At 39.8% G+C, this 70,383-nt stretch overlaps 4 protein-coding genes across 12 annotated transcripts in view; 2 read left to right on the forward strand and 2 right to left on the reverse strand.

The window, feature by feature from the left end:
* Window positions 1–4,643: 4,643 nt before the first annotated feature.
* LOC118172187 (olfactory receptor 11L1) lies at window positions 4,644–5,582 on the reverse strand. The gene has a single exon (XM_035335945.1). It carries the CDS (start codon window positions 5,580–5,582, stop codon window positions 4,644–4,646), a length of 939 nt encoding a protein of 312 aa, XP_035191836.1.
* A 3,960-nt stretch (window positions 5,583–9,542) lies between these two features.
* On the reverse strand, window positions 9,543–24,317 carry LOC118172261 (immunoglobulin epsilon heavy chain-like). The gene is made up of 8 exons (XM_035336061.1): window positions 24,083–24,317; window positions 22,508–22,840; window positions 13,702–13,758; window positions 11,660–11,944; window positions 10,935–10,997; window positions 10,700–10,815; window positions 10,364–10,507; window positions 9,543–10,248 (listed from the first exon to the last, which is right to left on the reverse strand). The coding sequence occupies exons 1-8, from the start codon at window positions 24,126–24,128 to the stop codon at window positions 10,234–10,236; spliced, it is 1,059 nt and encodes a 352-aa protein (XP_035191952.1). The 5' UTR covers window positions 24,129–24,317; the 3' UTR covers window positions 9,543–10,233.
* An 8,125-nt stretch (window positions 24,318–32,442) lies between these two features.
* On the forward strand, window positions 32,443–38,504 carry LOC118171986 (CDC42 small effector protein 2-B-like). 7 transcript variants are annotated; one of them, XM_035335570.1, is made up of 4 exons: window positions 32,443–32,908; window positions 34,750–34,887; window positions 35,329–35,430; window positions 35,956–38,504. In XM_035335570.1, exons 2-4 carry the CDS (start codon window positions 34,834–34,836, stop codon window positions 36,028–36,030), a joined length of 231 nt encoding a protein of 76 aa, XP_035191461.1. In that variant the 5' UTR covers window positions 32,443–32,908; window positions 34,750–34,833; the 3' UTR covers window positions 36,031–38,504. The 7 variants fall into 7 exon arrangements, with proteins under 7 accessions (XP_035191461.1, XP_035191458.1, XP_035191459.1 ...); XM_035335567.1 differs by having other exon boundaries at window positions 32,444–32,908; window positions 34,675–34,887; XM_035335568.1 differs by lacking the exon at window positions 32,443–32,908 and adding an exon at window positions 32,915–33,140 and having other exon boundaries at window positions 34,675–34,887.
* Window positions 38,505–46,303: 7,799 nt separating this feature from the next.
* The window catches only part of SPPL2A (signal peptide peptidase like 2A), a 29,138-nt gene continuing 5,058 nt past the window's right edge, over window positions 46,304–70,383 (forward strand). The window contains exons 1-16 of one of the 3 annotated variants that reach the window (XM_035335563.1): window positions 46,304–46,546; window positions 50,124–50,243; window positions 51,426–51,608; window positions 52,398–52,487; window positions 55,615–55,748; window positions 57,987–58,138; window positions 61,098–61,194; window positions 61,458–61,559; window positions 62,259–62,340; window positions 62,648–62,722; window positions 63,450–63,506; window positions 63,664–63,717; window positions 64,114–64,213; window positions 65,078–65,155; window positions 65,477–65,637; window positions 68,204–68,237. In XM_035335563.1, the coding sequence (XP_035191454.1) occupies window positions 46,493–46,546; window positions 50,124–50,243; window positions 51,426–51,608; window positions 52,398–52,487; window positions 55,615–55,748; window positions 57,987–58,138; window positions 61,098–61,194; window positions 61,458–61,559; window positions 62,259–62,340; window positions 62,648–62,722; window positions 63,450–63,506; window positions 63,664–63,717; window positions 64,114–64,213; window positions 65,078–65,155; window positions 65,477–65,637; window positions 68,204–68,237 (1,573 nt within the window). In that variant the 5' untranslated portion in view covers window positions 46,304–46,492. The remainder of the gene's footprint in view (window positions 46,547–50,123; window positions 50,244–51,425; window positions 51,609–52,397; window positions 52,488–55,614; window positions 55,749–57,986; window positions 58,139–61,097; window positions 61,195–61,457; window positions 61,560–62,258; window positions 62,341–62,647; window positions 62,723–63,449; window positions 63,507–63,663; window positions 63,718–64,113; window positions 64,214–65,077; window positions 65,156–65,476; window positions 65,638–68,203; window positions 68,238–70,383) is intronic. The other 2 variants (XM_035335565.1, XM_035335564.1) reach the window with 2 other exon arrangements.

Consider the following 70,383-nt stretch of genomic DNA (forward strand, 5'->3'; position numbering starts at 1 on the left):
AAGATAGACTGTGGTGATCAGTTTCTGCACTCTCTCAGTTTGGGTATCCTTGGTTCACAATCTTATCAATTGCAAGGTTCATCCTTCCTGGAAATGGCACCTGTAGCTTCTTAGCTCAACAATTAGTGCCCGAGGATTCTTTGTCTTATGATTGTCTTCCACCTTAGAAGTTCTCTATCAGATAACCACTCTGGAATAAATATTCCTACATTGTCACATGCTCTCATAAATCAGGGTGACTGACCAGACTTGATTTCCATCATTACCTCCCTTTTCTCTTTTCCCCTGTTGCCTTGGAAAAAGGGCCCTTGACCAAATACCCTTAAAGAAGCAGACACTCTTGTTCTACATACTCTTACATAAACAACTCCAGTCCCCTCAGCTGTTCCACAGAATTCTTGTTTTCTTCATCAGCTTCATTGCTCTTCTCTGAATGCATTCCAGCAATCAATGTCTTCCTTGTAGTGGATCAGCACCCATCTTTGCCCATCCTGCTCAGATCCTGAGGGACTGTTCCATGTATGGGAGCACTGATTATGTTTTCATGGCTGAAGAACAAGCATTGATTTCTGGAAAGCTAGGGGAATGGTCTGTGGCAAGTGGAAGTTTAGGGGTTGCAGGGGCAGTCTACAAAGCACTGCTGAAATAGTGGGATCTGCTGGGGTGGGAAACTGGTCTGGGGCAGGCAAAGCTCTATGTGGCGAAGCTGGCTACCATCTCTGTGAGGCTGGACTGCTGGGGGCCTGCAGGTTAGGCTAGAGGTGTATCAGGAAAAATGAGTCTGAGGGCTCTGTTTCAGGACTGAGCAGCAGTGCTTGAGACTCAGAAGCATAGGGGAGGAGGGGAGTGCCACAGCTGGGATAGCAGTGATGTGTAGGCCAGACAGATGCCAGCTGTGTGGGTGTAGGAGATATGGGACAGGAGTCACAGTGATTGTAGTTGAAGAGGAGCATCATTGGGCCATACGGTGGCAGGGAGGTCTGTCCCTTTCACAGACCCTTGGCTACTTTTTCCTGCAGCAGCAGGGCAAGCAAGAATAGGTCTTTGCTCAGACACCTTTACTGTGCTGCTTCTGCACCCTCTCAGGATCCTGGGAGTGCGGAGGCAATCTCCTCTTCATGCTCCATGCTGATCAGAAAGAAACCTCAGGCAGGCAAGGGCTGCAAAAGTTGAGCATCCTTGCTCCTTTCTTTGACAGGACACCTCACAGGGGCTGCTTCATGAAAGCATTTTTTCCTTCCTTTCTTTGCCTGTAACAATGCTCTGTTTTTCTGCTCTAATCAGCTCCTCCCCAGAGGGCCATTTGGATCTCCTGCAACAACTCTATCTCTAATAGCCTCAGAAGGCCCCATTAAAACTTCAGGAAAGTTTACTCCTGTGTTTGCCCTTCTCACAGTAATTTTCTCACAAGGTCTTGGTAAAGACACTATAAGCTTACTCTTACTTCTGACTCTGCAAGTAGTCAGAAGGTGTCTGATAGGATAAATCATCTTTGAGGAAGAGTTTTGCTAGACGTTGCAATTTTCAATGAACAAATAATGTAACAAGACTTCTCTTGTTTCTCATATTTAAGACTAACAAAGTTAAATTAATTCATTTCAAAAACTCATCATCTTTCAGTCTTTGTGGTCAAACATCTTGTGGACAGTCTCTGGTCACTTTTTTTCATTAGTGGCTCTTGTAACATCTTCCTTCTCACCAACCCTTCCCGCAGCAGAAGTAAAACTGCATTGCAACTCCTGTGTGAGCTTCAATGTCCTCTGTAGCTTTTCTTGTGAAATTGACTGGACTTGCAATCAGGATGATTGATCTTTGTAGCTACTAGAACTTACATAATTTAGAAAATGTATAGGATTTTATAGTGTTTTGAAGATGACTTTTCAATTATTTTCACATGACTGGAAAATGTACTAACACAACAAACACTGGTCACATAACTACAGATTGACAAATGATGACAAAGTGCACAGACAGATAGATGTGGGTACATTTAGATGAGCAGAAAGATTATTAGAGATGGGAGTTAATGACAACAGTCTTTGTCAATGTTTGCTCAAGAATTAAACAAATATTTACATATATTGTGGTTGGAAAAAATATTGGTAAGTATACAAGCAAACAAATGCATATATTATTTTGTAAAAGGAAAATTTAACAGAAGTATATTTATTATTTGATTAAAACATTATGAATATCTCAATGTGATACTGAGACAAAGAAGTCATCAAGTACGTCAGCCTCATCTCTTGCCACTGTGTTTTCCCCAACATCCAATAAAGGATAGACATTATCCTTAGTCCTTGTTTCCTTTTTTATGTCTTTATAAACACATTTTTTATTGTTTTTAACAGCAATAACCACATTGTACTCCAGTTTGGCTTTGTCCCTTCTAATTTTGTCCCTGCACAGCCTCACGACATTTTTGTATTCCGCATAGTGGCCCACCCCTTCTTCCAAAGATCCTAAACCCTCTTTTTCTTCTTGAACTCTAGCCAAATCTGTCTGAAAATAATGAAATGACTGCTCTAATATCTACTTCATTTGCAGTTTTTGTAGTAGTACTATGATTCTGAGTCTCTGTGCAAAAGAAAATTGTATGGAAAATCACAGAAAGATGTAGTTGGGAAGGGATCTCTTGAACAGGCACTGGAACAGACTGTGCACTCTCTGACGTTGAGCATGTCAACACTTGATAAGAAAGAGCCCAGAACAACCTGGTCTGACTTCATAGCTGACTACTTTGGACAAAAGGTTGGGCTAGAGACTGCCCAAAGTCTCTGCCTATCTGAATTATCCTATGAACCTACGATTTGTTAATTTCTGTGTCAGACCAGAGTAGTTAATCATTCAGGTGTTGCAGATAGGTGGCTGACAAACAGAAAGGAATGCAAAGAAAATCAATTCCATAGTTTTGAATTAGAGAATTAAGGCATCTACTTGCATGCATACCTTTGAGAGCTTTTGCGAAAACCTCCATTAAAGCAACCTTCAAATAAATGCAGGCTCCTTTTTTATCCTGTTCTCTGTCTACCAGCCCCAGATGGATATCTTGATCATCTTAAGGTATCTTAGACAGGAACTAAATTGAAATCCTAGTCAGTATCGTCAGGCTTTATAGAGTGCCATTCATCTTATCTGAAGTGTATACCTGGGAAGAAAATTAGCTGCCTAAAAACAGGCATTTATTGCCATTGTGAATGCCCTACAGTGCTCTGAATGGCCTCCACCTGTAACTCCAAAAAGAGGTAGACCCTGACTGATCCAGTGTTGAGTCTGCTAACCAAAAGATTTATTGTGAAGCATCTAATATGTCACAAAGATATTACTAATGGTTTCTCTTTATGCACCTGAGTTGCTATCCTCAATTAAGTGTGATTTATCCTGACTTGATTAGGGTAATGCTCATAACTTCAGGTAGTTGAAGTCAAGCAAGGTTACTCTCACTGTTGGTTGCATTGAATATCTTGTGGCTATGGTGACAGTCTTGCTATCAAGACCCTGTGCAATTCTGTCCTTGGCACCTAAGCACATAGGGCTCCAGCCAGGGCAAGTGGAGAAGGCCAGGGTACAGACAGTTTGATTGCTTCAGATGCAGACAATAGCAAGAACTCAATGGAGTGCTTGCTGTAGTGTCTTTCTTTAGCAGAACCATGGTAGTTTCATCTTTTATGTTGTTCTGACCCTTTGCAGTCCCTATCTCTAAGTACTAAGGACTTCTATGATTCTATGACTTCTAAACTTGTGAGTCCTCACACAGGTGTCCACATGCAGGGCAGATACCTAAGCTTTCATTTCTTTAAGTAGAGCTTTGGGGGACAAATCAGATGCATAAACATATGGGTCCAAGCATTTTAGGGTCCATAGGTCATTCAATGGAATAAAGCAGCTACTGTAGAAAGATGACTTCTCCTCTGGCTTCCGTGACATGACTCATAATCTCCTGCAGATGTCTTAAGTAGTCCACACCTACTAATATAAGAGTATAATTTGATGTCTCAACACCTGAAATGTTCCTTTAAGGAGAAAGGAAAGGAACGGTATACTTCTGTTAAATCATATTAACTACTCAAAGCATTAAATTATTGTAAAGCAACAAAAGAAAATGTACATTTCAGATACCTTTTCCTCATAAGAGGCAATTACACCGTTTCTATTTATGTAAAGATATTTGTTTCACATACCACACACAAAACACAGAAAAACTGCAGTGGCATTTATTCTGAATCAATAGACACACTAAAAATGGCCAAGAGAAAAATGAGCTAGCATTTACAGGCAATGAAACACATAAATAATACAGAAATCTTAACCTTTATTAGCACATAGGAAACTTATGTATTTGTGCCTGTGCAGTAACAAGAATATGAAATGCAATTCAGATAGTAATTATAAAATTAATAAAAAGTAAATGAAATGCTGGGTAAATAGAGAGGGAGAAAGCAAAAAGAAAAAGAGGAAAGTGAAACATGAGAAATATGCCAGGAATTATTTTGGTTAACACTAATAACTGGCTTGAATAATTCTTTATAAAAAAAGCAGAAACAACTGTTACTGTAATGTGTTATTAAGATAATAACCTGCACTGTAATCAGAATATAACAAAGAACCTGGATAACAAGAGTCAAAGTTGAAGTCTCCCCAGCTTACAAAGCATGAAGACGATGGTGTCTGATGACTATTTTTTCCAAGGCCTCCTTGAATCCTTTGTTTCTCAAGCCATAGATGACTGGATTCAGAAGGGGTGTCACCACAGTGTAGAGCACGGATACAGCCTTGCTGAGCTCTGAGGATAGGCGGTAGGTGGGACGGACATACATGGAAATCATTGTACCATAGTATATAGTCACAACCATGAGATGTGAGCTACAGGTGGAGAAAGTCATTCTTTTTCCAGAAGTAGAGGGGATCTTTAGGATACTGAGGATTATAAGTAGGTATGAGACAAGAATCAACAGAAAGCAGCTGGAAAGGACCAGGAGAGAGAGGATGAAGATGACAGCTTCTGTTACAGTGGTGTCTGAGCATGAGAGCTTCAACAGTGGAGAGATATCACAGAAGAAATGATCAATGAGGTTGCAACTGCAGAACTGCAATCTGGAGACCATCAGACAGGGGAGAAAACCAGTGAAGACACCAGTGAGCCAGGAGCCTGCAGCCAGACGAGTATAAGACTCAGCAGTCATAGCCACAATATAGTGCAGGGGTTCACAGACTGCAAGGTATCGGTCATATGCCATTGCTGCCAAGAGGTAGCATTCAGTGGCTCCCAGGGTAATGAAGTAGAACAGCTGTGCCATGCACCCTGAGAAAGAGATGCTCTTCCTCTCTGCCAGTAGATTGGCCAGCATCTTGGGTACAATTGTGCTGGTGTAACAGACCTCTAGGAAAGAGAGGTTCTTGAGAAATTTGTACATGGGTAAATGAAGTCGTGGCTCCAGTGTCACCACTGAAATAATAATGAAGTTTCCTAAAATGGTGAGAATATAAATAACCAAGAACACTATGAATAGCAGGATCTGGTACTGTGGGTTGCCGCTGAAACCCAGTAGCCTGAATTCCAGTACTGCTGTGTCATTTACCATCTTTTGGAAAAAGACAGGATTTGTCTGTTAAGGAAGTAATCAGTATCAGAATGTGATAATTTTAAGTTGTGAAGGTGTTCTTTGTAAAGACTATATTTCTCAAATAAACATTTTGGAGCAGCATCAAAGTCCTTACTGATCTGACCTTCCATTCTACCTCCTTTCCTTACATGCTGTTCTCTATCCGTCCCAAGACAGATTTTTTAACATGTATTTCATGAACTTCATGTAGACAGATACAGAACGAATTGCAAATGGTCATGTAGGCAGCCACTCTTCACACTTTCACATAAGGACATGTATTTAAAAAATTGCATTTATAGATATAATAGGTATCATTCATACTAATGCATGCTAAAAAACAAAACATAAACTTACATATATGAACTCAGACAGCAAAGATCGCAAAGATCTACTATTCACTGGAAGATTTCATATACACAATCAACAGTAATTATTGCAGTCATGATTTTTTTTTAAATAATGATTTCAAAATACTCACTTACATGGTCCTGTTCAAACACATCAAGGTAACATATAAGAACACTTTCAAAATGCTTTGCTATGGCAGGATACAAACTTTCACACAGATTCAACAGCAGTCATATAATTTCTTGTTAAATACTGTGCATTAAGATAAAATTCCTGCCTCAGGAATGGAAACCGTAGTGCATAAACTATTATTACAAGTTGATTAGGCACAATGCAATTCATAAGAATAATCTCAAATTTCCATACCCATTATAAAGCAGATTCATACAGTATTTACCTACTCACATATGAACCACTACATGTAATATTGGGTATGTGCCCAGTTTCTACTCAGACCTTTTCCAAACTGCGAACACATTAGGTACTGATGAGGTTTCAGTCTGTGTTCAGGTCCTTTTCTCAGATTGGATACGTCAGTAACTTACATGTTTCAGGTTGAGACACACTTAATGACAGTACTGGAAAATCGATTACCTGATGAATTTAGTCGTCCTTTACTCTGTAGTTAGAGTTTTATTACCAGCCTCCTACACTGACTACAACATCACGTTAGATAGAAACCCTCCTATATTCAACTACCTTTTGGTCAGTCTTGACTTTTATGAAGACAGGCAGACAGAGACAAAGGTAGAACTGTACCAAGCACTGATTTCAGTCTTTACTAAGCATCTCTGGGGAGTAATGCCATGGGTGGAGACACTCAATAGAGTACCCTAGCAACTACTGCAAGGCTGATGACATATCTACAGCCTGTCAGTAAGAAGAAAAATCCCTTTGAAAAAACTGCATCCAGAATTCACCAGAAACATTACAGATGTTTCAGCTAACCAAACCATGCTTTTGAAAAAAGCTCATATGTAGCATCTCAAATAACTGTAAAATGAAATTCTATTGCGAAAAAGAAAATCATTTTGAAGCTCGTAAAAATAATTGAAGATTTTGCTCTGGGACATTTTCACAGCACATTTCATCCAGGTTGTGTCTTTCTATTGCATCTTCTGAGAGACACTTTGGGAAAGCTCTCTAGGCAAAATGTGTTTTGCTTGTTGTTCACCACTTATGGGCTTTCAAGGCTCATCTTCATAATTTCTGATTGCCTTCAAAATGTTAAAGGGGAAAATTAAAAGGTAAACAAACAAACAAAGAAATAAATAAAAGAAACAAAAAAGATTTTTTACTACTTATTTCCTACTTTTTTTTTTTCTTCATTCAGAAGGTATCTAGAAAGAGTAAAACATCAAAATATACTTCCTTATTTCTTCAAACGTTTTTTTATTTTTTTGAAAATGGCAAGCTCACTGATGAGGAAAACTTTAGAGACTTTTGAGTTCTTCAATTCCAAGTAGAGTTAAAAGTACAAAAGAGATTCATTGGAAGGCTGCAATGAAGTCTTCCCCAAACCTTGTCTTGTACAGACTGATAAAACTCAGTTCCCTCAGCTTCTCCTCACAGGGCAAGTACCCTAGCCACTTGGACATCCTGTGGCCTTCCATGGATTTTTTTCCACTTTGTGGGTATTTAACTTGCCTTTACTGTGAGGCTCAAAACTGGAGGCCATATCTAGATGAGATCTAACAAGTGCTGAAAAAATAGAGGGGGATAATCTCTTCCCTCAATCTACTGGCTATGCTACTTTTAATGCAGTCCAGGTACTTTTGGTCTTTACTCTCTGAGTAAACACTGAGCTCTAATGTTTGGTATCTGTGGTATGCACCAATTTCTGAAGCTCTTGCAAAGAAGCCAGTGCAAAGGTTGAGCTGAATCCCCTGTGTAGGCACTTTTACAGGCTGGGACAAAGGGACAAAGTCTTACACTTCATAGGTTCAACAGAAATTCCCTGCTCACTGATAGTATTTCCTCATCTCACATAACATTTTACCTTCAATCTGTTTTCCTGATGGGCAGGAGGAGGAGGGGTGTATCTGTTGTGCTGCATCCTCATGTCCATCCTTATGTTGCCAGAGAATAATTTCATTTTTTGGAAAATCCATGCCAACATAGGGAAGCTTGTAATGAATTGTCCATTTGGCAGTCCTGCCTGCCACTCCTAAAGACAACATCTCTGGGCAGATGTTTCATCTTTCAGTCCCAAACCCTGTCAGTGTGCAGCTGTCCCACGGAAGTAAGAAGGATCACTGCTCACCCTTGTAAGAGTCATGAGGTGAAGCTGTCTATGGGATGAGGTACATAACATCTGCACCATGCAAAGATCCTACTGCAACCAGAGCAGAGCTTCTGGAGGCTCTGCTGCTAGCTTAGGGATGCTGAAGTGTAGCTCTTTGTTTTAGCAGGGTCTGTGCCACATGGCCCAGTCTGGTCCTGGAGCTACTTCACTAGCAGGAGGATGTTAAAGAGCTGCTGAGGACAGCACCATGCTTGGGAGGGAAGGGGGTGCAAATGCTTGGCACTACCTACAGGGAAATTAGTTCTTGCTCAGGAGCCAGAGAGGAAAGGAGGCAATACAGTAGAAACTGGGTACTGTGAAAACAATCTAGCCTGATCTGTTTGGGTGGCTGTGTCACTGAATATTGCACATGTGTAGTATGTCTTACTTGACTAGGAAAGAAGGGAGACTACTTCAAGGGACATTTATAGTCTGTGTGGCTTCACTTGTGCTTCGGTTACTTGGGATGCCTGGGAAACAAAAACATGACTCCTATTGTTCTCCACACTTGTGTGTATGCTTCTGGGACCCAACCACAGATATGCAGGACCTAGAGACATCATAGAAAGGTCACATCTTCTGGACAGGACTGCATGTGTGAACGACTGAACCTAACAAGACTGATTAAACAGATTTTGCCTTGCTGCTTTGGAGCCAGTACCTCAATTGTGTACCCTTTCCCTCAGGAAGTGGTTAATGTGCTTTTCAAAACAAGGGGGAACTTTTCTTGCATAGTGTGATTTAGTCATTCGTTTTAACCACAGGATTCTGCTTCAAGCAGGCAGCAGCTTGAAGCTTCTGGGACAAAAGTTAACTGGGACGTGTGTGTAGTTTTTTTGTTGTTGGTTTTTTTTTTTTTGACTGCTAACCTAACTTCTAGGTTATCTGCCAAACCAGCCCACAGGATTTCCTGCTGGCCCCTTTCCAGTACTGGTAAGTGGAAAGTCAGTATCCTGTTTTCTCACCTTCTGAGATCTGTACCTTCATTCCTTATTCTCATATTGACTATTTTTCTTTTTGTTACAACCAAAAATTTTGAGCCTGACTAATTTAAAAGGGCATGAATAATTAAAATTCATTTAAAAGCAAAGCCAAATTGCTTAGCCCTCCCGAAGTCTTTTAAATGTGCCAGGCAGTCTTTCTCTTATCCTGTGGAAAACCCAAGAAAAGCAACTTTAATCTAAGGGAAATATATCATGTGGTAGGTGATTTCCTAGTTCTCAGTGGTCACTGGATATGACAGTTGAATTTTATCAATTTTCACGAAATTTTCAGAAGTAAGGATACTGTGCAAACCATACAACACTTCAGCATAATAAAATTTTATTTTGATCTTTATTAAGAAACCTAAAATATTATCTTTATATACCTGACAAAGAGAAAAATGTTTCTGGAGGAGCAGAGGAAAATCCTACTATATATCTGTATAACATGAGTTCCTTCAGGTCCAGTGGAGATATGTTCACCTACACTAGAAAATTAGCACTAATAAAAGCATCTAAAAATTAAAACCATGTAATGCTTCCTCTCAGCCTGGAGTATGGCATTACTTTTGTAGACAGTAATGTAATACGAATAGAGATGTTATTTTTCAAGCATAGCAAGTATGAAGCTCAGTTTTAAGCTTTCAAAACTATCTAAGCACTTGGGTACTTCAATGCAGTGGATAGAAGAGTAGGACATCTAAGTATTCCTGCTTAGCAGCAGGTTGAAGACAATTTCTGATACAAATCAAATATAACAAAAAATTGTTGTAACGATTAATGAAACTTAGCAAGACAAGAGTTCAACAACATTAAGTGTTTAAGAAAGCTTTCAGATGGTGTTAACTGAAGAGCACCTCGATGAAGTGATGGGACTCAAAGTTCTACAGGAACTGGGAAGGGGTATTGCTTCTTTGGTTCCTTAGATGTTTATTGGTAGCAAAGTTGAGCCACAGTGTTTAAATTACACTGTTACATGTTTTCTCCCACTCTTCTTCAGCCCTTTGCTGGCTCACTTACCCAGTACCTGAAAGAGCAATGTTTGTTTACTGAAGTTATGCCTAGTTTCTGTGAATTCAGAGTAAACTGGATAATCTTTTTGGTCATTTTGTGTACTTGATCTTCAGAATTCTCCCACCTACCTTTTCCTTTCCCTTTTTCAAATGTTTTGGATTTGGGGATTCTCCCTTTGTAGTCCTCACTTGTCCGGACTTTTCTCCAGACTTTCTCCACTTAAAGCTGCCAGCAGAAGATTTTTGTTGTAACCTGAGGTGCTCTGGTCTAGCCTGGTGTAAAAGCAAATTGCGGATGAACAACCAATGAGTTAGTCACTGGAAACATTGACTCATTCAGTGGAAACCTGAAGAGCTGAGATAATATCACTCCTTGTGGGGTTACAGGAGGTTGCAAACCCAAATCATCTGCACTCCCTACCCTTCCCTCCTATGTTCCCAGGGACTGAATGGTTTATTTCCTACCTCAAAGATGAATAGCTTGATAGTCATGAGCGTACCAAAGGCAATGCTTTTCGCCAGCAAGACTCTCAAACACAAAACAGCCATGAAGAGCATGTTTATTTTTTCCATTTTGACATCTGTTTTCAAAAGAAGAAAAAGATGGAAGAGATTTTGGCCTTGATACTGTAAAAAAAAAAAAAAAAAAAGTAAAAAATAAAAATAAAAAATCCACACATCATAGATGGAAGCAACTAACCTTTTGTAGAAGCATCTGTAATGTTGCAAACATTCACTGTTGCCAGTTCTTCAGTTTTCTCCTCTGTTGAATGATTGAGACACACTATAAACTGTATTTAAACTACATAAAATGAGAATTACAGAAAGGACATCTATGCCCCTTTTCCCAGCAGTAGATAAGCATTATTGGAGTATCAGGTGGCGGGCAGACATTAATTCTGATATTAATTTGAAGAGAAAGAATATCTTTCTACATGTGATTGCAGAAAAGTCCACCAAGATTGTTGAGGATTTTTCTACCCTTTTTGAAATGCACTTTACCATAAGGAAAAAAAAATAGCCAGAAGTTTTGGGTAAAAAACATATTTTCTTTTTCTTTTTGTTTTCATGAGTTATTTCAAGCTTTCTGCTATCAAACATGTACACTCATGTTCCTTGAACGATTTTGTGTTAGATAAAGGTAGACTCACAAACATAGAGTTTTTGTTTTGGTTTGTTGTTTGGTTGTCTCCCCCCCCCCCGCCTTTTTTTTTTTTTTAAAGAAGAAAACTCCAGGTGCTTAAGTAATTGAATTAAGATCATCTATACCATGTACTTTTGAATATCTCACTTCAACATATCTAAGCACCTAAATATCTTTCTGACTGTACTTTCTTGCTCCTGCTAGATGCTCAAAGAATAAGAAAGTATCTTGGAAGAGGCATCTCCCAGAATCAGTCTGTGCTTGTACCATAAACACTGTACCTGGCAGGATTGTGCTGGCTGCAGTCTCATTCCTTTTGTGCACAGCCTTGCAGGTCCCCTCTGCATCTGGTTTTACTCCAATTACTTTCCAGGTACTGTACATCCCCTCTGATGTGATAAGAGGTGCCTTCATATCATATACAATGTGACCCTCAGGACCATCAAGACTGATGTTCTTAGGGTAGAATGTCCTTGCCAAACAAGCTATGTTCAATTTGCTGCCATATTGTCTAGGTTCCTTTGATTTAAGTTCAATGACTTCTGGTGTAGAATATTCTTGTCTGTCTGAAAAAGAAGCATAACTTTAGAATAACTTTATTTCTGCATACTTTCCTGACAGTTAAATCACCTGCAATTCAAATATAGGCCACTCATGTTTTCCCCTGACACCTGAGTGTCTTCTTCCTTCTGTTTCCTAAAGAGCAGATAAAATACAGAAAGGGAGCATACTGGGATTTTAATGGAAGGTTTTAATCTCTTAGGGTCCTAAACTTGTTTTTACCAAAACTCATACCTATATGTGAATTAATTTAAGTTAGGCACTTTGAAAAGAGGGAGCTCTTAAGAATACAACACAAATGATCATATTCATTAATAATTCATAGTAATTTACATCCTAAAAAGAACATTTATTTCAAGGGCAGTCTTATATGTTTCTAACATGATACATGATAAAAGATCCTTGTTTAATTGTGCAAAAAATCTTTACTTGATGAGGTTAAAAGGCTTAACCATAGAATATAAGTGAGAGGACTCTGATACTCCACTGTACAGTACTGTTCCAATAAGTGGGATTGGGTGGGATTACCTGCAGATACAAAATAATGTTGCTGAAACAGAAGATGAAGTTAAATTTTCATTAACAAATGTTCAGGTCCAATGAAATTTTCTTTCCAGATTCTGTTATTTCAACATTTCCATAAAATTTCTTTGAGGAACCTGACCCAGGCATAGAAATGTCTCTAGACCTAACAAATGAATAGTGTTACGTGAGCTCTGCAGTGATTTCCAAGTTATGAAACCATTTCACTACATAATGCTGAGCCATGCTAAGGAATAAAACTAGAGCAACTAATAGAGGCTTTCAGTGCCTTTCCACATATCCCATTTACTGTCTTCTCTCTGCATATTCCTTCTGAAAGAAACAAGTGTCCTGTAGATCCTTAAAGCATCTTTGTACTAAGCATTTATGCTTTCACCGAAACCTACCCCTGTCATTACTGTGAAAAGCTAGGAGAAAAATAAGAGATCTCTGGAATGCTCATCCCCAGTTAAATGTTTATCCAGGATCTCCTGATATGTTCATGTGCATTGCCTGTCCTGGAAGTTCGGCTGCTGGGACTTGGAGCTGACTCTCTCTCATCTCCCCGCATGGGAGCTGGTTTAAACTGAGGTTATAAGCATTTTGTCTGCACCTAAGTTATAGCTCCTTCAGCATCACAGCCTGTGCCTGGCCGTGGCGATCTCTCATGAGATCCCCCCAAGAGTACTGTGTTCAGCTCTGGATTCCCCAACATAATAAGGACATTAACCTGTTGGAGTGAGTCCAGAGGTGGCTGCAAGGATGATCAGAGGGTTGGAACACCTCTCCTATGAAGGCAGGCTGAGAGAGTTTGGGTTGAGGCTCAGGGGAGACTTTATTGCTTCACATTCCCACACAAAAGCTGGGGAAGATAGACCATCCAGGATTTTTCTCCTGAAACCCTTTATGTCTCTGTTTTCCTTTCCATGCACCTTAGTGTTACACATATGAAAAACAAACAAGCAAAACAAACAAAACAAAACAAAACAAAACAAAAATAATAATAAAAAAAAACTTTACCTCATACTAAAGCTGAGCCAAAATACCAGAAAAGTTTTGTTAACTAAATTGAGGACTTGAACACCTTGTTTGTATATACATGTTCAAGAGATCCCTAGCAACAGAAAATTCTCATTCAACTGCAACATCATACAATCAACCCCACCTCATATTTACTCCACTTTGTCCACCCCACCTCGAACTTACAAAATATATTAGTAGTAATACAAATGGAACTTACTTGGTTCAACCGAGAAAGTGATCCCACTTCCAAATACAAGCTTGTCTGTTTCCACAGTGTTTCTGCATAGTCACAAAACAGAAACAATTTCCTCACTATGTATTAAAGGTGTATAAAATCAAGGAACAAAATGACAGCGGTTAGTCCAAAGGATCTGTGAATGAAATGTTATGAAAGCTCTCCAAAGAAACTTTTCTTTCCAAAACTGGGGGGGAACAATATTTTTGTAGTAGAGAGATTTCAAACAACTTGATGTAGGCCAAAGCTTTCAAAACTCTTTCCTCTTCTCTTTTGTTAATTCAATAAGCAATAAACTTGCAGAATAAACAGTCACAGAAATTCTGCAGTTTGCTCCTTCAACACATTCCCTTCTTTCTTTCTTTCTTCCTTGAAATGTATTTTTCTTTTTGCAGTCCCAGGTTTTTGTATGAGGCCTTAGAGTGTTTGTGTCACTGTGCTGCTCCAAGTTCTCAACACAATGATATACTTAGTTACAAAAAGTGCCTCTTCCTTCCTTTTTACTTCACAGTATTTCAGATGACACAGGTATATCGATATACCACACAAAGAAATCGCATAGACTTGCAAATAAGAATCTGACCATGGGTCAAAAGTGGGTATTTAAACCTACCTGGGACATACAGAATTACAATGTGGCTCTGGGAACACTTAGTTAATGCCTAATGAAAAAACAAGAGTTGTGTGAGTATGATGCTACAGAAATAAGCAAAACTCTTCAGAGTTGCAGAAGTGTTCTGCTTTTGTTTGTTTCTTTACTTTTTCACTTTGGATTTTTTTTTTAATTTTAGTGGGTTTTGTCTATTATTATTATTTTTATTTCCCAGGAAGAAGAGGGAATTGCTCACTCTGGGCTTTTAGAGCTGTTATCTTTCTGGGTGGCCCAGGGTTAAGGGTGATTTAATACCTCAGGAAATCATGCTTTTGATAACTGTTCTTTATTGGGTAGAGATATATTGTGCCATAGAGGCATTATTAAATACGGATTTTGCTGTGGATGGTGCAAGTTGGATTGATCAAATGCTGCATAATGGTCAAATTCTGCACTCTTAGCATGAACAGCATCTAAAGATTTGTGTGAAGCATAATGTCCAGGGAAAAATAAAATTCACATGAATACATTTGTTATGCATATGCGTGGCGAGATGCTCCCTTCCTCTGTTATGGCATGGGAGAATAAAAGAATAGAACACTTATATAACATACTTACATAACCAATTCACATTAAAAAATAAATCAATAAAAATCTGTGATTTATCTGTTGGTGGTCTTTAAAGATATTGATAGACTATTTACAGGTGATACACAACAACTCTGCTGACTCATTCAGTTGCTCCTGAATGGACTAGCCAATGCCCTCCTTGGTTATATGGACAAACTATTCACCAGATAATAGTCTGTTATCCACACACCAGCAACCTTCTAGAAACACACCTGACACTCTTGCATCAGCTTGTTGGTCACAACTGAAGGTCACAACCCTGTAAGAGTAGTTGGCTGGTCTTGTTGGCTGGTCAAGGAGTGTTGCCTGGTGAAGATGTTTGTGAAAGAGAGTATGAGATGTTGACAGTCAAATGCATGACTTCACTGAGGGCAAATCATGCCTGACCAATTTGGTGGCCTTCTATGATGGAATGACTGCATCAGTTGACAGAGGAAGACCAACCGATGTCATCTACCTGGACTTCTGTAAGGCTTGTGACACGGTCCCACATGACATCCTGATTTCTAAATTGGAGAGATATGGATTTGGTGGGTGGACCATTCAGTGGATAAGGAATTAGCTTGATGGATGCACCCAGAGAGTAGTGGTCATTGGCTCTATGCCCAGGTAGACGCCATTGCTTTTCAATATCTTCATCAATGACATAGATGATGGGATTGAATCATAGAATCATAGAATCATAGAATCATAGAATATCCCGAGTAGGAAGGGACCCATAAGGATCATCAAGTCCAACTCCTGGCACAGCACAGGCCTACCCAAAAGTTTAGACAATGTGACTAAGTGCACAGTCCAGTCATTTTTTAAATTAAGGCTCGGTGAAATGACTACTTCACTGGGGAGCCTGTTCCAGTGCGCAATCACCCTCTCAGTGAAGAACCTCCTCCTGATGTCCAGCCTAAACTTCCCCTGCCTCAGCTTAACACTGTTCCTGTGGGTCCTATCACTGGTATTTATGGAGACTAGGTCACCCGCCTCTCCACACCCCCTCGCAAGGAAGTTGTAGACCGGAAGTTGTAGAAATTAAGTGCACCTTCAGCAAGTTTGCAGATGACACCAAGCTGAGTGGTGCAGTTGATACAACAGAAGGAAGGGGTACCATCCAAAGGGACCTGGATAAGCTTGAGAAGTGGGCCCACATGAACCGAATGAGGTTCAACAAGTCCAAGTGCAGGGTGCTGCACCTGGGTTGGGGCAGTCCCAGGCATGTGTACAGACTGGGAGAAGAACCTATTGAAAGCAGCCTTGAGGAGAAGGATTTGGGGGTTCTGGTAGATCAGAAGCTCAACATGAGGCCAGTAGTGTATGCTTGCAGCTCAGAAGGCCAACCATATCCTGGGCTGCATCAAGAGAAGCGTGGCCAGCAGGTCAAGGGAGGTGATTGTCCCCCTCTGCTCTGCCCTTCTGAGGCCCCACCTGGAGTACTGCATCCAGGTCTGGGGCCCCCAGTACAAGAAAGCTGTGTACCTGTTAGAACAGGTCCAGAGGAGGGCCACAAAGATGATCAGAGGGCTGGAGCACCTCTCCTATGAAGAAAGGCTGAAAGAGCTGGGGATGTTAAGCCTGGAGAACAAAAGGCTCTGGGGAGACCTCAATGGGGCATTTCAATACTTAAAGGGTTCTTATAAAAAGGAAGAAGAGGGACTCTTTACTCATGTAGATAATGATAGGAAAAGGGGGGATGGTTTTGAACTGAAAGAGGGGAGATTTAGATTGGATGTTAGGAAGAAATTCTTTACTCAGAGGGTGGTGAGGCACTGGAACAGGTTGCCTAGAGAAGCTGTGGATGCCCCATCCCTGGAGGTGTTCAAGACCAGGCTGGATGGGGCCCTGGCAAACCTGATCTAGTGTGTGGCATCCCTGCCTATGGCAGGGGGGTTGGAAGTAGATGATCTTTAAGGTCCCTTCCAACCCAAGCCATTCTATGATTCTATGATTTTATGACAACTTTCCTGATTGTTGCTCATCCATAGATAACATTAGTGCCTTGACTACACGGTAAATAGCTTCTCCATTTCAGTTTGCTTATCCTTATGCTTAGATTGCTTGCATTCTGCTCAGGCTTAATTAATCAGTGTGGTACTTATATCAAACTTAGTCCATGGTCTGTTGCCATGTTGTCATTCAATATCCGAAAGACCCTGATTATCCTGTCACATTTTTGGCACGGTCAGTCTTGTCCCAAAAATGGTGTTCTTTACCCAGTGTGCAAGGAGCTGATTAGCACTCAGAATCAAGACATTCATTTATTTCATGTCTGCACAGAGATGAATGCCAGGTGGTAACTTCATGAAGCTCGCATGCCACCCTTACTGAGAACAGTTAATTATTTTATACATTACAGAATGCAAGATCATCACATCCTCAGGTTCAATGATAGCTTTCACTTACATGTTTGGTCTTTTAACTTCTTGCTTTCATTTAAAGATACAGTATGTTACTTTTTTAGTACGCATGCTCAGAGAGTAAGTGGTTTCATGTGGTAGGGGGCTTCCCTAGCCTACAGGTGGTTACTTTTCTATGTTAATGAGATAGAAATAGTCCAAAAGCTATCAAAATTTCTTCAGTTCAAATGGGACATACATACCCCTTGGAGGCCCCAGTCTAATGGAAAGGTCAGAAGGATGAATCAAACCCTCAAAAGGCAGCTTTTGATGTTATGTCAAGAAACACTTCTTAAATGGATAGATGTTCTGCCAATTGCTCTGATAAGAAATAGAATCTCCCCTCGGGTAAGAGAAGGAATAAGTCCTTTCAAAATATTATAAGGGAAACCTTACCCTGTCAATAGGACAGAATACCAGACTGATGGCATGTATATCAGGGATTATGATTTATGGAAAGATTACCTGGTGTCTCTCTTATGAGTACTGTCTTCTTTATACAGGTAACTCAACCAGAGAGCTCCACTTCCCTTGGCTGTCCTAGCACACAACTTATTTTATGATTCTAAGGTGGGAGACAGTGACCAGAAAACCTGGTCAGTTTTACTACTCGATAAAGAAAGAAATGCAGTATGAGAATGTTGATTCAATCGGTTGTCTGAATGAAGATCTGTGGATCAGGATGATAAGAAATAAAGAAAGGGGAACTGTAAGCAAAATGCTGAGACACAGACATAACAAAGCAAAAATGAAGACAATAACAAGAAACAAAACTCCCAGCCTCAGTGGTTGATAAGCTAGCAAGCTACAGGCATAATTTTCAGGAAGATGAACCTGAATTTTGGACCTGTGAACCAGAAAGAGTCTGGACTGGGAGGATGCAGAAACGCAGATCTCTGAAAACCCATGGAGGTGTTCGGGGGGGAGAGCAGCAGGAGGAACAAAGAGGGATAGGTAGAAAAGGGTAGAAAAATCATGTGTAAAGTGGGGCCAGTCAGTACGCTTGTCTAACTGAGCCCTGCAGCTGAACACCACAGTCTGTCCTTTCTTCTCATCTTTTCTCATTAAATCTTCTCTTAACTCACTCTCTGTTTATTCACATTGTCTCTCCTCTGTGTCTGTGCACTGCAAGACAGGCCTGGCATCCTGGCAGAGTTGCTGGGCATACATTTCAGCCATGCTGGCACTTGAGGGATCCAGGCAGAAGTGCTGGACAGACACAATTGTAAGGGACCCTGAGATGGTTTTACTCGAGTGGGCAGCCAAGCTCCACCACAATCGCTCTCTCACTCCTCCCCTCCTCAAAGAGGAACGGGGACAAAAGGCAACACAAAGAGCTCGACGTTTGAGATGAGAATGATTTAATTAAAGGGAAGGGGAATGGGGAGGAAAAGAAACAAAAGAAACAACAAGGCCACGCGGAAGCACAGAGAGAAAGGAAAAGTTATTCTTTACTTCCCATCAACGAGCAATGTTCAGCCACGTCCTGGGAAGCAGGGCCTCAAAACGCATACCAGTTGTTCAGGAGGACCGCCTCCCCCACGAGAGCCCCCCTTTTATTGCTGAGTGTGACATCAGGTGTTATGGAATATCCCTTTGGTTGGTTTAGGTCAGCTGCCCTGGTGATGTCCCCTCCCCATCAATTGCCCACCCCCAGCCTGCTGCCTCCAGGGGGCTTGGAGGGAGTCCCGATGCTGTGCCAGCACTGGGCAGCAATAGACACAGCACTGGAGTGATACCAGGGCTGTTCCAGCTACGAGTGCAGAGCACAGCACTGTGTGGGCTGCTGCAGGGAAAGGTGACTCCATCCTAGACAGACCCAACACAGACCCAAAAGGAACATCAAGCCCAGCTCCTGGGTTTTCTCTCTAATGGCTACAAAGGAGACACAATGAGTAACTTAGATATAACCTTCTGAACTGTGGCAGGTAAGACCCCACCTGCTGACCAAGAGCAGACAATTAGATGTTCAAAATCAAATTATCCTGAGCTCAACACCCATATTTGAGTGCAAAAAAAAAAAAGCAAGCATGGCATATAGTGATTGTCCCACAGCTTGCATCATGATCAGTATCAAATCTGTTCTCTGAGGTTGTGAGGAAGTGGAATATTATACACCTGCAGGCTCTTCAGGAAGTCAGTTTGTGTTGTGTAGTTCAGTCCTCTTCAATTACTGTGATACTTACTCCACACAGTAATGAATAGTCGTACAAAAACATTTCTGAGTTCATTTCAGTACCAGGTGACACACCGTCTTTGATGTCTTTTGAATGCTGCATTTTGTCTTCCCCTCTGTTCTTTTACTGATGGAAAATCAAACCACAGAGAAATTGCTGTAAATTAAAAATGACATTGTCAGCATCTCTCCTATAGTAGATTAAGGAAATGGTATGCCTCTCTCACTGGAACATTGCCTATACTTGGTGACATTGAATATTCAGAACTCTTTACTCTCAAATTTATTCTAGATTTCTTTTCAATAAAATTCTGGAGATTTAAGGTAGGACATTTTCTTAATGTCAGAGACCACATATACCCAAACACATTAAGCGTCAGTTTAATTTTGTCTTACATATTAGGACTATTCTGGACTGATCATCTACCAAACTACTTTTATTTCTAATATGTTTATGACATAGTAAAATAAGTCTGTGATACGCATATTTATCAGAGGTTAATTTTGCTTGGTGTCATTGCCTATTTTGCTGTAAAGGTGTGCTAAGATTTGAAGGATGGGGGGTGATGCCAGAAAACATAGAATCACAGAATGGACAAGGCTGGAAGGCATGTTAAAAGACTGTCTGATCTCAAACCCCTGTTCAAAGCAGGGTCAGCTAAACCAAGTTCCTAAGTGCCATATCCTGTTGAGTACTGAATATGGAGACTCTACAGCCTCTTTGGGCAACTTGTTTCAATGCTCAGTTACCTGCCAAGTGAAAAAGCTCTTCATTATGTTTGAGTGGAATTTCCTGTATTTCATTTTCTGCCCATTTCTTCTTGTCATGTCACTAGGTATCACTCAGAAAAGCCTGGCTCCATCCTTTTTACTCCCATGGGTACATTGCAGGCTCATGTTCACCAGAGTCCCTCACGATCCCCAGGTTGTTCTGCCAAGTTGCCAATAAGACATTTTTAGTCATTTTGTCAAGAAAAAAACTATACTCTAGTTCAATTTCTACTATGGTGCATGTCCAATTGGTGTATGGGGAGAAAAGGAGTGGGGGATGATTTACTGTGTTTGCTGTGGCTACTTGTTGGATTCCCTAAAATCAAGAAATTACCCTTCAGACATTTCAAGGAAAACTTTCCTCATGAAGAATTGGAAGAAAATGGTTTTGTACCCAACTATCAAAACTCTCATAACATTTCAGCCTTCTCACCCTTTTTTTTTTCTTTTGTCCTGCTCTTTCCATCAGTCATTATGCTTTTTTTCTAAAGAAATTCTAATTTTTCCTGCAGAAATATGCAGCTGTGTCTGCAGCTGTTGCAGGGAGAGATGGTCCTTAGAAGGATCTGCAGAGTTAATGACTTGGCTTTGAAAGGATTAAACATTACATTGGACTCTCGAGAAAGGATAGAGCAAAGCTAGGTTTTAGGTATTTCCCAGAGTGTGTTGGATCCAACTCCAGGCTCAGCTGCTATCAGTGATGGGTATGCCAGGGATGTTGTAGGTGACTGACTCTGAGATCTATTCTATTCCATATCTTTCTCTGCACGTAAGAAAGCATATCTGGAAATGAGAGAGGCTAAACTGAGTATGTGGTATATGGGTGGAGAGCTAGATCAATCAGAAGAAGTTGGGTGTTAACCCTGGCATATGCCAGCTAAGTGCCATACAAGTGCTGACTTGTGTTACTCCTGCAGTGGGATAGTGGAGAACCGGAAGTAAGAAAACTCATGGACTGAGATAAAGACTTGAGGGAAAGCAAAAGCTGCAGATGCAAACAAAACAAAATAGGAATACATTCATTGTTTTCCACTGGAAAACAGATTTTTAGCCATTTCTTGGAAAGCAGGGCTTCATCATGCATAATGGCAACTTGGGAAGAAAAGGCCATAACTCCAAACATCTCCCATTCCTCCCTCAATTCCCCACAGCTTTTATTGTTGAGCATGACATCATGTGGTATGGAATATCATTTTGGTCAGCTGGGGACAGTTGTTCTGGCTGTGTCCCTTCCCAGCTTCTTGTGCACCCCAAGTGTGAGAACTAGAAAAGACCTTGACTCTTGGTAAGTGCTGCTCAGCAATAACCAAAACATCAGTGTGTTATCAACACTATTTTCCTCACAAATCCAAAATATAGCCTAATGTAAGCTACTATAAAAAAATATTTCAGCCAAAATCAGTACATTGGGTCAATCTGGTGAGGAGATTCTCCTCACTGCCAGACATCAGTGCACAAAGAAACACCATCCATGACTTACCTGGACTGAGTACCAACACAGCTAAGAAATCTTTCTGTATGGCTAGCAGTGCTGGTGCCCAGCGCTGGCAGAGGCCACCCACAGCAGGCTGGAGGAAGCTCTATCAAGAAGGATTAGGCAGTGCTGGGATGTGTTTCTGCTTGAGGTTTTAAATACTCTGCGGCAAACTATTGCTGCTCAGGCCCAATCTCCAGATCCAGCATATAGAAAAGCAAACACCCACCTTTGCTGTTCCCAGAGCTATAAGGGTACCCAGCCTCTCCAACAAGGGTGTAATCCCCCTTTAGGAGATAGACGGGCAGCTTGGGGCAGGTTTGTGCTGCACACAGAAGGTGCCATGTGCCATCTTGCAGCCCCAAGAAGCTTCACAGCAGCCCTGAGATGGAGAGCTGAGGGTGCCCTGCTCCTTTTATTCTCTTGGGATTAAAGGAGCACCAGGGTAGATGTGGAGAAGAGGCAGTGATAGTAGCTTGTGGAGAAGTCTGTGAATTAGATGAAAGTCTATGTTGTATGAAAGGTTTGGGGATTGAGCTGCCCATGGGACTTACTCATACATGAAATATTATTTCTGACTTCTGTTACAAATGTCAAACTTCTCTGCAGATTCAGTTGCCATGGATAGGTTGGGAGATCCAACATCTTTTAGTCCTGATCTTCACTGTTATTTCAGAGAACATGTACAGGCAACTGTCACTTTGAGAAAGGGCTCTGTCACCACAGTAGTCCTCCCACTTTTTGTGCTGCCTCTGCCTCCATTGATTTTATGGTGTGCTGTCTGGCACAGAAGTAGGTGCCTGTGTCTATGGCTGTAAGGGCATGCAGCTGCAGGGAAAACTTATTTTTGGCTTTATTTACAGAGATGGTGGCTCGGCCTTGGAAAGGTGGGGCATAGCCTGTGTTTTTCCCAAAAGGATAGATCCATGCTAGAAATTGCAGCTCCCCTGTTGGAGCCAGACGGACATAATTCCAGTCATAGAGACGGTTATCCAAAGGTGCTCCTATTACAGTGCAGGTGAGTGGGAGTGATCCAAAGACTTTCCCCTCCTTGGGACCAGATGCCACCATTTTTATGTTGGAAAGGGTACCTAGAAAGACAGAGGGCAGGTATGAATTTTGAGATTTGTGAGAAAGTTCATGGGCTCAGTAGTCAGTCCCAAGGTTGCAGGGTGCACAAAAATAGAGTCCTTTAGCTCCAGGAGTTATTCATATGTGGAAATAGTTGGCAAGGTCCTGGAGACAGAGAATGCACAAGACCAGACACTTCCCTGTTCACAGCAATTTGAGCAATGTGAAGTAATTTTGGTTGATGCAGAAGATAAACATGGTACCCCCACACCAGGCACCTGTTAATACAAGTGAAGCCCAAAGGTCAGAGGCCTGGAAGAAGAGAAGCATGGACCATCTGGGTTCTGTCAGCCCCTCTCCACCCTCCATGAACCTTACCTGACCATTCACCTCTGAAACACACAGCAACAGTAACAGTAACAAGTGGATAGGTGCAGGGTGCCCAAAGACCCCCTACTACTTTCATATGTTCTCCTCAGTCAGGGTTGCTCCCCACCACTAACACACTGCCCATTCTTCCAGGGTATGGCATTAGGTAGGAGAGAAGAATACTGAGAGGCCACAACCCCTTCCTCTCCCTTTTACAGAGAGAAGTTAAAACTCCAAAGCTGTCCTTGTTCTCTCTCTCCCCAAATCCTTGCTGTCTCCGTGGGCTTGGAGTCCCCAGTATGAGAAGTGAGATAGCACAGAGAAGGAATGCATGGGGCAGGCATTACAGTTGGGCATGGAAATATCTGGGCATAGAAACGGCCTTGTGGTCCTGGGATCCTTCTTGGGACCTGCCTTTATCTCCTAGAGTTGCTGTGAAGAGGAGACACAACAACATTACGGCCACCCTCCTTCTGCTCCTTCTTCAGCCTGAGCTAAGCCCAGAGCCAGCCTGCCTCTCCCATACCTCAACACAAGAAGACAGTATGGGCTGAGTGATGCTGGGCATCTGAAGAGAATGGTCAGGGTGCCATGTGAGGACAGAGCTCAGATTTTCCTAGGTCAGGAAGAGTCAGCTTGGGTCCCACCCCTTCCAGCCCTTGAGCTGGTGGACAGCTCTCCTATGCCATGAGGTGAAATACAGAGACACTGCAGAATTATGCCAGATCATCCTCCTTAGATCCTTCAATATCTACACATCCTGCAGAAGGGCAGGGAAGGGCAAAGAGTAGTTCTGAAATGCTACAAGTCCTGGGCAGAGGATCCACCCTTGTGAGGAGAGAGCAAAAAAAACCATGCCCTTGTCCTTGACACAGGAAAAGTGGGGCTCTCACCTTCAGGGGCTGCAGCAAAGGTAATGACCAGCAGCCAGAGGAACATTGCAGGCTTCTCCAGAGGAATTTGCAGGGTGAGGTAGAGAGTTCAGGCCTTCCTCACTTTGGGTCAGCAGAGAAATGTCCCGTCCTTTCAACACTGAAGGCTGATTTCCTTCCAACTCTACACAGATTTGCAGCCTTTTCTGACCAACCCCTTTGCAGCTGCAGGTACTTTAGGCTCTGGGGAGCTGGATACCTTAGTCACTGCTGTCATGGGTGGGGAGAGCAAGTCACATTTCCTTTTGGGTACTGCTCAACCTGCACAGGAAACCCAGGGACCTCTGTTGTCTCAGTAGGGCCTCTCATAACCATTTCCCCAAACGCTTTTCAGTGTGGGTTGTTGCTCTGCAGATAGCTGGGGGCAGGGTGAGGGGGAAGATATTCACCATAATGTGGAGAATGCTTTCTCCCTGGGAGTGAGATGGGGTCAAATCCTTCTTCCCCCAACCTGTTGCTGCACCCCTCACCAAAGCCCATGGCTATCAGGTCTGGGAGGGAGAAGGAGGATTTTCACCTCTGGTTCCTCCACCTCTGTATCACTGTGAGCTACGCCCAAAACAAAGAAATAGAGTAGGCAGTCCTGTTCTTGCATTGTGAAGACCAGGATCCCTTCCTGGAAGAAAGATCTGCCCTGTGGTGGTTTTACCCTGCTGCGCAGCCAAATTCCACCACAACCACTCTCTCACTCCCCATCCTCAAAAGAAGAAAGTATGCTGGAAAGAAAAAAAGAAGACTCACGTGTTAAGATAAGGATAATTTAATTAAAGGGGAAAGGAAGAGGGAAAAACAACAACAACAACCAAGCAAAAGCCGCGTGGAAGCACAGATGAAGAAAAATATATTATCTACTTCCCATCAACGATTGATGTTTGGCCACACCCTTGGAAGCAGGGCCTCAATACGCATAGTGGTTGTTTGGGAGGACAGACGTCTTCATAATGAGAATGTGTGTGTGGCCCCCTTCCCCCCACCCCCCTTTGTCCCCTCCCCCCTTTTATTGTTGGGTGTGATATCATACAGTATGTGATATCCCTTTGGTCAGTTTGGGTCAGCTGCCTTGGTGATGTCCCATCCCCACCTCTTGCCCACTGCCTACCTACTGGCTTTGGGGGGCTTTGGGGAGAGTTTTGATGCTGTCCCAGCACTGCTCAGCAATAGACCAAACACTGGTGTGATACCACTGCTGTTCTAGCTACAAGTTCAGGCACAGCACTGTATGGGCTGCTGCAGGGAAAGGTAACTCCATCCCAGCCAGATCCAGTACAGAACCATGGGGCCACAGAAGGATCCTGTCACAGATAGGTTGCTGTTACATATTGTGGGGGCTCACTGGGATGCTTCAGTACCAACACTGTTAAATGGGAGAGGAAGAGAATTTTCTCTCAGAAGCAATACATTGCACAGTACATGCTTTGTCTGGTAAACGTAGATGATGACTTTTAGTGAGACTGAGAAGAAAATGTTGTTTTTTTCTCCCCTGTGTGGATCACAGAGTCGTTCTTTCTAAAAGGAAAGATGGAAGTAAAAGGGATGAAGAAAAGATAAATTGTTTATGCAACACTTGATCATAACCAGGGTAGGCTGGAGAAGAGAATATTAAGAGAATGGGAGGGAGGTTGTTTACAGTTCCAAATTAAATAGAGCCATAAAACTTTTCTGTTTAGAAAAGAGCACTTAAGCTGCAACAAAAGAGGCAGAAAGAAAAACTAGAATGAGAACAATAATGTGAGAAGGAACTTGAAGGAGAGAAGCAGTTAACAGCAAAACCTGCTAGGAGGACGTGAAAGCAGAACATGCAATAACTTGTACAAATTAATCATTTCTGCATTCTCTGGAATGAAGGCAGACTTTGATTAAATTCAGTTATAGTTGTTACTAGCAACAGTCTACTCTGCTATTATAAATTCCAGAATGTTCGTAATCAGTTAGTAACATTGACGTTTTTCATTTTAGCCTTTAAAGTTGCCTTCTTTTGTAACACTATGCAGTTTGATACTACTATAATGTAAGTAAGTTCTTTTTAATATCTATACAGGGGAACCTAATCATCACAGTTCTTTGAATACCTCTAATTTTTCCATCTGTTCTTTTGGTACTGAGAACTCTTAAGGGTTGTTAGGTGTCTGCCATACATGATTTTCAGACAAAATACAGAACATTAAAGCTCAGTTCTGGTCCCCAGACTGAGTGCTTGAATGTTTCACTGAAACTGCTTTGATTTAGGCAGTTGTGGTCTCCTTTCAATGCTATGGATCTGACGAGATTTCCAGTGTATTTGCCTGAAAGTTCACCTTGTCGAAGCAGCTTTTTTTTGTAGTTGTTATTGGACAACTTAAGAACAGCTTCAAAGTAACTTTTGAATCACTTTCCAGCTGAATGGGTTGGAGAGCAATCATAAAAAAAAATAAATAAATAAATAAAAATAAAAAAGCAGAACACAAGATTCTTGGAATTGATGTGTGCACAATACAAAGATTATTGACTTTGTGCTTCTACAAATGTTTGAGTCAAATGAATGAACTGTTGCTTCTATAATAGTTCAACTGGAAGACTCTGGTCTAGGCAGACGTCTACAGGACTGAAAGTTGTAGTTTCTTCACATTGAGTGACTAACTGAAGCATAGCCAAAACTAAACAACTTCTACTTCATGTGAAGTTTAGTTGTCTGTAGGAAAAACTACTGCATTTAACTTTTTCCTAAACAAATTACTCGTGTGCTTTGGGGTTATGTGAGATAATCTGTGTGAGGGCAGCATAACAATTAGTGAATACTGATGTTGTATGGAGGTTGATATACATCTCTCTGAGTTTAATTACTTGCAGCACCTGGTGTGAATTCCCATTCAAAGGAACATACATCTGGCTTAAACTGTTTGGTCCTACAGTCTAACAAAATTGTTGTGTTGTGTCTATTATTTTTAAGCAGTAATGTAAATGGCATATATTGAAGTAAGATGAAGGGTAGAATGGTGAAACTTTCTATGAAGCATGTATGCTAAGGCACCAGAGGGGTGACTCATTTTTTCTTCAGTTTTAGATGATTTACATGTTGTATACGTGCCTGGACTCATAACTTTCTGAGGTCCTAATTTCCCACTGCTAATGTTCATCTTTTTCTGTGAAAGACCTACTGTAACGAGTAGTCATTCAACATAAAGTCAACTGCCATGATGTTTTGGAACAAGAAGAACAAATTCCTTAAAGTAGTCTGAAGGGACACTGAAATGCTGTTACTGAAGTAGTAATAGATTTAAACTTTCCGCAGGTGTATTTTCTTTAAATTGAATTTGTCTTGTATTAATTGCCAGTGGATTGTTGACCTGTACTGTGGTTTATGTGTATTTCTAAAAGAAATGTAAAGAATTTCTACAGTTCATTTTTGGAGCAGAATGTACATAAATAAATACTGTTTAAAGTTTTTTGTTTGTTTGTTTATTTTTTAATTTTGTAACGTAACTTCAAAACTAGGATCTAGAAATTTGAACTGTTCTTATTAAAGTATAATATGGAATTAGATGCATCTGTGAAGTATACTTAGCAGAATTAATTTCCTTTAATATTTCTTGTTTTCTGTTGCCTTGTGTAGTATCCAATTTAGTGTTTCAAGCTGTAGCCTCTTGGGTTTTGTTTTTTCTTTAGTTTGCTTGTTTGTTCTTTGAAGTATTTTTTTTTTTCAAAAAAAAAATATCGTTCACTGTTACTGAAAATGAGAATTCTAAGCATAAAAATTGATGCTTTTGCAATTGCATGTTTCAGCATTTCTTTAGAATTCCTGATCAAATGAAGAAAAGCTTGCAGTGCTTGCCTGAGGAATCACAAACACATGTAAAAATATAGTTGAGAGTTTTCCCATAAAATTGTAGTAAGTTCTGTTCTTGTATGAATAAGAAACTTTTAGAGAGAGATTTTATTAACATTAAAGGGGGAAAAAACAAATTGGGGAAAGCTTGGGCAGCTTATATAACATCTTTATTAATTGAGTGAACTCTTAGTTATGTCAGTTAAAGCTATAATTTGTTATCTCCATTAGATACTAGTCTTTCAAATGCGACTCTTTTATGTCTTAAAGCACAAAAAGTAAATGCCATGTTGGATTAACATAACTACGGTGTACTGTCATCTAATGCATGTACAGCTAGACTGAGTAATCTTGTTACTGTATACATTTAGTCTTGCTTGGCTTTAGTAAAAACTGATTTATCAATTAGATAAACGTAGTGTTGGACACATTGAGTTTTTTATCCAGATAAAGAGGCACAGCTAAAGGTATTGTTTAGAGAAACAAATAAAATCACAGCTCTAAAACAATCTCATTGTACTGTTTCATACTTGGTATACGACTTACTTTTAAGTTATCAAGTCACTGTGGTGGAATTAATACTTAAATGTGCAGTATTGCTTTGAATTTCTGCTTTCTGAGTGGATTAATATGTGGATTATCAGTGCTGATTGGGGAATCTTGGTTTTCTGGGCTTCTATCATTAGTACTGTTAACCTGGATACTGAATTTGGGTACCCCCTCCCATCACTGTTCAGGTTCACGTTAGATAATTTTTTAATTCAGTGAAATCTGGCTTTTTCACTGGCACTGGTAACTCTGCCATGTTCATAAGACATATGTTTCCTTTGGGAAAATGGCAACAGAATATTTGATCTGGTTTTAGGCTGCGTCATGATCTGAGTGACAAGAGCATAAATAATATGAAGGTTGTTCCTCTAAGTGTGCTGTTGGGATTCTTGCATCTGTAAGAGAATTTCCTTGCTGATTTATCCTCAACTGTGCTTTAGTAGATGCTTTCTGCCACCTACTGTTTGCTTTGCAGCACTGCTCTTCTCCCTTTATTTTAATTTTGAGCTTGGCTTTCTAATGCCCTGACCTGCAGGAGTAAGTATTTTTTAAATGTCATTAAATCTAAGTAGTCTAATTGATTTTTTTTTCTTTTTATTGGGTTAGTTGTGCGGACGCTATATATTGAACAAGGGGTTAGTGATGTAAACCTGTAGGACCACAATATAACAGCATGAATATTAATATGCCTATTGATTCTAGGCAAAATAGTATGCACTAAGTTTCAGCAAGACAGTATGTCAAGGTATCAAAGATTCTTTTTGTTTGTTTGCTTAAATCAAAGTATCAGCTGAAATTCAAGTAGTTTTGGCACAAGTAGTACTGATTGTCAGTGATTTGAAGTGCACACGTACATATTTTACTTGCCTCCACCCTCAGCAAAGCTATTTGTAGAATCACAGACACCAAAACCTGACAACCCCATCCCTGCCACCACCGTCATACACCTTCTAACCAGTCCTTTGTGATACCAGGGTAGCCTATAGCTCTGTGATGTGATATGTGATTTGAGTCTACATGGAGAATATCTGAAATGACTAAAACTGGTGGGAAGGAGTTGTGCTACTGGTACCTGGCAGTGTCACAACAGTGCTCATGTGAAGAAACTGATTTTCTTCCAGTAGTAACTGTTGGCAATGACATCTGGGTGATAACAAGTCTACCTCCAGTCTGTAGTCGAAGTGTTGCTCATGACATGCCACATAGCTTCAAAGCATAGATGTTGGCCGCACCTGCTAACTCAGGGTTTCCGTTCCTTCTAGTTTGGGCTCCCATCTATCCATTTATTTCTATGATGTCAAGCCATGGGGTTTAAGAAAGGAAATCAAACACCCTGCTTGGCAAATGTGAACAGCAGTGTGGGGGGCAGTCTATAGAAAAGTTGCAGCAGACTTAGGTTTTCACAGGCTTGCAACTTAATGCAGCAAATCACTTAAAACTTGATATAGAATAATTTCAAAATCTGTACACATACAAAGGCATTAGTTTCTAAAACAGTAATGTACAGAAGGACATAATTGTGCGCTGTCATTAACGTCACTATGTCAGACAATAGAAAAGGTCAAGCTATTTTGTTTGATGTGATGAAATGAATATATACCCCAGCACAGCAGTGAAAGCAAGACCATGTGTACACTGGTAAGGAGAACACTATGCCTGTACATTAACATAGCTTATTGCCTTGATGAGCAAGATTTTTTTTTTTTCCCTATCACCTGAGACTCATGTAAAGAGTGATATCCTTTGTAAACACAGCCTACCAGAGTAATTATTGAACAGTTAACCTGAGCCCTTTGTCACCTCCCCACCTGAAAACAATGTTTCTGTCCTCCAGCAGCCTAATGGAAGTTGCTAGTTTTCCAGTGTTTAAAGTCAGATGGAAAACACACTGGTGAACATCTTTTGTAAAGGCACCAGCTGTGTGCTCTCCCAGTATGCTTTCCCTTCAGTAACATACATTCAGGTGTAGGTGTTTAGTTGAAACCTGTCAAAAGGTGTTTACTGCCCTGTCGAAATTAATGATACCTTTTGGCTAAACGGGCTTTTTGGATTTATTCTGTGTATTTCAGTGGGAACAGCCACTGGTGCCTTTCCTTATCTCACAGCTTCCCGCTCACTGAAAGATGGCAGCAGCTGGAGCAGCGCTGTCCTGTTCCTGCCCTGTCCTGGCGAATGGCTGCTGAAACCAGGAGCACGGAAGATGAGCGAGCTCCCTCGGTTTATACACAGCAGCCAGACGCGCTGCCAAGGATTATTATGCAGTACTCGCTCTGGGTGGAGGTTCTGGTGGAATCACCATGAGTGCTCGGCCAAAGAGGAAAGTGGGGGCAGAAGACATGGCCGCTGTTGACCCAGGTAAGGTGAGACTTTTCGCATTGAAAACAATACGCGTTTTATGTATGTGACCAGTTTGATCTGGTTCTCATCCTTCCCCAGCCCCGCGTATTTTTAACTGTGGGGAGGAAGGCGCCTCACCCGCCCTCAGTAAGCCCCACGTGAAGCCTGTTGCCCCCTCGCGGAGATGCGTGCATCCCTTCAGCTTTGTCAGGCACAACTCTGCGTTATGTATGCAGCTCTTTGGTTGGGAACGGCACATTACTCCCTACGTGGAGTGCTGTGCCCGCACCCCGATGTTCAATTGAACTGTGCTTAAGTTTAAACCTTTCCTTCAGACCCGTTACCAGCGGCCATTCCGCAGCCTGGGCGGTGCTCCTGCACCACGCCCCCCCGCCCATCCATCCGCGCGTCCATCGGGAGCGCGCGGCGCGGGGAGCCTCGCGCCCATTGGGCGGGGAGCGCTCGGCTCGCGCCCGATAGGGCTGCGGCTCGGCCGCTCGGCGGCGTTCATTGGAAGGGAGGCGGCCGCGCCTGGGGCTGCACCAACGCGCCCTGAAGGCGGGGGTGGCAGGGGAGGAAATCCGGGAGGTGCGGCCCCAGAGCCCCCCTCAGGCGCTGCAGTGGGTCGGCCCGCGAGGCGCCGTGGTAGTGCGGGTGTCGGGCGCTGCGCCGCGGCCCTGTGTGTAATTACGGGCCTGCAATTAGCTAATGAGGGGCTGTCCCCGGGCAGCTCCGCGCCTCTAGAGCAGCGTTATAAGTGCGTGGCTCCGAGGGCCTTCCAAAGTGGTTCTGGTGTGCTGGGTCTGTTTGGTTAAATCTTCACCTGTCATGGAGCAAGGTGACCTTGAGGCACCTACAGCCACACGCCATGCTCAAAGCTGATTAAACGAATGTTTATTTACAAGTGCCACTGTCTTTTTTTTTTTCCATACCCTGCCATTCAGATACGTACCCATACAGCCATTTCAGGATTTTAGCACGGTATCAGTAAAACAAGCAAAACCAGGATAACGCACAAATTACAGGCACAGACCAGGGGGATCTCAGAAAGGCGGTCAGCCTGAAATGCTGCTCTCCCCGTCAATACAGCGCTGACAGAGACAGGAATTAAAAGGACAACTGGGCTCAGAAGTTGCCAGCATTTAACAACTCGGTGTGGGCAGGGACGTTCGGCCTGCAGCTGAGGTGAAGTAGCAGCTGCTGACTTTGCACACGCTGCCTTTCACCAGCAGCTCGGAGTCAAGGATTTGCCATGACCAGACCTCGAGTCTGTAGGGCAATTGTGGAGAGTGGATGTGTTTAGTCTGTTATTAAGATTATGGTGCGCATCTCCTGTCGATGGGAAGGGGAGATCCTTTTGTTTTCATTCAGGAGAATGTTCTACATTTCCTGTAGGATTAGTCTAAGTGTAACACAGGAATATTTTCAATACTTTTTAATGCATAGAAATGGTGGGACAAATTGAGTGTTACATTCAGTGAAATATATTTAAATGTTCATAAAGCTCTGGGGCACTTAAATGCCACGGACTGCAGCATGGCTGTGTATCCTGCCCATCGCATTCAACATCTGTGTCTGCGTGTGCTAGCCGTTTCCCTGGCCCTTTGTCTCTTTCTTCTTGATGCTGCTGCTGCTATGGGGAAAAACAGAGAGAAAGAACAACAGGATATTGTCCGGTTCTGGTCTGTGTGCCAGCAGTGACAAAACGTTGTTTTCTGCTCGGTTTTGGGATTCTTGTTGGCTTTTATTAGTCTTGGGCGAGCCTGAGCACGTTAAGATGTTTTTTTGATTCTTCCAGTTACTGTGGAAACCTCGAGTCTCCGGGAGGAAGGTGGTGTCCCGTGCCCTTGTGTGAACATTTCTGTTCGGGAGGATGACACCCTGACTCATGCAGAGGAAAAGAAGAGCCCTGTTGCAGAACACAACAGGAAGACGTTTAGCACTGCTTTTTGCCAGGATGACACCTGCAGGGCTGCCGCAGGAGTGGAAGTGAGCCACAGGCTGGATGGGTAGCGCTGAGAAAACTGCATTGCTGTACAGATCTCACGCCAAACCAGAGCACCATTTTGGCTTCCATTCTCCTTTTCTGACACCTGTAGGTAAGCATGAAGTGCACTGCCAGATAGACTTCTGCAGCAAGTTACTGAGCAAAGGAATCATCCCAGCGTGCGGATTCACACCAAAGTGGTTTTGTTTAGCTGTCAGGATTATAATCAAGGAATATCAACTGCAAATGTGCTGGGTTTGCTGAGGCAGGAGCTGGCTGCTTGCCAGTGCTTGTATGAGGAGGTGGCACCCAGCAGGACGCCTGGAGCTGCGGGTGACATGCAGGTACGTGCTGCTGAGGCTGAAGGCTGGGGGGTATAGCTGGAGGAGAGCGGGTGTATGGCCACTATTTTGGGATAGGGATGTTCCCATCTCTAATTTGACTCTGGTAAACTCATTTCACCCCCCAGTAAGTCTGCTTTCAAAATAGGTTATTAGGCCACAGTGACACACTTTGTGATTTTTAAGAAAATCGTAGCTTTGATAATCTCCTGAACATGCACTAAACCCAAACAGTCTGCAACTTCTGTGAAGTGTGGGCAAGAGCTTTGGTTTCTGCGTGTTCTTACGGTTGTGGGGACCACTCTCCCTGCTTGGCTGCACCCATACAAGACACCAGTGGTGATAGAGGCCTTTATGAGAGGATGAAGTAGGGTGAAAAATGATAATTTTGCCAGCTAATGAGTTGTATTAAAACCACACAGGATAAAACGGAGGTTTTAATTTCTTCAATAATGTATCATATAGACCACCTAAAGCTAGGAAGCAAATGTCACAAACACTTTGAAAGATAAATGGCAGAAATTAAACCTGCTTCAAGTGTGAGAAGTGACAAAGTGAAATAAAACTACAAAGGTGAAAGAAATTAATGTGCTAATTACGTAATTGTGGGACTACATAAGAAATGCCTGTGAGAGGGGGAGTTTATGCAGTTTGTGAAGACTTCAGTATTGATTTAGGCTGAATTTACAGTGTGGTGACTGACTTCTGTTAAGCTGTAAGCTTTTTAAATAACTACTTAATAAATCGACCTGTTATTACATTGTTTTAAACGCTCTAGGATGTGAAAAAGTTGATGTGAAAGGCTACTATAGATGCCTGAGCTTGATTTGAAGGGGGATGTATCTTAAAAACATAAAATAAGCAAGTCACTAAGATTACACTGTTGGGTTTTATCATAGCTTTAGGATGTGTATAGTCCATGAGTTTCCTGTTTATGATTCTGATTTGGGATTGCTGTGTTCATTGTTCATAGTTCTATGTGTTCTGGGAAGGTCTGGGCTCTGTCTGATGAACTGGTTCTGTTGCTGATATAAAAAGCTCTTTTTTCTGGTTTAATGGCTTTTTGGAGTTGTAGAGTTCTCTTTACTCTGAACTTCTCTGTGTCTGTGAAGAACATCTATGTAAGACATAAGAATACTTTATTTTGCAAATATTTGTGAAGCTTAAGTGTTGAGTCTGTTGTGCTTCTAAGCTGTTCTTTCTGGAAATACTAAATAGCTGAGAAGCTTTGGCCAGCTTAGTTACAACAGGGTCATTGACTGTTAAACAAGACTTAGTTTAATTCTTGTGTTGCTTTAATTACACTTCTGTAAAGAAACTAGAATATATTCTACTCTCTGGGAATAAATGTGCATGCTTTTTCATGCTGTTTTCTGATGTGAACGTAACGATTTTTAAATTGATACTGCTACTCTATGCAGGTATGTCTAAAACAGTTCTCTTACAGACTTGTTTCAGTGTTGTTGAAATGTCTGTTGCTCAATAACTGTTACAGAATTTTAGATATTTTAGTATAAATTAAATAATTTCTTTCTAGGTATACTCATCAGATGCTTTCTGTGATCTTTATCTGTGAATCTGCTCAAGCAATTCCTTCCTAAATTCACTTTAGGAACCGCATCTTGGTCCTTGTACTGCTTTAACTCCCAGAGAAATAATTAAATAACAAGAGCGTATAACCTACTGAAAACATAAAATGACTGAATTCCTGGTTTGTTTTAACTGGTGCAATGGTGAACAACCCCAGCCGGTAGGTAGATGCACAACTGCCATCTTTTATCACATTTGCAATTTTATCTTTTGGTTATAATATAAAACACTCTTACTATCATGTTGTTTTGATTAAATTGGACTAAGTAATGGAAAAGCTAAGAATGGATGTGTTATGCTGTGTTTAAGCTTTATACGTTTTTTGCGAGAAACTTTGCCTGTATGATGGTTTGCAGTTCTCAGACCCTATATGTAGGGGACTGACCTTTCCAAAATTCAAAAAAGCTTTTGCTAAAAATCAAGTAGCAGTAATAAAGGTGAGTTTGACCTTCTCATAGTGTGACCCATGTGAAGCTTCAGCCTGGTTGCCACAAGGAGTCACTGGGGGGTCAGAACTGTCTTTGTTTGCTGCTCCTTGTTTCTGTCTGAAAGCTGCCTCATATTTTCTGAGTAGAAACATAAGATATCTTTCTTCCTATAGAAGAGGCGTCGGAGACTGGACAGAAACATGATAGGAGAACCAATGAACTTCGTCCACAACGCGCATGTTGGGACAAGAGAGATGAGTAGTGACTTCTCATCAGTAAGTGTGAGCTCTTGGATAAGCAGGAATCTCAGCTCAGTACCCTGTAGAGCCAGTAGATACTAAAATACTAGATAATATCATGAAAGGAAAAAACATCTGTCTTCATGTTCACCCAACCCCCCCCCAGAATTGCCCCTCGGTTTGTAAGCATAAGGTACTGTAGAAGATAGGTTTCACAAGACAGTCAGACTTCCCCAGTGTCTCTACATGTGAAGAGAACCTTCTGGATAATGATCCTGTGGAAGCATTTGATACTAGGTCCAGATTTCACGTCACCCAAAATCAAAGCTGTGCCAAGTTAAGAGAGATAAGAACAGTTGGATTTTGGACAGCAATACCAATTTTGTGCACTGACTTAACACAGAACTTCCAGGTTGTTGTTGTTGTTTTTAAGTTGCTATTTCTCCCCACTGCTATTGGGACCTAGAACTGTCTGCTTCTTCAAATTTATGCTTTTAGAAATTGCTCTGACAACCAGATTTGTAAGATGAATGTTCTAACTAACTCTACCTGTTCTTCTAGACTGCATCAATTCAGGACCACATGAAGTCTAAAGGTGGTTACACAAATGGCACTTCTGCAACTGCTGAGCTATAGGAAACTGAAAGAAGTCTGACATTTGCCCTGTCTTAAGAAGATCTCCTGGACTGTGCTTTCATATTCTCTAAAGCCTCTTTATCATGAAGTAGAGAGAGTACTTGAATTATAATAGGTCAGTGCGAGCTTTTGCGTTCTTTGCACAATAGCTTCTGAAGGAGTTACTGGAAATTATCCTTAAAAACAGTCTGTTGTAGTAGCAACTGTAATTTGTCACTGGATGACTTCCTGGCTATGTTCCAAAAACCTCAAAGTTATCTTGTAGGATGGGACTGGAAGTTGGCATGAATTGTCTGGGGTTTTGGTATCTGTCTCTTCCCCTCAAGAAACCAGACTTTTCTGGTTTTTAATTTTTAATTGGAAGATAACATATTTGTACTTCCTATGTGGGCTAAATTGAATATCTAAGTAGGATCTTGTAGCCTATAACATAACTTTTGGATGGCTTACAACTTAAGGCGTTAATTTACTGAGCTATACTTCAGTATTTTTCTCCATGACTTTCAATAGCAAACAAACTCTAATGTGATGTAACCAGCTGAGTCTTCAGAACCCAGTGAAATTTCTGCCTTGCTGTGATAACACTTCTGTAGCTAAAAAGGCAGGTTTTGCAGACCTACCCACTCCCAAATGAGGCTGAGGAAAAACAAGCGTTTCTCGCAGTTACTGGCCTGCCTCCCCTCTGTATGTGCACTAGTATAACTGACAGGTATTAATACAACAAAACTAATGATATCAGGTATCAGTTAATTGAAGTGGTGCTACAGCATGCTCACAACTTTATGCTAATTTTGCATGAATACTTTTGAATTTTAAGCTAAATACATTTAAGATCTCTGTATTAGCGATCTGTAACAATAACTGCGCAGAACTGGAAGGGGTATCTCTTGCTTCTGTCTCTTTAATTTCAAAACCATTTTCTTAGATGAACTGAAATCTTTCTTATATATCGTTTTAAATGATATGAGTTAAATAAAGTATGGTTTAAATGATAGAGCCAGAAGAATATTAAATGGAAACTGTCTCTTAGAGTTCCGGCACTTCATAAATATGGATGTTTAGCCATACCCAAACTACAGTTTATCTCTTGTATCACTTAATAGAAAAACTAATAAGAAGTGACAAAACTGCTGAAATAGACGTTTTCCTTTTATCACATAACTGAACTGTCCTGACTTAAAATTATGAATGACTGTCAGTGCAGAAACTTGTTAAGTTTGCAGTTGTGGGGTTAACTAAATACAACTGTTTAAATTACTGCCAAATCAGCACCAGTTATACCCAAAGTCAGTGCAACTCTCCCTTTTTTGTTCTAGGCGTAAGATCCTCCATTAAACTTTATTCATAAAAAAACAAGAAGCCAAAAGATTTGCCAGCTAGATTTTTGGAAGGCAGATTTTTAACTTCTATGATTATATTTGTGGCTTATGATACTTTTTTAAACTGGCTTTGCTTAAGTCTTAGGCTGCCTATTCTGAGTATATTAGGTAACTTAAAACATGAAAGGTAGGTTTCTGTATGCATTATAAAAAGAAATATTTTCCCAATGCTTCCTTCCCATATTTCATCTTTAAGGGCCAAAGAGGAAGAGAATGCTACTTTCTGTAATAGTCAACAGCTGATCATAGCATTCAGCAACCACATAAAAGAGTAAAAGAGAAATCTAATGTCCCACATCTTTCTAAGTCCTTGCTTTTGAATTAAATACATGCCATATTTAATACCTTTTAAAATTAGCACACTAACCATAAACTTAGCTTTTTAAACACTTTCATATTTTTGTCTTCTAACTTCAGACTTATTCCAGCAACCTGGTTAGGATGCAGAGTTCAAAGAAGTTAAATTCTGTATACTGTTGAGGAAGCATAAAGTGGCCAAATTATTCTTTAAAAATACATTCTAATTCATCTGCTATTAAACTGAATTAATGTGTTCATTAGTCCATACCTGCCAAGAAAAAAATAAAAAGAGGACAGCTGTGATGAAGAAAATGGGTTATTTTTCTTAACACTACAAGAAAACAAGCTAGAGTCAGTATTTCCTGAAGGCTCATTCAGTGTATTTAAGAACAGAGTGGTGTATGCATGACTACAAATAAAGAAGTTGGGGATTGTGATAGTTCTTCTTGCTATAAATAAATCAACAGAGATCATTTTGTTATTCAGCTTATTTGTAGAAAAATCCTACTCCTGATTCTGTAATCCAAACAGCATTACCTAGTGTAAAAATGATATTCATCAGACTATACAGTATTATCTAGGACTACATTAAAACTAACCAAGTATAACCATAATATTAAAGGAACAAAAACACGTTTTGCTATTGCATTGTGCAACTATTTTTTAAATGTAAACAAGCATAAAAGGATGTCTCAGGTATTTTCTTTCTATAACTAGAAGCCTTACTTAGCTCTTGTCTGTCATGTAACTCAATATAAACCTATCTAGCTTATAATAAATCTGTTGAACAAGGCACTTGCACTCTTTTCATATTGTCAAAATCTTGATATTTTTCTCTGCACCGAAGATCTGTTGGTCAGGTGGATGAATCAGCATGGTTTGAAACTTTATTGTGCAAAATCACATTTCTCCACTAGAGAGCACAATTTTCCATCAAGTCTGTCAACTGCTCTACACAGGCTGTTCAGTGTGGAGTGGCTTTTTGTTGTTGGGGCTTCTTGTTTATTTTATTCCAGTCAAGTTGAAAACAGTAAATGACACCAAAGGGTCAAACATCTTAATCTACCTTGTAGGCTGTGTAGCCTTACACCAACAATGCAATGTGGCAATGAAACGTTAATGCTGTGACTTGATGGAATTTTTATGGTATCTTTTCGTAGTCAGAAATAAAGTAGCTTACAAGGGGCATAGGATTAAGTCTTTTATATGTAGTCTGCTGAAGTCTCGTCACTGTATCTGTTTGCCTTCTTTTGATTGATTATTTGTTTTAAAGGTAAAGAGGTGGGGGGAAGTAGCTGTTATTTTAAACACTTTTACCTTGTGATGTCCCTGGTAGGCTTTACTGACTATTCCATACTTTTGCTTAAACCTGTAGTCAGTATTGAGAAAAGGTATTTTGATTTTTCACAACCTGAATGTCCTTTAATCTCCTGGAATGGCTTTATAAAGAAGGTGGTGTCATGCTGTGTTCCAGGTTATCCTGTAATATGGCAACTTGGGACTCAGGCACGTAGGGCTACTTCTTTGTCTGGTCTCGCCATAGTGGACTATCCCTTGCTTCTGTAACTTCCACTCTGTATAGACAAAAATTGTTTGAGATTAATAATATTAAATACTCTTAACCTTATTGTACCAGCAAGAATAAGCATAATTTAATAGCGCTAAATTCCATGGTGGAATGGTTATGAAATTTATTACAAGTTACTAAATATGGTAATGTTGGAGGAAAAAATCAAAGCTGCCATTTAGAGATGACTGCTTGGCTGCTCTTGATCGCCTTTGTATGTACTTTGCTATCATCACTGTGCCAGTGCCATAAAAACTTAACAGGGGCAGATAAGAATGCTTGTCTGCCTTTCATAATGCTGCTTTCATAATGCTGTGGGGAGAGAGGAGATAAATGAGGGGATGAAAACAGTGCCATGTTACAGGGATGTAAAAAAGATCTCCTCTGGTGAGTGGGTTTCTGCAAGGCTTTCAGGTAGCTTGTGGTTCTGCAGACGTGGTTAGTCCAGAATCTCATGTAGCTTTTTTCATTCACTGTACTATCAAATCATCCAGATAAAGATAGGCAATTGGGAAGTACGAGGTAGAAGCTGCATCTTCCTTCCTAGTTTTTCTTTGCATTTTCTTTTCCCAAGAGAGCACTCTGCAGTGGGACTGGTTTAAAAAAGAGTAGTGGCAGTGCTCTGATTTGCATGGCTTACTAGATTATGCTTCTGGTTTGAGTCCAATTCTAAAATCCTTATGACAGATAAATCACATGCCACAGGGTTAATACCAAAGGTGTGGGGTCCTGAAATAAGAATTGATCTGGTTCATTACCTTGCAGGTTAGCTGTTTCTGCTGCAGGCAGAAAATGAAGACTAACCATAAATATAACAATGTTTTTAAAAAAGCAAGGCTGTTTGGAATAAATCATTTACATATATAAGCGCAACCATTTTAAAAAAGGGGAGACTTAGGATTTTAACTCTCTGCAATTGTAGCACCACCCTTAACTCTATACCTTTCTGTGTTAATATATGGGCTAGCTCAGCAGATTTTAGACACAGAGTAGCAGTTAATGATTGAAATTCAAAATTTTAGATACTTTCCTCTGTACCTGAAGTCCCTGTGCATCTAAGGAGATGCTCTGCATGGTTGGTACTTGTGCTTCTGCAGGCAAACTACAGTGATTTGTCTGGCACACAAAGCCCAGGCTGCCTATGTCAGTGGTTTTCCTGTCATTATTCACATGTTTACAGTGTATATGTAAGAATATGTATTTCCTAGTACTGTACAGAACGTGGCTTCTCTAGGAACTGGCCTGCTGGGGAGTTGTTTCTTCAACAGAGCCTTAAGGTATGGAGTAACTTTGACTTACCAGCACATGCAGCTCTAAGCCAATGTTGTTACTTTGCTACCTGAAAGAATAAAATCTTTGTTTATTTCTTAATTCTTTGTACTCTGGAGAAGGTAGTCAGAGAGGCTAACAGGTCTATCGGGACTACAAAAAAGTTAGATATGCAAGGAAAGCAGATTGCAAGCCACAGAAATGCTGTGGTATTTGTTTGTAAGGAACAAGCAGGGAGTAGAACATGTGCAAGTTAATGTTTGCTTCCCATAATGCACAGGACAGCTTTCTTAACATCAGTATGGAAAAATATTGGTAAGGTGTGCATAATTGGTATATGGAGGAAATAGGGCACTTAAATGCATGATTAAGCTGGGACTTTTCACCCTTGCATTTGCACTGCCAAATGGATGCCGGTATCCTCTTCCTGCAGAAGCTTACAAAGATGTCTTCAGCACATAGGGAGAACCCCAAAATGCTAGCTTTGCTTTCAGCAGCTGCATGCTGCTGATGGCATGTATGGGTTTGGAAGGTGGCTTTTTCTTCTGACGAACGTGATACTGCAGATGTTCTGAAAGCTGAAACTTGCTGCACCCAACACCATGTCCTCTAAGCAAATTTAAAGTCAGTACAAACATTGGTGCTAAAGGGAATTTGACTTCAGCCCGCAGTGCTGCCCAAGCTTCAGGGAAATTAACTAGATCCATTTGACACTGTTTCCAAGGAGAGTGTGAAGAGGTTGGAGCTGAACAGTGATTAAGACTTTCTCCTGCTGGACTCAGCTGTGGGCTGAGGTACCAGGAGGTGACCACAGCTACAAGAACTTTCCATTAAGACCTTTTTCTCCTGATGTGATGCAAAGAAAAAAAGCATTAAAGAAACTGGTGAAAGCGCTTCTGAGCAGGGAGGGGCATTACAAGGATGCACTGTTGTGCCAAAAGAGCCTACAACTCGAGGCTCTTGATCTAGAGCTAGGACTGCTGCAAGCACACCCATGGCAGGGTATGCCTTGGACTCCGTATCACCTAAACTCAGTCCTAACTAGCTTATCAAGCCTTGCAGTCTGGCTACTGAACACTTTGTTCTGTGTCTGTACATCCTGTAGCGTGACCAAAGAAAAAAAAAAAATCCAAAAATGTAGTTCAAATGGAAGTTCTCTTAACCTAGTTTTAATCCTGTTTAGGAGAGAGTTGTCAAGATGGACAAGAACACCAACTTTGAGCTCCAGGTGATCAGTTGAGACCATTACAGTAAATCATTAGTGAAATCAGGGCCACAAAGTTGTACTGAAACTACTCAGTGAGCCTTCTTTTATGTTTTAAAACAACCTAAGTCAGAAGAAGATTCTCTTTGTAAGAAATTTTAAGTTTCCTCAGATACTTCCATATAAATCCAAGCTGGGCAAAACCAAGGTTATTACTAAGGGCTGACCCTTATTCAGGAAAAGTATTAAAGCTGAGTGTTCATTTTCTCAGATTTTGAAAAATTCAAATGGTACAATACTGGAATATTTAATTGCATATATAATATGTGGTTTAATATATATGTATATAGAGAGACCTTGCATCTTAAGTAATACAGAAGGAAATAAGCCATTCTTTTAAACTGAAATTTGTATGATTGCTCTGGCTTACTGAAGGTTAAAAACTGGACTCAAATCTACATTTAAACTACTGAGAGAGAATTTGGTGTGCTTTTAAAGCTGACATTGGCCTGTACAAGCGGATGACTGACTAATTTCAGATTCTTCATCAAAGAACTAGAGAAAGTGTTGGATTATAGGATTTTTTTGATGGTGTATTTACATGCATCTGATCTTGCTGGTGCTTAAGAAAGATGCATACCTTTTACATAACTTGAGCAGAGTCTAAAGGTAAATGGCGACTCTAACGATAACCAGTAATTAACCTTTTCACAGTGAGCTCTCTGAAACTAAGGATTTGTAGATCAGGCCAAACAATCACACTTTCTCCAGATAGAAAGCCATTTAAAAAGAAGTTAATATCTGTAAGCTTAAAAGCCCAGCCTCAACATGTGCTGAAGCTGCATATTAATAGTGTAAGTAGCACGTTTTTAACTGCAGTTATCCATGTTTACCCTTGTAGTCTCTACCATCAGGAAGGATTAAAACCTGACTCAATATCTTTGAGGGCATGATACAAGTTTGAAAATATAATTCAAAAATAAGGTTACAGTCATTTATTAGTACATGCTAATGTGACCTTGCTGCATAATGGCATGTGAGGAAAGCTTTCACTAGTTTCTCTTAACTACTTTAAACATTACCTTTGAAAACACGTTTGAATTGGCTATTCTCTGTGCTGCATAATGTCCAGCAAACTAAGGCACCTCTTGATTGCTTATATTAACATTACCTGATGTTCAGATAAGCTGGTAGGACATGGGGAGAAGTTGCTAGGCATGTGTTCACAGGAATAAATAATTCTTAAATGCCAGCCTTACTATTTATTTGGATCGTTTTCTTGCCAGGAGATAAGTCCCATCAGGCTGTTGCATTATGTCCTCATTTTTGCCATGTGGGTATGCGTCTCTGAGCTGGCATATTTCAGAAAAAAATCTTCCTCATGGCGTTCTTTAATCAAGAGGTTTCACAGTGAAGGAGACAAGTTTATAGGACAGAGTAAAATTTGCTTTGGTTAAGTCTGCCACCTGCTTTATTCTGCCCTACTACTTTACCCTCTAATAAGTTTTCCTATAAATATATTTACATCCAGCATTTGGGTTACTGTTCTCCCTAAGTTCTTAAAACTAACACAACATATTAAAAATTATTTATTACTTTTGAAGCTTGTGTATTAATTAACCCCAAATCCCTTCATTACTGATTTTTGTATGAAATAACTGTTTAGCATGAAGAGTCTAGTCTCTTAATTACAATCTTAGTTCTTTAAAAATCATGCAGTATGTTTTCTCTTAAATAACTAATGCTGATTGCTACCCTTCCAAATCTGCCTACCAAAGAAGGCAACTATTTTCTGTTTACAGCATTTCATGCAAAATTAACAGATAATAATTCAAAGTGAAGCTAACAGAAGATCAGATTGAACTGGATAAGGAGATGCAGGAAAAGGAACAGAAAGGACAGGTTGGTTGGAATAAGTTAATTTAAAATTTGAGAGGTGGATAAATACTGAAAAACAAAACAAAATAAATAAAAGTAGCACTTAATGCAACGGGAGAGACAGGAGAATGGCCCCAGAATGGAAAATGTTTGGGATGTTTCCTTATGGGTCAAATATGTTGTGTTTCTACGTGTGTGCATATGGTGGAAAACAGGCACAGAGAAGGAGATGATAATTTCATGATGCCTTCAAAAAGGATTTCAGTATTCCAAGCAATTTCTTTTCTCTGCTAATGGTTACTTAGCTTCAGTTTCTATTTTCTCACTAATGTGCTCAAAGCCTGCTTTAAACGTGCCTGTTCCTAACACTTTCAAAGTGTTAGGAACATTTCAAATGCTTTAGGAATGCCTGAGTCATTACAGATTTTATTTCATGTTGATGCTTTGGTTAGGAAAGGGATTTTTCTGAGAGAGCCATTTCTCTTTTTTTCTCTGATGGAAATAATTGTTGTAGTAAAGAAAGGATGCAATTCTTGGTGTAGATTTTTAACATCTTAACTTGATTATAGGTAAAGCTATGTTGTTTATTCTTCCCTCTCCCCTACCTGCAAAATAAGGAATTTCATATTGAAAACCAGGGAAGAAAATAAATAAATAAATCTTTTAGGCCTTGAAGTCATTCTCAGCCTTTGAAGGTCTTTATAACCTAATTATCTTTTGTCTGTGATTAAAAATAACAAAAATAAATAAAATCTAGTTTTTCTCATAGTGCAGAAGTCTGACACTACATCATCTGTTTTTGTTTTTAGTTGCACACTGAAGCTAACAGTAAAAATTAGGGAGTACTTAAGTTGTCAATAAAGATTACCTAAGAAGTTTTTATGGATGTCCTGAACATGAGCTGCACAGGTCCTGAACTAGAGTTAGGGTTTTTCACTGCAGATATTTCTAACCTGCACAGTCCCTCTGGACTGTAGGGAATGTGTTTAATGTAAGAGAGATGTTTATGAAGCATCTTTAAACATCTATCAAAGCAGGGGAGAACAAACCAAACATACTGGGAATATGATTTCCATTTACTTAAAGGAAATTGCTCTCCCAAAAAATGGTCTTTACTCAGCCCATTTATTTTCAGCTGCAAACAGAATAAGAATATTTTCAGCTGCTGTGGTTTCCTGGGGAACACAATGAGATGGATTACTATCTGGTAGGGTGTCCTGATACTACCAGGAATCTGATCCTGTGAGCAGCTACATACTTGCAATTCAAATTAAATGCCTCTTCCATGCCTCAATTACATCATCATGCACATACCCTTAGCTCTTTACAGGATTTATTCAAGTAATCTGTATTCATCTGTATCAATCTCTTATCCAGATCTACTTAGATTTGGAAGAAGAGGTAGCAGACAGTGTAACATGTCACGGTTACTCTGACAACAGTACCGATATAGAAATACACAGATGGACAATGTACTAGCTGTCTTTTAAATACCAATTCCGCATGGAATATGAATTGTTAGCTGTGTCATGGTGTACCGTTATCTTGCACTGTTTAAGCACATTGAAATGTTAGTCAAACTTTTGCTGCTTAGCGAATCTACAAGATGTATAAGTCTGTTTGTCTGTTGATACACGAATGAATTGCAAATTGTCACTGGAAAAACAAACAAACAAACAAACAAAAAACCTTACCTGTTATTATCAGAGTAACTTTATCAATCAAAATACTTTTTTTTTTTTTTTTTTTTTTTTTTTCAGGCATGTAAATGTTATTCTGATGTTTACACCAACAGAACAGCTTACTGAAAATTAACTGTAATGTGGTAGGAAGTGTTCCATGGAGATGTTTTACGTGGCTCTGTCCTTAAAGTCACACAGAGGGAAATATATATGGGCAAAACTTCCTTCTTCCTTCTTCTAATAACCACTGTTAGTTTGTGACTAACTCAAGAAAAATGGCTTACCCTCTTGAGGCTTTCACTTATTACTGATGGACTGTAGCTCGCCACTCCTCTTAGAGGCCTTGCCTCTTATTTTTCATTTACCCCATGTCTTCTCTCTCATGGCCACATCTTCTCCTTTCTCCAATAACCTTTCTTTGTTCTGCTTTCTTATGCGTGCTGGGCTCAAGAGAGGCCCATGCCCTTTGGGAAGGGGCGGAAGGGGGCTGCCCAACCAATTCTTAAAAGCCTTCAGTGAAAGACGTTGCACAACTTCCTCAGCTGGTAAATCACTGAGCTGCTTCAGCGTGCCTCCTTCCTGCAAATCACGCTGGTTCTTACATCTAGTGCACCACAGTCCTTCTAGCAGTCATGGCCTGGAAAACACTTTTAGGGCAAACGGTGCCATTCCCTCAACCATTTGTTATGGGTCATGCTTTGCAGCCCACCCTCCTCCTCGTACTGCTCTCCCATGGCTCTGTGTTTGTGCCCGCTCATCCCAAAAGACTGAAAGGAGGTGAAACGCATTCGTCTCTGGAGACTTGGGGCAAGCCCGACCGTCTCCTTCGGTTTATGATGGCAGCGGTAGGTAACTAAAGCCCAACACCTCGGAGCCGCTAGGCAGAAACCAGCTGCTGCGTGCCCGGAGAAGAGCAGAGCGCCCAGCTACGACCCAAAACGGGCGGGCAGCGCCGACACTTCACCACAGCCCCCTTCGAGCCCTCCCGGGCTGAGGGAGGCCTCGGCCACCCCGGGCCTCCAGCGGCAGCGCCGCCCCGAGGCCGGGGCGAGCCGGCCTCGCAGAGGGGCCGCGGCGTTCGGGCCGGCGGCTGCAGCCCCCAGCGGCCGCGGGGGACGGAAGAGGAAGTGGAGCCGCTCCGGGAGCCGGCGGCGCTGCGAGGCCCCGGCAGCGGCCGAGGAAGATGAGGGCTGCCGGGCTGCTGTGCGCCGCGCTCTGGGGCCTGCTGTTGCCGCCGGTAAGGGGCTGTGCCGGGCCGGGAGAGCTCAGGGAGGCGGCGGGGCCGGGCTGGGCGCTGCCAACCTCCTTCCTCTGCACGGTGCTGCGGGGGCCTCCGGACCTGGCCCCACGGCACTCCGGGGCCGCTTTGGGTCGGGCCGAGGCGGTTGCAGCCCTCCCGAGCTGCCTGCCTTCGGCCGGGCCCTGCCCGGGTCGGTGCCCCGCCGCTCCCCTGCCCCGGCCCGGCGTTAGGGGCTCGGCTGAGGAGCGCTCCCTACGCTCCCTTTTTGGCAGGGGTGTCTAAGTCACGCTGCGGGTGGTGGGGAGAGCTTGTGGTGTGCTTGTGTTCTGGTTTTATGGTTGTTCGGTCGTCCTACGTGACGTTTTGGTTGCTTTATGGGGAATCCTGGCAGCTTTTCCCCACATCCCGACGTGCGGCGCGCTGGGAGCCCAGGAGCTGCCCTTCTGCTTACCTTCCCCTTCTGGCAGGGGAAATAGGGAAGCCAGAAACCTTCATAATCTGATGAAGCCATGTAAAGGATATGCCTCCATTCAGTACTGCTCCACTAAGGTGTTTTTTTTTTGTTGTTTGTTTGTTTGCTTGTTTTTTTTTTTAACATAGTTTGTGCTTGTTTTGGTAAGGCAGGATCCAGTGTAATTCCCTGTGTAGGCAGTCACGGCTTGATATTCACAACAGCAGGCATGGAGCACAATGTTTGTTTGTTTGTTTGTTTTTTTAATCACCTTGAGAATGGCATTGGGCTAAGTAGTTTGTGTCCATCCCTGCGAAGTGCTCCCTTGCTGTTTGTGAGCCCTGTGCAGCTCTCATCAGTTGTATTAGGGTTTCCTGAACAGTGCCTTTACTCCCTGATGCTAACCCAACGGCTTGTTGCTGCTGACAGAGGAAAGGATTCTTCCTGCCCACCTGTAAAACTCCAGGCCCTGTGTCCTGCCTTTTTTTGCTCTACGAACACTTCAACAGGCCGGTTCTAGCAGTGGTGAGCAGTTAGGTCAGCTCCTTGAGCCTCAATATCAGCACCCTAAGAGTGACAAGGTGAGGAGATAGCGCTGATGTGTGGGGAAGGAGCGCTGCTGTTGTCTGAGCACAGGCGCTGGTTCCCCTGGTCACGGTGCCCCCAGGGAAGGAGTGTTTGTGTCACGGTGCCAATGGCAGAACTGCAAGATGGTGCTTGTGCTGTTTGTCCCTCTTTTTTTTTTTTTACCTTTTTACATTTCTCTGAGGTTCATGTTGTTACTTGCTACATACAAAATACCTTGTTCCTGTTCTGCACATTTGAGTTTCTTGTGTCTTAGCTAGATGCTAAATGTGATGGGTATTGTAAATACAGGCTTGGCTTGGTCACTCTGTCCCCTGGTTCCCATAACTTAAGGTGTTCTATGTGATGGGGTTACCACTACACTCTAAGTGGAACAGCCTGCCTAAGCTTATACCCCCACTGTGACAGGATTATGTATTAGGAAAAATAAGGATTAAGAGACACTATGAGATGGCTTCTTTTCTGTGAAAGATAAGGAGTTATACAAGAACAGTTTAAAGGTGGTAAAGGAAAGAGAGAAATGAGAGAACCACCTGTCAAAAACAGGATGAAATCTGTTTGAAGCGAGGGGCCATTGAGAATTGTCTGAACTTGAAAGTAAAAGTTGATGATACACCTTTAGTTAGAGACAGCTGTTACGCCTTTATTTCAGGTGCAAACATTTTATGCTCGAACAAGTCAGCCTATGGACAGGCCGTGTAGCCCTTATCCATTGTGAAACAAGGAAACTGAAGTAATTGTAAAACACTAAAAGTTCAGTAGGATGCAATGTGACTTCGGTAGGGATGTTCCAAATGAGGTGTAGCGTGTCATGTTTATCTCCCTGCCCATGGCGGGGGGGTTGGAACTAGATGATCTTTAAGGCCCTTTCCAACCTGAGTCATTCTATTATTATTTTTTTAACTTCTAAATGCTCTTTAGAGCAGCACCAGGGTAAACATCATGCTCTGGTATTCCCTCCCCCATCTTGTGAGCAAGAATTGTATTCTCTGATTCATCCCTAGAGCAGGGCAGCTTGCCAAACAAAACATGCGTATCAAATAAGCAAGTAATCACTTCTTTTAGACAGACTTGTGCTTGTGTGGCATTAACACTTGATTTTCTGGAGCACAGAAAATTCCTATTTTCCTTCGTGGAACAGAAAGAGCTTTCAATGGGTGGAAATGTCTAAGAGGCTTTGCACCTGTTAGAAGTTTTTTGCTTTTAATTTGGCATTGATTTATACATTCTGACAAGGGAGTACATTTGAGAGGAAAGCTTGATAATTTTGTACTGGTCATAAATTATGGAACAATTTATTTTAGCTGACATTTGAAGAACTGTTGTATGTTAAACAGTTAATGTACTCAGGCCCTCTGACACAGTTCTCCCAGCAGATGTTCAAACACTATGGCCAATATAATGGATTCCTCTGAAGACGGTTTCTTGCTATTCAAACCAGGCAGACATAACCTCAGAAACAATATCATCACATGTTTTTCTTTTCTTAGTAGGTCTCACTTGCTGTAGAATACTGATATGTTAGCCTGAGAAGAAATACTTCTGTAGCATTCATTGATTAGCGTTGTACATCTGCCAAATACTTGGGATTTCCCCCCCCTAGCCATGCCTACTTTTAGTTTAGTATCTCAGTATTCTTTCAGACCAACCTTGAATCTATAACAGGATTTCTTTTTTTTTCTTTCTTTTTTTTTTAATATATTGATACTTCCTGATGTTAGGGTCAGTCTCTTTCTCAAGAAAAAACAGTCAAAATGAGATCATCCAGCATTTTTCTTAATGTGATGCTTGTTTGAGATACAAATGATGCTTATTTGTTTTCACTATGCATCTGTAACTACATCTAATCCTCAGTCAGTTTGTTGATCCACACAGAAACCTGGCCTTTACTAATATATTAACACTGGGATAACTCATGGACTATACGTTACTTTTATGTACTTACATATATAGTATAAAGCAATATATATTATATAAGTAGTATACTGTAAGTGTATGTTAATCACTAAAATTAAGAGGTTTTAAAATGTATATGTATTTTGTAGTAAATACGAGAAATTATGTTACCTGAGGGACTTTGAGAGTAATCTCATCAGATTACTGTCATTGAGAGACCAGGATTTCTTTAGACAAATTCTTCTTAAAGTACAGTAATTGGTCTCTGTGCTTAAGATTATTTGATTAGAAACTATTCTAGGTATTGCCATGTAATACCTTTACTAGTAGGGGATATTCTAAATTCTACAAACAGGGAAGGCCTTTAAGCCACTTTTCTATACCCTGTTTTAATGCCTTTCTATATAAAATCATACACTTCGTTTGGAAAGTATAGGGTTCTGAATCTGACTAGCTCCTCACTAGTTTTCCATCCTGCTCCCCAGCTACCTATCTCTCATGGAATTAGTCATTGTACGAGTAAGTTAAATGTACGTATATCTTCTAAAAGCTCTTTCTCTTTCCTAACAGCTTTTTAGGAGAAGACCTTGTACACTCATGGTCTAAACTTTGTTTAATTTGGAACACCTTGGTTTATTTCAGATAAATGCAGATGAGGGAATCCTGCACGCTTCTGGAAATGGTGTACCTCCAGTAACAAAGGATTACTGCATAGTTTACAATTCTAATTGGATCTCTCTTCCAAACAGCCTGAACAATGCTGTAAGTAGTTGAGAGTCATATTTTCTAAGAGAACTACAACAGGAGATAAATGTGGGTCAGCTATAACTGGTCTTACTTCACTTTTTTTTTGTGTTAAATTGGTACTATTGAATACTTAGCTCTCGCATCCTCTACCCACAGGAATGAAAGATCTCTGTGTACTAGTAGAAAGAGATCCATGTAGAGAATGTTTCTGTACTTTAAAAAGTCAGTTTTTAAAGTTTATAAATATGCTATTCTGTCTGTGCTTAAAACCAGATTTAAATATGTTATTTTTTTTTTCTTTGCGTGTCAACAATATATCTGAGTTTTAGATTTGGGAGTAAAATTTTTCTTTATTTGTTTATAAAAATGTTGTAAACTTGTGAAAGATTTCTTATATCAGTTTGTCAGTTTGCTCTCCCATTTAATTGTCTTGTAACTTTTCTTAAACGGTGAAAGAGGAGATATTTCAGATGATCTTGGGTGTGAGGCAGAAGCAAATCTTTTTTTCAGGCATTCTTCCTATAAACAGGAAATAATTCATGTTTGGAAGTGATCAAGGCAGCAGTATTTTTCTCATTTCTCTTCCTTCCCTTCTGTCATTCATTAGCAGGTTAACTCAATGCAAAACAGAATAAAAATAATTTGTCAGTGTAAAATCTTTGCTGTTTTACTTTGTCCACTGGGATGTCATGCCTAACTAAAGAAAACTGACAAGTTTAAAATCATTGTCAATCTTGAACTGAAACTTTTTTTTTTTTTTTAAGTAATACATTTTTAAGTTTGACAATTGTTTCTGAACAAGTATTATACTTCAAAATTCTGGTTACATTATATCAGTTAGTGGAGTGTTTGTTTGTTTGTTGTTCCCCTGAAAAATCTGGAAATAACATAAACTGTATGCTGGATTCTCTAGAACTATACGCAGTGATTTTTCCTACACAGCCAGAGTTGTATGTTTGAACTACAACAACTGCTGTGAAACTGTGCTTAGAACAGCCAGGTATTTCAGCTATATGATGTTCTAAACAGCCTTCAGTATTGTCGGCTTTAGAAATTGCTGCCCTGATTTTATATTTCTGAATCCATTATTCTGTTATGCCCCTTTCTGGCAAACCTCCAATTAGGGAGAGTCTTAGAGATAAGTTTGCATTATCAGATTTCCTTCTTTCATACTTTCTGCTCCTCTTCTCTTTGCAGACTTTCACGACTCTGGAAAACCTGACTTCTACAGTACTCTGCAGTTCTTCTGAAGTTCCTTCTGGCTTAATGAAGGACAAAGCAGTTGTAGTGATGAGAGGAAACTGCACTTTTCTGGAGAAAGCAAGAATTGCTCAAAGATCAGGTGCTAAAATGCTGTTGATTGCCAGTAAAGCTAGGCTGGTAAGTTACAACCTATGATTTTCTTTTGTAGTGAAATAACATCTTATCTATTAGGTCCAAGTCATTGCTGTGCAGAGATAGCTCGGTAGTCCCAGAAGCAGAAGACTACAGGAATGTGTGGGATTCCAGCATGAGGCAACCTTCCCCACCAAGTGCAGTGCCAGTGCTACTGCTCTTCAAGGGACCAGAGGGGTCATTCTGAATTAGCTCTGTGCAATGCTGTTGCATCATCTAAAAGTATCCACAGCTGAATTGAATTTTTATACCGTTGCTTCTATCTTTAATCATGCTTATGAATGCAAATGATTGTCATTATCATACCATAATTTTCAGCAAACTCTGAACTCCTCATCATCTTAGATAATACTTTGTTTTAAACACATGACAAAAGTAAACTATTTCATCCAAAGCTGGAAGTAATGAAGGTATGGAGATACTACAGATACTTCTGCTTTTTTTGTTCTCTGTTACATCTGTAAAATATAAATACAAATATTTGCAATTTCAGAATTTGCGTGATAATCGTGAAGTTATTTCCTATGCTTCTAAAACAAGTTTAAAAAACAAGTTTATTTATTCTTTATAATACTGTAAAAGCACAGGACCTTCATGAATCCAGATGTACTTAGGTCAAAACAGGTGATGTTACCACCACATCTGCCTTCATTAACCCTTAAGATAAGGTGATGAACTAGCTCAATTTTTCTTCCTGCAAATTCACTGAAATGTAAAGGATAATCTGCACCTGTTTGGGCTCAATATACTTACCACTGATACTTTCTCTTCTAGGCTCCTCCTTCAGATAACAAGACTGATTTTGAAAATGTGACTCTACCAGTTGCTCTTATAAGATACAATGACATTGTGGATATGCAGCTGGTAAGTAATACAATTGCAGCATGTTATGGTTTGTACAGACTTAGATTTTTCATCAAATAAATAAAATTTCATATAAAATATGAATGTCTTCCTGATTTGAATGTGCATAGATACAGATTCACAGAAGGGGATGGTATTAAATCATGGAAAGACTTCCTTCTTCAAGTCAATTTGAGAGAATGTTTAATTAGAACACTAAGAATGGGAAACAATAATGGTGGGAGGGTAATCTTAGAAATCTTCATCCTAAACAAGATAAGCACCCTTCCAGTAGACTTGTGTAAAATTGCCGGTGCTTGGCAAATGTCAAGAGCCGTAGGCTGAGAGGTCTATTCCTTTTGCACAGAAACTAGAACAGTTGAACTTGTATCAAACAGCATGATATTTTGCAAGCAAGCGGTACCTTATCAGGTTGGATCTTGAGGATATTGTATTTTTATTTTTGTTTTTATAAAAATCATAGGCTCTGTTTCTATGGCATGACAGCATCTGTTATACACACGTTAGGTGGTATAGTTTGGTTTTCTGCTGATGAGTTCATGATGAGATGCCAAGTTTATGTCTTTTTAAAATCTGGTAGTTGTGGTATCTCCTACACTCTACATGCAGGGGGTTTTGTTGTGGTTTGTTTTTTCTTTTAGTTTCTTTTCCTTGATGTTTAATATTAGGATACAGAATGTTGCAGAGAGTTTTAAAGAAAACTATGTTTTCTTGGGTGTGGATTTTTTGGTGGTGGTGGTTTGCTTTTTTGTTGTTTTGTTTGTGTATTTAGTGTTAAATAGCTTTGCTAGGCAGGAGTTGCACAGCACATGTTTTTCTATGAATAGCAGAGGCTAGCAGTAACCTGTGTAGTCTTAGCTCCTTGGATTGAATTTGCAAGCTTGTTTCACCATTTCTGCTCTTAACCTTCAGAGCTGCCGTGGGAAGTTGGCTTAGGTAAGTATGTGAACTGAAACTGTCCCGAGATATCTGGGACTTTGGTTGTTTTCTCCTTTTTTATTTTTCCATTAAAGTTCGGTTCTTGTAGAGCATTGATGTGACTTGAAGGTTTGTGGTAACACTCCTCAGTCTGCCATAATCACTGATGAATACTGTGTTTTGGTTTAGGTTGTCCTCTTTCTTGAAACTTGTCCATTCAAGAAAACAAGCTTTGTGTGCTTAGCTGAGTGATTTTTATATATGCCCTGCTAACTTGGGGGGCAATTAGGGCAAGGTTAGATCTCCGATTTGTTCTAAAACTTCTCTGTATCGTTTGATTGGCTAGTGTGGTTTAGAGTGGTGTCACACAGAATCGCTCTGTGCAGCTACAGTAATTCACCAAATAACTTTGCTAGTAGACCGGTATGCCAGCTGTTGAATTGAGGGGGAAAAATCATTATTGTCTTAAAGACACTGTCTTCATAAGAGTAGTAAGAGACAAAGCCTTGCCTACAAGTGATCATTTCCTAGTTCTGATGTATTTTTTTTTGCCGTGGTTTTGTTATGCCACTGACAGTAGCTGTTAGGAATGATATGTGCTGCTTAGAAGCTGGCAGCCATAGTATTCTTCCTAGTACAGCTGTATATTACATTTTAAGGCTGTTTATGGCTTTCCAATTCTCTCTTTTTAATTAGAAGAGAGAGACAGCACAGTCTGAGGGGAGCTAGTTGGTGTAAGCATTCTTTGTACTGTTTCTTAGAATTAATTTCTGTTAGCTTTCACTGTTTGAATTGAGTTTATGAGGAAACTTGACAAGCATTAGAGGCCTTCTAGGAAGTGAGCTGCTCTCTTGCTGAGCTGTTACCTGATGGGCTGTATTTGATTGCAGTGCTCTCTGTGGTAGCAGCTGAGATTTCGGAAGATTTCAGAAGCTTTCAGTGAAGAGCGGAACACAATGAGATAATCGTTCTTGATTCTAATGTGAATTTTGCTTTATTAGATTCATGGAATTGAAAGGAAAAACTGGGATTAGATGTATTGGAGTTGAATACTAAAAACGTATAAGCCATTGATTTTTCTTTTCCTTTTGTTTTCCACATACAGGATACTGTAATTTGTTGTTTGTTTGTTTTGCCTTTATCTACTGTTATATACAATGGTAGTGTTTCACCAGCACTTAAATTTTCTTTCATGTTTTCTAAAAATGTGATTATCTGAACTGCCATAACTTGGGGCAAATGAATGACTTCTTTAGGCTGCAGTAAGGTTAATTCTGTAATTAGGTAATTCAGATGCTGAAACGAATCTGCTGTCTTCACATATGGCCCATGTATTGCACTACACTACTCAGCTTCCTATTCAGTCTCACCACTGCCAATTTGATCTTCCTGTAGCCAGACTTGCCCGACGTGTTCATCTCTTCTTTTTTTTATCCCACATGCAGGCTGTTAACAAATCTGTTCTTCTACCACGTCTCTGAAGTCTGTTTTCACTGCAGTGTTAGGTGCCTTGACTTCAACAACAGCTAACCTTTCTCATTTTCTGTCAAATTTTCATCCTTTCTTTGTTTAAATCTCACCTTTCAGTTGCATTGAAGCATTTAAGTTATGTGAAATTGCTTTAATTTATTTTTGAATTCATCTCAAGTTGTGTTTGTGAAAAGTTATTATTTTAAAATCTTTCTGCCGCCATGAGTTTTTACTGTGTCCTGTCTGAAGCATCTTGCCTTTATCTGCACTGTGAGTTTTGTGGCCTCAATAGCTAGAGGCAGACCTCTGTTCATCTCAGTGGACCTGTGAGTCTGTATTTCAAGGTAATTGACTCCAGATACGCTCTCCTACAGAACCTGAGTCTTTGGTAGCACATGGTATATTTGTGGGATAAAAAGTGTTTGGGTTAGGGGTAGGTACAACTTCTCAAAAGCATTGAAAGATTGCAAAGAAGTACCATTTTGCCTTGCAGTATCCGTATCTACCACAGCAGTAGTAATAAGGCTGCTTTCTAACCTGATTATCCGGGAAGGTGGCATGGTAGACATTTCTTTACAATGACCAAGACAAGAATATGGGATATGTTATGCAGTAAGTTGAAAATTTCCTTGTTGCCATTGTCTAGGGTTAAGAGCAGGAAATCATGTTGTGTACCTTGTTGGAAAATAAGCAGTATAATTTCTTGTCTTTATGAAGTAATTTGTATGTTCTTTTTCAGACTCTCGGAAATGACATTAATGTGACTCTATATTCACCACCTTTGCCAGAGTTTGATTGCAGTATGGTTGTCATCTTTCTAATTGCTGTGTTCACTGTGGCACTAGGAGGCTACTGGAGTGGAGTAGCAGAACTGTAAGTCTGCACAACAGAAATGCTTATATTATGCAGACTACAAGTGTTGTGAAATCTCTAGTTATGATTAGTAAGACATGATTTTTTTTTAGAAGTATAAGATTGAGGTGCAATTAGATGCTTAAGCTTCTTTATCATCTGTATAACTTTTAAAAAATAACAAAACTGTTGTGATCTAAACTGCTTAGGGTTTTCTGCTTAAAATAATGAGTCTTTGATAACAGTATTTCTGGATGAGAAGAGTCTGAAGACCAGTTTGACTGGCATGCAAGAAAACATAACATAATGTACACTTCCCTTTCTACTTTCATGGTGTTTTCCTCTGCTGTATCTCTCAGTAGGTCTTCAGGGAACCCTAAGCAGTAGGTTGTAAAAGTCCCTGAGTGATAATGCAGCTCTTGGCAGGATGAGTGAGAGTTAACGTTGTGACATTGGAATATTACAATATCCGTGACAAAATATCATGCATTTTAGTGACACCTTTAAAATCCAGTGATCTAGGAGGTACAACTGTATATGCTGTCTGCACTGGGGACCTGTACAAGTGCCTTGTCCCAGCTGGCTGAGCAGCACCCTTGAGGATGTCTGTGTGCCACAGCCCTGTCACTGTCAGCACTGAGGAGTACAGCTGGGTTGTGTCTGGGTGGCTCCAGCCAAAGTCCAGTCAGGCTTATCTGCCTCAGCTGTGTGTGTTATCAGGCAGCAGAGCTGGGGCAGTAGCAGCTCTGGGACTAGGCAGGGGAAACGAGACATAAGGGTGTGTGTGGTATAGCTTGTGGCAAATTCAAGGAAACAAGCTGGTAAGAGAGGTTTCTGCACAGTGTTGGGAGAGTGTGCAGCTTTGTTTAGTGAAGTGAAGCACACTAGGTTCACAGAACTGGTTTTAGTCTGGGGTTGAACTGGTTATAGGTGGTCTTTCAGAGCATGGTATTATTCTGCAGCATTTCTTGGACGTCTGTGCACACAATGGGCCAGTCAGTGTGCTTTACTACCTAAATCTCCCGTTCTCTGTTGTAGTGCTTTGTTCCCCACAACAGCAGGGAGTGGATTGTATGTGATAACTGTGTCTTCCTCTTTCCCACTAGTTGTTATGCAAATATTAAGTGTTCTTTATTTTTTAGAGATTAAAGAAATTGAAGGGGGGGATTCTTTTTTAAAGGTTAGATGTGATTATGCTTCTTTTTTACCCTACAGTGCTTCAGGGTGTGGCTGCATTGAATGCTAAAATAACAAAATGTGATGCTGTCTCCCATATTGGGGAAAAAAATCCTACATGTAATTACATTAAATTTGTTAGAAGTGCACTTTCATAAGTCTAGGGTGAGTTTTTTTTAAGCTGCTTATTCAAAGCATGTTCTCTGAGAAGGTGATTCATCTAACAAAGTGTCTTGCTCCTATGGGCTTTTTTTCTTTTGAAGGTAGTTGTTTCAGTGCTGAATTCAGCATTTTGTAGGTAAGCCCTGGGGTTTGTCAGGAACACGCTATCTGATGGGCAAGTTTCACTAGCGCCCGTACTAAAGAGTAGTAGGGCTGTCTGCTCAAAGAACAGAGTAAAACATAACGTGGCTCCTGATTTTGCATGGTGTGGTATAAATATGGAGTATGTAAGTACAGAAATCTTACTTCCGGTGAACATGTAAAATGTCTCGTTTAACACACACACACGTTCATTTACTCTGTAATTACGGGGTATAAAGGTAAAAGAATTAGTCATTAGCTAGTTTCATTCTGCTAACATGAGGTGTTTTTGCAGATGCTTAGTGTTATATAATTGAGGTTTTAAACACATGGATTTTAATTTTTCACAGAGATTGACTACATTTAGCACAAGATACTTTGTAGGCAGAGGTGATGTGCTAATAAAGCTGAGTGCACGCATCCTGAAAAGGAGGTTAAGAGTTTTTATATTGGACAGCTTTTCCTCACGCCGATCAGGATTTTGATTTGGAATTCTCATTAAAGTTGGCAATCCCTGTACTGTTGGAAAGGACGGCAGTTAAGAATCTTTTCCTTGTGATCTATGCTAAGCTAGAAGTGCACATCTCCATCAAAAAAGTGGAGAGAAACTCAAACAAAAAGCATACATTTTTTTTCTGAAAAGCTTGAATTCTGATAATAATAATAAGAGTTAGACCTAAAAGCTGTTGGTCAAAATTATTTGTAATAAAAAATTCTTACGATAGTAGAAGTTTTCCATAATCTCTCATCTGAAGTAAGTGTGTCATTTTCCTAATACAGTGAGAATTTGAAAGCAACAGCAAGTCCTGGGGAGAGAGAAACAAGACGGAAAAAGGAAGAAAATGTTACTTTCACTCCTCTAACTGTTATCTTATTTGTCGTCATCTGTTGTGTAATGCTGGTCTTACTTTATTTCTTCTACAAGTGGCTAGGTAAGAAAGAAAAGATAATCTCATTTGACGTATTTTTCTGCATGATTTTAACTAAGTATGAAAAACTAGATTTCTATACTAAAATTAATATAACTTTGTTAATTGTATTGAACATCTATGAGTAGAGGGTTGAAAAGATGTAGCTGCTAATTAAAAAAGAAGGAAGAAGCTTTCTTCTAGTGCCTTAGAGTCTGCCTGGATGGTGCCTATTCTGAGTGAAGTAATGTAGAGGAGAGGTGACTGGTGACTGCCAAGAAAAAAAAACAAAACCCACAAACAAAAGTATATATGCGGATGTTTTTGGGAGGATGACAATGACACTTTAATAGTCTTTAGAGTAAAAGATTTTTTTGGGTATTGCAACATTGACCTTGAGTTTGTGATTGCAGTGGCCTTATTGAAGTATCAAGCTAAATGGCATTCCCATAATGGAATAAACTGAGGCGTACTAGCAATAAGGCAATTTCTTGAATGATGCAATTCCAGTAAAACATAGTCCAAACTGTTGGTTTTTTTTTTTTCCTCCTGCCCTCAAATTATGCAACCAGAAAGCATGTACTGTTTTAAATCGCACTTACTAGTGTGGACGATGTGTCTTTTATTCTGAAAGCTTCCTAAATTCACTCTTTCCAATAATTTGTTACCAGCTTACCCTCCTTCTTCTGCAGAGGAAATTCCACTATGCTGACTTCTGATTTTGTTTACATTTGGTTGTGTTAATTCTATGGGCATAGCTACCTTGGCTAAACTTGTCACAATAAAAGACTGATGAATCTTTTAATTTGATTAAAAGGTTTAGCTTAAAAAATTCCTGTTTACTCCTAGTTTCAGGTGTATTTTAGGAAGAATTGATGAAAAAGGTCTATTAAAGGAGAAAGGGAGAGAGGACTGGAGTGAAGAATGAGGCCTCTTAAAGGAGGGGAAATGGAAAGGAATAATAAATTAGTTGGGGACGGGAAGAAATGTGAAGGGTTCAAAGCAAATATGTAACAGACTTTGTGAAGAAGCCTTAGTCTGCACTTGGAAGCAGACACAAGCTGTTCCCATGGTATGATAAGCTGTCCTAGTGAAAATTCTGTGTTTAATTAAAACCAAGCAACGATAAAACCCCACTACATAGTTGTTACTACTATAGTGTGTGAATGTGAGTCCTAATATCAATACTTGGAGATAACATGGAGTAGTCAGTAAAGCTAGAAAACTTCTCTTGCTGCCAGCTTCTCTGTGTAGACTAAATCCCAGATGTTTGTAGATTTCTAGGGTTCCTTGCATATTTTATGTCTGAACTTAAATAACAACTTAAGGTTTGGGCTGTTTTCTTGTTTTTATTTTGTTGTTGCTGGTATGATGCCTTTCTGGCAGCTGGAATGAATTCTGAGCAGTTCTGTGTTAACATAAAACTCAAAATCTGAAGGTACTACTCATAGTAAACCAGGGGGTGTGGAGGAAAAGCAAATAGTTTTTTAAAAATCCAGACACTCACTCCCTCAGGTTTTCTCACTTTTATTGGTTCTGTTGCTATCTTGGGTTCACTTACAAATGTACTCAACCTTTTATAATTTCACAAAAGAAAAAGTATTAAAAGGGTATGATCTTTAAAGAAATCACAATGGCATAGTGCATTAACACCTTGCAGTACTACAGCAGAACTATCCTGAATGTACAACCCAAGTATGGATAAACTTTTGCTACAGATATTCCATAATCATGGTCTTTAAGGCAGAACACCACTAGTGACACAATTGTGCATTTTTTTGTTGCCTTACTAAAGGTGCTAAATGCATTTGCTTGAAGCAGTAAATTTAAATTTACTTCACAACCTGTGGCTCAATTCTGTAACTGAAGTACCAGAGGGGTACCCGCAAAAAGCTGCGGTGGTGTGGGGGAGAGAATCAGAAGGGCAAAAGTGAGAAAACTCATGGGTTGAGATGGGGACACCTTAATAGGTAAAGCAAAAGCTGTGTGCACAAGCAAAGCAAAATGAGGAATTGGAATATCACTTCCCATCGGAAGGGCAGGTGTTTGGCTACTTCCAGGAAAGCAGGGCTTCATCATGTGTAATGGTTATTTGGAAAGACAGACAATATTACTCCAAATGTCCTGGGGACTTCCTGTACGCCCTCAGCCTATTTGCAGGTGGGCAGTGGTGTGTTATCAATGCTGCCTTGGTCACCAATCCAAAACATAGCACTGTATGAGATGTTATGGAGAAAATTAACTCTCTGCCAGCCAAAACCTGTACACCTGTCTTGCCTGCTTTTCAGTAAATTCGGTATAGGTGTTGGAGTCAATTTCTAGCCACCGTTGTTACAATAAAACTAAACCAAAAAGCATGTAAACAACTGTTTTTATTGTCCACCTGTATTGCAGGATGCTTAGAATACACAGTATATCCGAAGTTGGAACACAAAGTATAAAGTCTCTTCCCAAGCAGGTGGTTCCTACCTAAACAGAAATTTTGGAAGGGGTAGGTAGGGTGTATAGTATCTTAAAATGCTACTTAAATCATCAGTCAGAACTAGAGGTTGCTGAAATTTTTATACATTAGCAGACAAGATGACTACAGAGAAAATTTGAACTGAGGAGTATTATCAGTAATTGAGAAAGCTGGCAATTGTAAAAGAGCACTTCAGTTTTAGGCATAAACAAAGAAAAGTATGTGAATGCAGTATCAGATGTCACCTTTCCCCTTAAAGAAAGGAAAAAGAGTGCTTTTTTAAAAAAATAAGAAATTTCAAAGCTCACGTCTTGAAGAGAACTCTTCTCATGAAAGAGACGTTTCAGAATCTAGCACTATGCAGTAATCTGTGACTGGAGTCTCCAATGACAGCGTACCAAGTAGTACTATAGCTGGAAACAGTTTATATCATATGTACATCCTTGTGTTTGATACCTGTTTGCTGTATTTGCTCCCGTTGTATTCTGTCACTGACTCCTACCACCCATTCTTTTTATCTAGTGTATGTTATAATATCAGTCTTCTGTTTGGCATCTGCAACGAGCCTGTACAACTGTCTTGCTGCACTAATCGGAGAAATACCATTTGGACAGTGCAGGTATTGGACACCTTTCAGTTCTTACAAGGTTTCTTTTGGGTGTTTTCTTGTCACTACTAGAGGTAGTGTGAAAACATGAGTGTAGATTGATAAAGTCTGCAGTTGGAAGAATAATGCCACCCACTTGAGTCCTGATGAAACAAAGGGGCAGGAGAGGGGGGTCTCCGGATGAGAACACCTTGTCAGCTTAAGGACTTATGACAGCACATGTATATATTTGGCTGTTTTAGACTTTCTTTTTAATTTAATTATTTTTCTTTTAGGATTACATGTTGCAACAAAAATATTGAAGTGAGGCTTATCTTTCTCGCTGCGTTTTGCATAGCAGCAGCTGTTGTTTGGGCAGTATTTCGAAACGAAGATAGGTAAGTGATATATTCTAACTCAAAAGGGTAATATGAATAAACGTCCTCAAAAACCCTTCTCATCTCGTAACTTTCTGGCACATGGCATCCTTCTAAACTCCAGTGCCTATTTAAAAAAAAAAAAAGTCATAAGTATTTATGAAGCTTAATAAGTATGGTAATAATAGAGAACAAAGCTATACAAATGAACTGTGTGGTAATTTGGAGCTGCAAAAAATTTTGAAGATGAGGAAGAACTAATTTGATTACTAACAATCACTGTAGTGGAAAAAAGTGCAGAAATTATAATATAAGCATGAAACCCTAAATAAATATTAGAGTAAAATCCTAAGAAGCATCATGAGCCACATGGTAAGCAGGGCTTCCAGTCAACAACACACGTTGAGCAAGTGAGTAGCCATACAAGGGAATGGCAAGACTCTGCTGTAGTCTCTGCTGTACTCATTTTCTCTGTGTCACACTGAAAAAGAATAGTTACTGATTTATGATCAGAGGCTAGTGAAAATTGTCGATCTTGAAACTAGTCTTTTTGTGGTTTTGGTAGCAATACTTACAAAAAAAAACAAAAAAAAACACACACCTTGTTTTCGATTCCCTTTTGCAATTTTGCTACCTACAGAAAAATCTAAAAGAAAAATCATTATACTTAAATACCAGAAGTAATTTGGACAATGTGTAAAAGTGTGTTCTTATTTTTAGGTGGGCTTGGATTTTGCAAGATATTTTGGGAGTTGCTTTCTGCCTAAACTTCATTAAAACACTGAAAATGCCTAACTTTAAGGTACTGTAAATTGCATATTTTAAAGTATTTTAATGCCGAATGTATAAGTTTAGCCTCAGGAAGTAAGTCTTTAATTCTCAAGAAGTGTTGGAAAACAATAAATTCGCACAAATTTTAATTATGATAGTTATTTAAAAATGTTCTAATGTTATGCTGGAGTAAAAACATCGGTGTGGTGTGGATTTTTTTTTTTTTCTTTCTGATTCTTTCTTTATTCTTTAATGTGGTGATACTGTAAGGGTACCAGAATCTAATTATGCAATCTTTGAAAATCTGTGGCTTTTTTTTTTCTCTCTCTCCTCTCCAGTCCTGTGTGATACTCCTAGGCCTTCTCCTTCTATACGATGTTTTTTTTGTCTTCATAACACCATTTATCACAAAGGTACGTCCATTAATTTCTCTTGAAAATCAAAATGATGTCTGGTTATTGTGGCAGCATTTTTGTCAAACAGATGAGTGTTTTTCCAGTATTCTCAATGCAGAAATGCTGACTTCTTTTTCTTTTTTCCTGTTCAAGACAACAGTGGTCTAAATTTCTGTCTTGTATGGACCATAGGTCGTAATGCTTGCATAAGTGTGATAAATTTTGTTAAGTGACCAAGTCTCCAGCAGTCTTATAGCCAGAAATATCCTGTCCCCAGTTGTGTGACAGGGTGATGACGAGAAATGACTGTTCCCCAGTTTTCTTCCTCCTTTTGCTTTCGACATCCTTTTATGGAACACTTTCTAGTACTTTCTTGCAGTGCTGATTTGCAGTGTAGTATGAACTATATGCAAACATACTTTCTTCTACTTGGAAGCAGAAACCTCATGTCAGAAAAAGCTGACACACTTTTATCTAAATGCCCAACTACACCTGGTGGGTTTGTGTTGGTGTTTTTTTTTTTTGTGCATGTGTGCTTTGTTTTTGTTAGTCATTTTAGACTGGACTACATCTTTTAAACGTAAAACAATACTATATAACACTATTATATTAATGTATTCCTTTTGACATTTGGGATTTTTCTAGTCCTGAATTGTAAGATGAGGTGCAAGAAATTTTTGTAAATGTAGTACGAATGTTTTGATATATTAAACCACTAACTTTAGAAAAATATACTTAATTTCAGAATGGGGCAAGTATAATGGTTGAAGTTGCAGCTGGTCCCTTTGGAAACAGTGAAAAGGTTTGAATAGTTGTTTTAATGTGTGCAACGTACCAATACTGACATTTTGTAGCTAATTCATAGCCTGCTTTTCAGCATAACTTTCTCACAAAATATAGCCAGCTTTTGCTATTTTCTTTTAAGTATTAAATACCTGTTGACTTGGGTTTGATCCTAGAATGATGGAAACTTGGTGGAAGTCCCTACTGAACGCTCAGCTCCCCATGAGAAAGTAAGGATTGTATTTCAGATACTGGATTTTTAAATCATTCCCTCTGAAAAGACTATTCTTTTGGGGAAAATCTGACTATCCAAATTTCTCTTCAGGGCCTGGATATCAATACTGTATAGTTAGGATAATAATCCTCATTGTATGGTTAAAAATAACTTAAGACAACATTTGGCGTGTTCATATTATTTTTAAATCTGAAATTAATTTACATATTGCCTTAAGCTTTATCCACTCTCTGTGATGGTTTCTGGTTTTTACTTTAGGTTCTACCTATTTTGAAGTCATGAGTTACGATAAATTAATGATACTTAAACTGTTTATTCATTTAAAAAAAATCCAAAACACCAGGATGCTTTAAATTAGATTTATGTGGGCTTGTGAAATACTGTTTTACAGTTACCTGTGGTTATTAGAGTGCCTAGACTTGAATACTCTGCAGCGACATTGTGTGACATGCCATTTTCATTGTTGGGTTTTGGAGACATTATTGTCCCAGGTGAGCAGATGTCTTTGGCAATTGTAACTTATGATTAAATATTTTTTGGTTTTGATTCTCAACTCACTTGTAAGAGGGATTATTCTGCAAAGCATTTACTAAATCAAATGCAACAGTTTGTGTTGATTTCTTAGTGTGGAATACAATAAAGCCAGAGTATAAGAAAGCTTGGTGTGTTACAGTCTACTTAAGCGATGAACTTTGTTTTGCATTTCTTTAGTGTTGTGTTTTGTGAAAATACAAGTCCTACGGATAAATCCAGTTGTCAGTATTAATGAAATCTTATTGAAATCTCACAGAAAGCAAGTATTTTGTGACTCATAGCATATTTGCATCATAGACTACAAAATCAGAGGCGAGATCATGGAAAATGTTTTGTCAAAATTTTCTACCTTTAGAAGAGCTGAATTTTGCCATGCCTGAACTTGGAGTGTTGGGCAAATTACTTAAGCACAAAGCTCCATGTCGTGACAAGACTGCTCTCCCTTTTCTTGTGATCTCTACTGAGGCAAAATTACTGACTGTTACAATCCTATTGATGAGAAGTATTAAAACTAGGTGTTACTCTTCTGCATTATTACCTTCAAAATTGAAAGTAGCACAAAATTCTTAGCTTGCTTAAACAAACAGAACCTTCTACTACCACCCTTGCTAGCATATTTGCATTGTGGTTTTGATTTTCAGTACTTACTGTAGGATTTCTGAAACTGTTTCTTGGCTTTCCAGAAAAGAATTGAGAAGATAATGCACAGTAATGGGAAGTCTTAGTATAATTTCTTTTTATGCTGCTTTGATTTGGAGGACTGGGTAGAAAAGAATTCATGGCTACACGTTTCATTAAACCGTTTATTTTCTTTGTTCAAGGGCTTCTGGTTGCCTATTGTCGAAGATTTGATGTTCAAACAAGTTCTTCTTCTGTATACTACATTTCCTGTACAATAGGTAAATCGTGATTTTTTTTCTGTGATTTTAATCTTCATCCCATTTTTTTTTTATAATGGCAGAACTAGATAGTTTTCTCCAGGTAAATGTTCAGTGTTATCAAGAATCTCTTTATAATCTTCTTAATGTGCCTGCTCATACTTCAAGTGAGTGTTCTTTATGGTAGTCAGTTGCTTTGAGAAAGCTTGCAAATACATAGCAACCTATTGTCCCTTCTTACTTCAGTTAGATCAGCAAGGCACATACTAATTAAAGTTTTTCTGGCTTACTACAATATTGATTTCATTTAAAAATATACTTGCTCTTGATCGTGTTTTATAGCTTATGCCGTTGGTATGGTGCTGACTTTCATTGTTCTGGCATTAATGAAGATGGGACAACCTGCCCTTCTTTATCTTGTTCCATGTACACTCATTACTAGCTCTCTTGTTGCTTGGAGACGCAAAGAGATGAAGAAGTTTTGGAAAGGAAGCAGTTATCAGGTAGGTTGGATGTCCTGAATATTTTATTGTTGGTAATTAATATCTGTATGTGCTTCTGTAAGTACTTGGTAATACCAGCAATCCATTTTATCCTCTAGTTTTAATGTTGATTAGTCTTTGAGAAAGAATAATCAGAAAGTCTTGACTCTTAGAAAATCACAGAATCATCTAGGTTGGAAGAGACCTCCAAGATCACCTAATCCAACCTCTGACCTAAGACTAACAAGTCCTCCACTAAACCGTATCACTAAGCTCTACATCTAAACGTCTTTTAAAGACCTCCAGGGATGGTGACTCAACTGCTTCCCTGGGCAGCCCATTCCAATGCCTAACAACCCTTTCCATAAAGTTCTTCCTAATATACAACCTAAATCTCCCCTGGCGCAACTTTAGTCCATTCCCCCTCTTCCTGTCACCAGGCACGTGGGAGAATAGACCAACCCCCACCTCGCTACAGCCTCCTTTAAGGTACCTGTAGAGTCAGACAAGGTCACCCCTGAGCCTCCTCTTCTCCAGACCGAACAACCCCAGCTCCCTCACCTGCTCCTTGTAAGACTTGTTCTCCAGACCCCTCACCAGCTTCGATGCCCTTCTTAGTCTAGTAGTTGATGTGGCAAAATGAAGCTGAAGGAACCTGAAATATCTGGTTCAGTAATCATGGAAGAAGGCCATTTCTTCTGATTTTTTTTTCTTTTAAATGTGTTTTGTGTGTGTTTTAACAGTGCTTATTTATCATCTTTATGTGGTATATAACATCTGAATTGAGATGTGATTCCAGTCTGCAGTAGTAGTCTTGTATTACGAGTCAGTTCAAAAGTTAGTGATGGACTATGATTTTAGAGACTAGTTTCTGTGCATCACTGGTGTCTTACATTGTCAGGATGATATGGAGCATTCAGCAAAAAGATATTGGGTGCTAATATAACTGTTTCCTATCCTAGCGTGCACATACCATATTCAGGTATTCTGCAGTTCCCCTTTGGTCATCTAAAGCACTACTCAGGAGCTGTAGTACTTAAAATCCCACCAGCCATCTGCCTCCACCTGTTGACATGAGTACCTTCCTCCTGATCTTGCCATAGCTGTGGTAGCTGTATGAGTTAGCACCTGTGAGCTAGCATTTATTGTAAGACAGGCAAACTTCAACGTTACTCTATATTTATTATTAGAGACCTGAAGTCCAATACTGAGTTTAGAAATTATTGCCTGTATCTAGGTTGTGTTGAACTCAGCTCAGAGAATGGATAGGGTTTGTTGTCAAAATTGATGGTGAAAAGGAGCAGCTTTTGCTTTTATTCAGCTTCTGGATTGCAAAGTTGCGGTAAACAGTGGAAGCCAGATGGTGGTGATTGCTGTAAATGTAAAACTGCACTCCTGCAGCTCCTAAAGCGTTACAAATTAAACATTGCCTTTTGTTGATGTAACTGATACTCTGCACCTCCTTAAGCTGAAGTCTAAGTCTCAGATTGCTTGGGGGAAGATCTTTAACTAATACCCTGTTTCTTTGTCAACAAAAAGAAGTCTTCTCCTTTCATAGAAGCAAATAGATGTGTTTCTCTGTAGGTCAGAATTATTTTGGTTTAGCATGCATTTGTATATAAATCAGTGACTGCTATTCTGAAATAAATTGTTACGTATCAAAGTTCAGTAACTCTGGGAGTGTTGGAGGAAAAAAGCTTCACTATTTATTTTCCTCACGAGTTCTGACTAAGATTGGCCTAAGTAAACCTGGCAAGTCTCTTAAGCAACAAAAATTTCTTGCACTTCTCATAGTAAAACTCATACTTGGGAGAATTATGTTGCCATAGTACTTATTTTGTCCTTTCAATTGGTTTCTTGAAGGATTAAAACTGTTCTGAATTTGAGCTTGTTTTGAGGTCAGATGATCACATTCCTGGCACAATTTATTATGTTGATTTCCACCCCCTCTACACCACCCCTGAGTTAGACTTGTCTGTGATTGGACACCTTTGTATGACTTACAGAAAAATAGGAGTTTTAGTAAAACCTTCTGATGAGCTTTTCTATATTTTTGTTTTCTTTTCTTGAGAATGTTACTCAAATTGCACTCTCAAAATGCTGTAGTGATGATCTTTTCTCATATGTTCCAACGTAAGGCTGCATTTTGAACTGCCCGTATTGACACGAACAACAACAACAAAAAGCAACACAACCTTAATGTCCAAATCTTCAGTTTTCCACGCTCATTGTGAGGAGAAAAGTTATAGAAAGGCAACAGAAGACTATCTTTTGCTAACTTTTGCCTGCTGAAACAATGGTAGTTTGGACTGGACTAGATAGACGTTCTCCATTGACAAGGGGTGACCAGACATCTGTAGAGATTTGCCTCATCCTCATGGGAATAGAGAAACCTTGCAGACTTGTTAGGGCAAAACATCCCTAAGATAAGGGTACAGCAGGATATGCAAGGTATCAAATGACTAAACTTCATAAACACTGCTATTTGCTTGTAATTCATTAGTTAGCTTTCTTTATTTGCGTTTTCTGATTTTTGATTTCTTTTTTGGTTGTATATGATTTTAATAATGGAATGAATTTTATTTAGGTGTTGGACTCCACCAGGACGCCTTTGCTACAAGGTGTGATTATAGCCTTCTTTTAATGCAATTTTAATAATCTTTTGTTTTTTGTTTTTTTTTTTTTTTTTTTTGCTTTTTCCCCTCTGCTTCTTCCTTTCATTCTTCTTTTTGTCTGTTTTCTTTTTCATTTTTCTGAGTAATTCATAAGAAAAGGGTAGCAGTGAAGACAAGCTGTGAAAGTAAAACTGCAGTTACCCTTAGTTGTTTCTTCCTTTCAAGGGATTACAGAAAACTTAACATAAGGTACCTATGGAGCCGTGATTCCTAAGATTGAATGTAGGCTTTGTTTTCTCTCTTAATTTCCCAAGTCCCTAGGAGTATCTTCAACTATTTAGAATTGATGGTGGTTGTGCTTTTGTTAGCTATATGGAAGTTCCCCCGCTAATTCTTCTGTGCCACTGCATTGATATGAAAACCTGCTTAGAGCTAAACAATTTTTTGTCCTCTGTCTGTTATAATGTTAAGCATTTTAATTCGTCTTTATTAGCTACCTCTATAGTCTATGATCTTACTGCTGAACAGTATAATTTATCCCTTACTGTATGGAGTTCTTGCAGTGGGGTAAGGAGCAAGGATTCAGACCAGCTTATGTGGTCTTGCTGCTGCACGGTTTCTAGACAGCAGTGAGAAAGCAAGAAAGAACCTTAATAGGCTATAGCTCATGACTGCTAACACTGATACAATACGTATTTTCATTGTCTCATGCACAGCATGTAGAGAGCAATACAGTCTTTTAATTTTAAACTTCTTGCAGAGTTTACGAATCGAAACATAACTTGAATTACAGTATTGTATTTCTAAAGCAGAAGCTGTCTGCTGTATGCACTGAAGAAAATTTGAGGTAGTGAACTCTGGCTGACTGTATCTTAAATTCTGAACTAAAAAGTACTTTTCTCTTTAGCTTTTTTCTTCTCTTCTAATAAATAGTATTTTAAATTAGAAAATATTTAGTAATCAAGAAATAATAGATACAAACACAAGAGGAGGCTAGCACATGAGAAGAGTAGAATGCAAATTAAAATCAGATAGCCAGACTGTATTTTTATAACTTAAGTCTTCTGTCCTTCTGTGTGCACTCAAATTCTTGCATAGGATCATTAAAATCATTTTTCTAGTTTCTACTTTATATATTTGGGAAACACTTTACTCCCTAAGATAGCTCTGAGAGCCCATAATTCTTATTTGAGAGCATTTCTCTTTTTGCATAATGATACAGTCTTAAATTCTAGTTCTGCCATGTGTGGCTTTTTTATGAAGTAGTCTTGAGTTGTAAAGAGTCACTGCATAGGAAAATATCTTAACAATGCACTGAAAGAAAGGGATTTTGTAGGAGAAGAACATACCTACTTCCCTACCACCAAGTGGGCAGTATTGCTGCTGTGAAGTGTATAGTAAAGATTTTTCTAGGTTTTCTAGATGGCTTATATTCCTCATGTATGTCTTTATGATATACTAATGTTTGATACTTACTTCCCAGTTATCAATTTATAAAAAACAGTATTTTTAAAATCTCAGTATAATCTATGAAATCACTTTAGTAACGTCATGAAAGATCTAGCAGAGTAGTAGAACTCTGAAGTCTTCTAGATGTACAAATTGTCTTGTGGCTTTTTTTTAGAAGTTGTCGTTTGGAAGAGTTTAGGAATTTATTACCTTTTCATGAAATAATAAATCAACAAGTTTGTCATCGGCATGTTAGCAAGAATCTGCTATTTAGTACTGTAAGTTTAAGCCATGTTTTTGAGATACTTGCACGTTAATCAAAGTTAGAAGGTTTTAAGAATTATGTGAGTGCAACATCATCAGAGTTAATCTTGTTTACAAGTGTGTACGTAAGTATTACATACTCTTTTACAGATAGAAGTTGGGATTACCATTTCTAGTTTGGCTGTGTGCATATGTGTAGCATTTTTTTTTAATAGTTCACCATGTTAGGATATATTTTAGTTCCAGAGTTATGTTTTATCTGTCTTAACACTACCTACCACACACAAAAAAAAACACAAAACTGTCAGGAATTCAGATATGGGAAAAAAGCTGATGAATTTCTTCCACTTAAAAAATGTTTGTCAGCTCTCTACAACAGACAATCTTCTGTCTGATTCAGTTGGTTCTTCCAAGGCTTGAGATGACAACTTTGTCCAGG

The sequence above is a fragment of the Oxyura jamaicensis genome, chromosome 10 (genome assembly GCF_011077185.1).
Source record: "Oxyura jamaicensis isolate SHBP4307 breed ruddy duck chromosome 10, BPBGC_Ojam_1.0, whole genome shotgun sequence".
NCBI lineage: Eukaryota > Metazoa > Chordata > Aves > Anseriformes > Anatidae > Oxyura > Oxyura jamaicensis.

Coding starts and splice junctions, on each gene's coding strand:
- LOC118172187 (XM_035335945.1), bottom strand. CDS start 5,582: ATGGTAAATGACACAGCAGTACTGGAATTCAGGCTACTGGGTTTCAGC.
- LOC118172261 (XM_035336061.1), bottom strand. CDS start 24,128: ATGTTCCTCTGGCTGCTGGTCATTACCTTTGCTGCAGCCCCTGAAG. Junction 22,841..24,082: donor CTTTGCTGCAGCCCCTGAAG/GTGAGAGCCCCA, acceptor CTGTCTTTCTAG/GTACCCTTTCCAACATAAAA. Junction 13,759..22,507: donor GCACACCATAAAATCAATGG/AGGCAGAGGCAG, acceptor TATGCAGAAACA/CTGTGGAAACAGACAAGCTT.
- LOC118171986 (XM_035335570.1), top strand. CDS start 34,834: ATGACTGAATTCCTGGTTTGTTTTAACTGGTGCAATGGTGAACAACCC. Junction 34,888..35,328: donor ATGGTGAACAACCCCAGCCG/GTAGGTAGATGC, acceptor TTCTTCCTATAG/AAGAGGCGTCGGAGACTGGA. Junction 35,431..35,955: donor TGAGTAGTGACTTCTCATCA/GTAAGTGTGAGC, acceptor CTGTTCTTCTAG/ACTGCATCAATTCAGGACCA.